The 72089-nt window shown below is 40.9% G+C and overlaps 1 non-coding gene and 2 pseudogenes across 1 annotated transcript; 1 reads left to right on the top strand and 2 right to left on the bottom strand.

Annotated features, from left to right (window-relative positions):
• Window positions 1–31642: 31642 nt before the first annotated feature.
• On the bottom strand, window positions 31643–32721 carry LOC128932512 (heterogeneous nuclear ribonucleoprotein A1-like; annotated as a pseudogene).
• Window positions 32722–58058: 25337 nt separating this feature from the next.
• LOC118154889 (U6 spliceosomal RNA) lies at window positions 58059–58165 on the bottom strand. Its single transcript, XR_004745139.1, has one exon. It is a non-coding gene; the product is annotated as a U6 spliceosomal RNA (small nuclear RNA).
• A 12317-nt stretch (window positions 58166–70482) lies between these two features.
• On the top strand, window positions 70483–71160 carry LOC108592082 (keratin, type I cytoskeletal 18 pseudogene; annotated as a pseudogene).
• The last annotated feature ends 929 nt before the right edge of the window (window positions 71161–72089 follow it).

The following is a 72089-nucleotide window of genomic DNA, read 5'->3' as shown; positions in this document are numbered from 1 at the left end:
TTGTTCTTTAAGATTATGAGAAGAGGGACTATCTTTCTTTCAAATTATCGGTTAAAAAAAAACTGAGTCTATAATACTAATAAATATTTAGTGAGTAAGTTAGAATGGGCTTTATAAAAATTTAAAGTGTATCAAGAGACATCTTTACAATTTCTAATTTATTCTACCATCTTGAAATATATACCCATATAAGTTTAGAAATAGGTATATCTAGAGATCAAAGTCATAAGATATAATGGCCCATGCTAAATGTATTTTAGCACAGTAAAATACTCCCATGCTATTTTAATATGCTAAAACATTGAATAATTTTAGTGCAGAATTTTATAAGACACCCTTTAACCCGACTGGTTGATATGAGGCAAAAGTTATTCTGCCCAGCTTGATAAAAAATTCATTTTAATACACTATTTTTTTGGCAAAAATGAAACACACAGCCATTGTTTCATTTTAGGAAACAGCTTTAAATGTCTTGGGAGAATAAAGTTATGAACTTTCATTTATCTGGGTTATGAAAAGGCAGACATATCTTCAATGCTATTAATAACATATTTAAGCTGCTCAACACATCTACCAAAATGATAACTATTTTTAAAGAACATAACTTTTATTAAATTTTTAATTTAATTTAAACTTGCAATAATGTCTTTCAATGTTCATTTCACTCTACTAATCAAGGCTCTCAATTCATAGAACAACTACTCTATGTCCAGTTTGCCAATTTTTTTCCTTTGAAATATATAAATTTTTTATTAGAAATTTAGCCTATTAGATATCGGCTTCTCTTTCCACATTATGGTATCTAAAGCCACATCATTATCTCCTATTTTGCCTTCTCAATTCTTTCACATCCACAGCATCCTATCAATTTCCTCTTCTGCCATTCAGTTAATCCTTTGTTACCTCTTTCTTACTTGTACTATTGCAGTAATCTCCTAAATAGCATTGACAGTTTTAGCAAATAAAAATACAAGATACTCAAATATGAATTTATTCAGATAAACTACAAATACTTTTCTAGCCTAAGTATATTCCAAATATTTTCTAAATATTGCATGGAACATATTTATACTAAAAAAAAAAATTTGTTTACCTGAAATTCAATTTAACTTGGCTCCCTATATTTTATCTTGCAATCCCAACTCCTAACTCACGTCTTTATCTTCTCCTTCTTTCAATCCACCTTTCATATGTTTCCACATGTATCTAAAAGATAAACTTAAGATCATACCATACCATCACTACCACACTGTGCATGCTTTTAATTTTTCAGGCAAAGGGAAATCATTGAAGATTTTCACATATAAATGCCTTACCCTAGAATTTAAGGCTATCAAAATATCCTCTTATAATGCCATCTTGGCATTTTAACTTAATTATATCTTGTCAACATATACCAACTTCTAGAATATATTTTCATCCTTAAAGGTTCGCATCGGAAACAGAGAGTAATAATGCCTATACAGAAAGCACTCAGCAAATTTGCTTTTATTGTAATTTTATCATTATAATTATCAACAGTGCCAAGACTTCATGCAGAAAAAGAAAGTGGATGAGAGAAAAATTGGGGAAAAGAATTAATCTGATTCTTATTGCACATTTGCTCTATGGAACCCAAAAGCTCCAAGCTAGAAAATGGTATATTATTCTATAATAAATATAAAAGTTATTGCAGAAACCAGCTAATAATACTAAATCCTGGACACAGGAGAAATTAACTAGAGTGGTCCAAAATGGAAAAACTTAAAAACAAGCCACCAGTCATCAATGCACTAGTTATATGAAAGCCCTCTTCACCCATATCCATGCAGGTTCCAAAAATAAGTTGTCTTTCTATTATCCTTGAGCATTAATTTGTTCTGTTTTTGTTGTAGAGCCATTAAATTCTGAGAGTCTGCCCTTTATTCCAAAGCCTGGGTATGTAGCTTGAGTTTAATATTAAATACATATTTTAATTTTCTAAATGTGGTCTTTAAAAATGAATAAAATAATCTCAACCTTCCCAAATAAATTTTGTAAGTTTATCCACCAGGAAAAATTCCAACAGGGTCCCAGTTTTCACATTAAATTCCAATTGGATACAGTATTAAGCAGGGTAGATATTAATTTTATTTTGAATGGCCCTTTTACATACCAGTAACAACAGTGCTTGCATTGGGCTTTTTTCACCCTTAATATCACCTTACATGGAAACTTACCATGAGAAAAGAAATTGCCTTCTGAGAAATGATATAAAGCAACTTACAGTACGGGTGTTCAGTGACTCAAGACAGTGAGAGAGAGACAGCCTACATCCCATGCTCTTTAGATTTAACAGTTCACACGTTTCCAAGTACTCTGCATAGATGTTTTCAACCTACTTCATTCTAAAACCTTTCAAAAACAGTTTTCCTACTTTGAGAACAGTGAGATTGCTTTCCTATTAAGAATACCAGATGTCAGTCATAATGGAAGCCCCGGCATCTAAGTGCTCTGGGACAGTGAAGCGTGGGCATAGTCAGGGCATGTGACCTCATGCAACTGAGAAATGACTATTGTTCTCACCAGGTCATTCAGTCCCCATGATCGTGAATGGATGAGCCAGCACCTTCCCCTCCTAGTGTTGCCGAGTGGGCCTCCAGGAAATGAAATGTCTCCACCAACACCAAACCCCAAACCAATGAGAGAAGCAGCATTTCTGGCCTTATTCATACCCAACTCAGCTCTATGGAAACAAGACTGCTGGCTGGCCAAGAAGCCAGAAATAATGTTTCCTCTTCTGGTTGAGGCAAATGCTGAGAGATTCCTTGAGAGGTTACTGGGTTCATGCTCTTCTACCTAGAACTACATCTTATTTGCAAAATATTTTGGAGGTTCATACTTTGGGTTGTGGAAGAGAAAAATAGCACAGAGAAGAGAATTACTTTAAGATTCATGCAAATTTGTCACTGTATCTCCAGCACTGAACACCCTGTCTGTCAGAAGAGCTGACTGTTAGCTCCCTTCCCAAGCCCACATCCACTGACAACAGATTGGCTGTTTGAAATGAGCCATTGGGAGTATGTACACCATGGAAATCAGCAAACACTACAGGTGGTCCTCCTCTCTTCTCCTGGAGAACCTGTGGTTTCACATTTATCACCCTGACATTGGTCTCAATCAATGTTTATGGTTGAAATGTATGGTGTGCTTACTGCATTCCAGTTGGTTTTATGCCATCTTTAAGTGAGATGTGCCATCATCACAACATTGAAAAGTGGAAATCATAATCAGCAGATGTGAGTATAAAACATTGATGCTGTCTCTCATCCCTTTCAGGACCGGGGTTCATTGTTATTATCTTCATTTTACTGTACAGATGAAGACACTGAGGCTTCACATGGTAAGTAACTTGTCCAAGATCATCCAGCCAATATGGGGAATATCCAAGACTTGTATCAAAGCTTACGGGGAATATCCAGGACTTGTATCAGGGCTGGCTAGAGTGAAACCCCACACCCTACCCCACAATGCCAACTGGACCCTATAAACATTCCAGGAAAATTAAAATAGCTCCTACCAGTTTAGCTGCTGGAAGCAGTACCACGTTGCCCTTAGACCCAGGCAAGCAGAGCTAAAATTCTGATCCCTCAGGGCACCCCTGCATGTGGAATGTCTTCTTTGAGTCCCTCTCCCATGTCTGGGAACACCCAGAATTAGCAGTTCCATCAAAGCAGGAGCCCAGACAGACACTGATGTTGACTCCAGTTCCTGTTTCTTCTTTTAGGGATGTTCTCCAACCCTGTACCACTTGTAGAGTGGATCACATTGCCTAAGGGATTATGGGATTCATGTCCATGTAAGAGTCCAAGGCATCCTGGTCAGATCTCATTCCAAGAGGGTGGTCTGACAAATGAATTGCTCTTTCTGACCAGTGGGATTTTTCTTTCATGGAGTCATGCAGTATTGGGCTGCCAGAATAGTGCCAACATGCTGACTGAGGGTGAACTTCACTCACATCAAACCCAGGATGAGTTCAGGGCTTAGAACAACCAGCAATCCTTGTGGCAGGTGAAGTGGCCCTTCAAAGATATTCATGCTCTAATCCCTGCAACCTCTGAATATGTTACATTTCATGGCAAAGAGACTTTGCAGATGTAATTAAGGTACAGAGTTTTGTTTGTTTGTCTGTTTTTTGAGATGGAGTCTTGCTCTGTCACCCAGGCTGAAATGCATTGGCACAATTAATCTTGGCTCACTGCAACCTCTACCTCCTGGGTTCAAGTGACTCTCCTGCCTCAGCCTCCCAAGTAGCTGGGATTACAGGCACGCACTACCACACCTGGCTAATTTTTGTATTTTTAGTAGAAATGGTGGGGGGGAGGGTCCACCATGTTGGCCAGGCTGGTCTCAAACTCCTGACCTCAAGTGATCCACCCACCTCAGCCTCCCAAAGTGCTGGGATTACAGGCATGAGCCACCGCACCCAGCTAGTACAGACTTTAATTTGGGAGAGCAGCCTGGATTATCCAGGTGGGCTCAATCTAATCACATGAGCTGTTAAAAGAAGAAAATACTCTTCAGCTGGAAGCAGAAGAGTACTGAGGCAACAGGGAAAGTCAGAGAGATTCAAGGCATGAGATCCACTGCTGCTGGCTTTGAAAATGGAGAAAGGGGGCTGTGATCCAAGGCAGACAGCCAGCAAAGACATAGGAACTTCATTCCTCCAACCACATGGAGCTGAATTCTGCCAACAACCTAATGATCTTGAAAGCAGATTCATCCCCAGAATCTCAAGAAAGGAACCAGCCCTGCCCACACCTAGGTTTCACCTTATAAAACCTGGAACAGAGAACCAGCTGAGTCATGTGTGCCTGGACCTGCAACCTACAAGACTGTGAGATAATAAAATGGATGGCCAGCCTGGGCAACATGGTGAGACCCTGTCTCTACAAAAAAAAAATAATAATAATAATAACTAATTAGCTGGGCATGGTGGCAAGCATCTATAGTCCCAGTTACTTGGGAGACTGAGGCAGGAGGATCACTTGAGCCCAGGAGGTTGAGACTGCAGTGAGCTGAGATTGCACCACTGCACTCCAGCATGGATGACAGAACAAGATCCTGTCTCAAAAAATAGTAATAATAAAATAAAAATAAATGAATATGTTACCAATATTAGCCTCCCTATTAAGAGACTAGTAGATGGTATTAGTCTGTTTTCATGCTGCTGCTAAAGACATAACCAAGACTGGGCAACTTACAAAAAAAGAAAGCGGTTTAATGGACTCAGTTCCACATGGCTGGGGAGACCTCACAATCATGGTGGAAGGTGGAAGACACATTTCACGTGGCAGCAGACAAGAGAAAAGAACTTGTGCAGGGAAACTGTCCTTTATAAAACCATCAGATCTCATGAGACTTATTCACTATCATGAGAAAAGCATGGGAAAGAACTGCCCCCATGATTCAATTATCTCCCACCAGGTCCCTCCCACAAACACTTGAATTGTAGCTCCTACAATTCAAGATGAGATTTGAGTAGGGACACAGCCAAACCATATCATAAATGTTGCTTTAAGTTGCTAACGGTGTGATAATTTGTTATGGCAGTAATAGAACACTAATAGAGTCCACCACGACCTTAGGGCTTGAGCCACATGAGCAAGCCCATGAATGGGCTCTAAGCTGACTGTGTTCTGACTTCGGTGCCATTTTCAGTTACAAGACTCAGGGAGGCAGGAATGGAAGCAGGTACCCAACTTTGTTGAACCCCCTCCCCCACTGCTACCACCCCCACCACCAACAGGCCCTTCCAAATGATGTTCTCACTTGCTTTCAATTGATGTGGTGATGTCATACTCTCCAGGGTCAGTGTTAAGTTGTGCCTGACATGGGCCACACATTCCTTATGTGAATGAGACCTCTCTCCTTTTCCACCCATGACACCCTCACCTCTCCTTGCCACAGTGTAAGGAAGGCAGGGATGCAATAATTATTGAAGGAGATCACATTCTGGGAATACAGTGATTACTACCTAAAAAGTTCAAAAGAAGACATGGTTGGAAGATGAGTTATTCCACATTATACTATAAAATTCTGAAGACCAGAAAACAAATTATCATTCACACATTTCTGCATACTCTGAGTAAGACTCGCATTTGTGGTCATCCTCAGTGAAGCACAATAACAAATTTGGAGATGGTCCAATACTCACAGACAGCCTGATGGATGATGCTATATCATGAAGAATGCTGTATCAGCATTAAATAAATAAAATTAGGGAAGCACAGAGGCTGGAAGATCTATATTACTTCAATACAAACAGATTCTGGAGAGCTTTAGAGTTGTAAGAGTAGTATTGCTACCTTTTCATCATGATGGAAGATGCTAACTTAGCCATGAACAGTATATTTGGTGATCAAGATCACAAAGAAATGGTTCCCATACCTGAACAGAAATCTCCATGTGCACTGATTGGACCAAAAATAAATTCAAAAGTACTATTTTTCTTCACATTGTTCTAAACTTTCATTGACACATCATATGGGCCTTACATGGGTCCATGAATTTTTGTGATATAATTTGTGACAATTTTTAATCAGATTGCTTATAGAGAGAGAGGCCCCCAAAATAATCTTGCCCAGGGCCCTGCACACCCAGAAGCAGCCTTTGTTAAACCCTTCAACAGCAGTGCTGGTGGCCAACTGTAGTTCACTGATTCTCCTCAATAAATTTACTTGATGGCCAACCATCAGTCAGAACTCCCCTCACATCCTGGCCAATGAGCAGAAGCCATTGAAGCAGGGGCTTCTCCCAATGCCACCTCCACCTTACCTAGATGGGGCTAGTTGGAGAGAGACAGATGTGGAGCACAAGCTTCCTAGTTCATACGTCCTCAGGGATTCCATTCTCCACCAACTGCTGGTTGGGAGTTCCCCGAGTTCCCTGCCTGCATAAATCAAGAGTGGCAACTTCTGGTTGACTTTTCTGCATGAGTTAATCCCAGGTCACATAAATAGAGTGTAATTGAGTCCAAACCATCAGATTATAAAACGGTAGAGCCAGAAAGCGCCTGAGAAACTCATCTGCTTCAAATACCACATTTTGCATGTTGGGATACTAAGGCCCAGAAACTCAAGTCAGTTCCCCGAAAGTCTCACAGGGCAGATCCAGGTATCTGCACCAAGCGCTCATCTATGGTGGGGGTGATGGGGGTACAGAAGCTGTAGAGCATGCTGGTTAGGAGACTGAGCTCTGGAGTCAGATTGTCAATATTTGAACCTCTATCTCAGCTTTTCTATAAGAAAAATGAGCATAACAATAATAGTACCTAATTGATAATGAAAATTACATGATAAGATATATGTAAAGAGTTTAGCCCAATGCCAGGCACCTAAAGAGTACTAAATGCACAGGGCTCATATCACTATATACGGCTGCTTCACCAGTCAAGTAATGTTGATCTAACTCTACACCTAAGCCTGGACTTGGAAGAGCAAAGCCATCCTGCAGGCATTACTGAGAACCTGCTATATGCCACATACACTGCCGGACCCTGGGGGAGCATGCACAAAGGGTTTTACTGGAATGACAGACATAGATGGTGGGAGATGCCAAACTCCAACCTAGAGGCCATGTTAGCACATGAAACCTGCAGTCCCTCCTGCTCATGCAACCCTGAAACTCACTGCAGTTTAGCTTCTAGCCTTCGCACTTCCTTGCTCTTGCTAAGGTTACAGGATTGTCAAATTCAAAGGACAAATGCCTACCCTTGTCTTTGCTGAGTATTTGTCTTTCTTTAAACAGCCCTTGAAGCCCTCTCATCTTGGTGTATTTGTCTGCTCAGGCTGCCATAACACGACATCGCAGACTAGGTGGCTTAAAAACAGAAATTTATTTTCTCACAGCTCTGGAGGCTGGAAGTTCAAGATCAAGATGTTGGCAAGGATGACTTCCAGTGAGGCCTCTATTCCTGGCGTGCAGATGGTACCTCTTCGCTATGTCCTCACTTGGCCTTTTCTCTCAGAGAGAGAGAGAGAGAGATCTGGTATCTCTCCCTTTTCTTATAAGGACACCAGTCCTATCAGATAAGGGACCTACCCTCATAACTTTACTTAACCTTAATTACTTTCTTAAAGTTTCTTAACTCCACATACAGTCACATTGGAAATTAAGGCTTCAACATATGAATTTGGGGGGTAGGGGAGGCAGGCCATAACCCTTTGCTTTCGTGACATGACTCTCTCATGGTTCTCCTCTATCACTGTAACCACTCCTTCATAGTTTCTCTGCCTCTGAAGGCTGGAGTTCCCCGTTCCATCGTCTCCACCCGGCTACACATTTCCTGAGCGATCACACCCACATGCATGGTTTTTACTTCCACATCCATGTGGATGGCACCTGAATCTGTATCTCCAGCTTAGATTTCTCTCCTGGCTCTACATCTGTATATCCCACTACCCGTTGGCCATCTTGTATGATGTCCCACAGAAATGCCTGAGCATCTTCCCACATCAACCTACTGCTTTTCTAAGTTTTTGTGTCTTCACCATCTAAACTAGAAATGTAGAGTTATCTTTGACTCTTTCCTCTTTGTACACTGTACAACCCATGAACAGGAATGCCAGCTCTTTTGTCTCCTTTATTTCCAGCACTTACTCTACAGCCTAATTTAAAGCAGGCATTTATTAACTATCATGAATAAAATAAAGAATAAATGCATCCCTCATTCCCTACATCTAATCACCAAGTTCTGTTGAATCTATTCCCCAAGTAACTCTCAAATCTGTACTGTTTTCTTCTTCCACGCTGTCCCTCTTTATCTCTCCAGGCTTGTTTTAGTCTCCCCGCCCCCCTGACTCTCTCTCCTCTACACACGCACGTATTCATCCTAGACACAAGCCATGCCACCATGTTCTCACATCTCCACAACTGTACACATGCCCTTCCTGTGGAAATATCTTGGTCACTCTCTTCACTTAACTCAAGTTTTCCTTCCTGTGAGATGCTTCCTGAACCACCCTCCCATCCAGACCTCAGGCCAGACTCCTGTATATATGACTACTACAGGACAGATCACACTATATGCTAACATCTCTATTCTTTTCTGATGTCCAACCACCATTGAAGACAGACACTGTCTGCCAACCATCTCAATAGCCAGGGCACAAAAATCATGAGAAATAGTGGCCGGAATCACAAACTGTAGAGTCAAAGTGATGTGGCTTCAGATACTAATTCTGCCTCTTAAGCCCTCTGGGCTTTTGTCTGTTTATCTCTCAAACATTGGGGGCAGGAGGGAACTAGATGTGCTTCACGGGATAAGTTTGTTAGTGGGATTATTAAATGAGGTAACACGTGCAAAGCACTTAGAGCAGAGCTTAGTACATACTAGGATCTTGGTTACCAAATGAACTAATTAATTCATGCTGTGAGTTAAGTATACAAGATGAGTAATTTCTTCTATCTCACATATCTTCTCCCTACGCTTCCTTGACCAAGACGCAGTGTTGTCATTGGGAAGGTGTAACTCTTATTAGAACCATCCCCAATTCATTCGGTGCAACAATGTTGGACTATGTTGAACTACCTCCTGGAATAACGGGACCCATGTCATCAGGGTTTAGGCTGGGGGGTGCTCTCTGGAGGGTAAAGTGGCTTGTACAACACCGTTCGGGAAGCATTATTCCCTGGCTTCTCACTCTCCCTGCCACATCCTCTCTCTTTTTCTCACCAATATGCCACATGCCCTGTACTCTGGGACTGCACCTCTGCCTAAGAGTGAATTGGAAGCCTTGGGTGACAAAGTGACACAGTACAAATCTAGTGAGATATGACACCTTTTTTCCTCTAAGCAGAAGCAGCTCATTTGGCTCTACTTCAGGTTTTTAAATAAAATCCAAGGAGATGTTGGCTAAATTGGCTTGAGGAAAACCTAATTATCTCCACAGAAGTTTTAAGAACTAAAGCGCTCCAGGTTGGATGTTTCCAGACACATCATCACTATGGTATTGGATTGGAATGGATTTTCCATTGTTTCTCATGGAAAATAATATTTAATAAATTTCATTAATACATTAATGAAAAACAATGTAAAATATTCTTGGAAGATAATCCATTCCAATCCATACCATCGCATACCAGTAACAAAGGCTTGGTATGGGGACAGGGTGGGTGAGTGCAGAGCTAACATTCCCTTACAGGGATCTGGATGAAGCTAAAACTCCTAGTCTAGCAAAACTCAAAACAATTACATATGAAGCAATTCTCATAGTATTGAGGATTTTCAAAAATAGGCAATAAAGGAATAAAGTCTCGCTTTTAAAAACAATAGTCTAGATCCGAGGACTCAAGATGGTGCTGTGAGAACAACCCAGGATTGGAGCTCGCGTTGAATCCGCAAACGGTGAGTCTGAGCTGCATTTCCAGACTGATCTTTGTTGCCCACAGAACGGGGAAACTCCCAAGTATAAAAAAGACACGGGACGCCAGGCAGTAGGTCTGCCTGGCGAAGCCAGCAGCTGGGGCGGCGGTGGCTGGCCCTACCCAGCAATCCCCACAGGGCGCGCTTGTCCGGGTGCCTTGTTGAACCGGCAACCTGAGACTTGAGAGGGCTGGACTTGAGACTGAACGAGACTTGGACAGTAGCCCAGCCCAGGGGATTGTAGGGACAGATCGTTTGGGATACCCAGTGGGATGAACAAAACTGCGATTTCAAACTATCCCGAGCAGACGGCCCCGAGACGCTCTGTGGGGGAGGGGCGTTCACCACTACTGAGGCAACCCACCCCAACTGAGATACATGCCCACTGCTGACGCAGCCAGCCGTTGCCAAGGCAACCCGCCCCAACTGAGATACACGCCCACTGCTGACGCAGCCAGCCATTGCCGAGGCAACCCGTCCCTACTGAGATACACGCCCACTGCTGACGCAGCCTGCTGTTGCTGAGGCAACACGCTACAACGAAGAGACTCCGCCGCAGGGCGTGGCGGAGACCACAGCAGAGCCTGCAGGAACAGGGCAAATCACACAACAGCAGGGCGGAGCCTCGGCAGCCAAACAGTGGCTAGTCTGCCTTCTAGCTGGGCAGGACACCTCATCGAACATCCAAAAATAAAGCCCAAACCCCTCAACACAGAGCATTTGAGGAAAAAAAAAAAAAAAAGGGTTTTTTAATGAGCTCTGTTGCAGCAGAATCAAACATAGCAGCCTAACAGCCCTGAAGGAACAACAGAGCGCACAGCTCAGCAATTAAACCCCTATAAAGTACAAACTGTCTCCTCAAGCAGCTCCCTGACCCCTCTATATCCAAAAGACTGACATTAGGCAGGCATCATCCTGGGACAAAGATAGCAGAAAAAGAAACTGGTAGCATCCCTCGCTGTGCCACAGCTGCTAGAGGTGCACCCCAGACAAGCAGGGTCCGGAGCGGACCTCAACAGTCGTACAGCGAAGGGGCTAGACTGGTAGAAGGAAAATCAAGCAACAGAAATACTTCATCATCAACATTCTGGGTGTCCACTCAGAGACCCAATCGAAAAGTCAGCAACTACTCAGACGACCAGCGGAAAAATCCACAAAGATGGGAAGAAACCAGAGCAAAAAGGAGGAAAACACCCAAAACCAGAACACCTCGCCTCCTAGAAAGGACCAAAACTCCTCACCAGCAAGGGAACAAAGCTGGACGGAGAATGACTGTGACAAAATGACGGAATTAGACTTCAGAAGATGGATAATGAGAAACTTTTGTGAGCTCAAAGATCATGTATTAAATCAATGCAAAGAAACTAAGAACCTTGAAAAAAGATTCGAGGAAATGATAACAAGAATGGATAACTTAGAGAGGAATATGAATGAATTAAAGGAGCTGAAAAACACAATACGAGAACTTCGCGAAGCAAACGCAAGTTTCAATAGCCGAATTGACCAAGCAGAGGAAAGAATATCTGAAGTCGAAGACCAACTCAATGAAATAAAACGAGAAACCAAGATTAGAGAAAAAAGCGCAAAAAGGAATGAACAAAGTCTCCAAGAAATGTGGGACTATGTGAAAAGACCTAACCTACGTTTGATAGGTGTACCAGAAGGGGATGAAGAGAATGAATCCAAGCTGGAAAATACTCTTCAGGACATCATCCAGGAAAATTTCCCCCACCTAGCAAGACAGGCCAACACTCAATTGCAGGAAATACAGAGAACACCACAAAGATATTCCGCAAGAAGAGCAACCCCAAGGCACTTAATCGTCAGATTCAACAGGGTTGAAATAAAGGAGAGAATACTAAGGGCAGCCAGAGAGAAAGGTCGGGTCACCCACAAAGGGAAGCCCATCAGACTCACAGCAGATCTCTCGGCAGAAACACTCACTACAAGCCAGAAGAGAGTGGGGGCCAATATTCAACATTCTTAAAGAAAAGAACTTTCAACCCAGAATTTCATATCCAGCCAAACTGAGCTTCAGACGTGAAGGAAAAATAAAATCCTTTGCAAACAAGCAAGTACTCAGAGATTTTGTCACCACCAGGCCTGCTTTACAAGAGCTCCTAAAAGAGGCACTACACATAGAAAGGATCAACCAGTACCAGCCATTCCAAAATCACACTGAATGCTAAAGAGCTTCAACATAATGAAGAATCTACAACAACTAACAGGCAAAACAGCCACTTAGAATCAAAATGGCAGTATCAAATTCACACATAACAATATTAACCCTAAATGTAAATGGACTAAATGCACCAATCAAAAGACACAGACTGGCAAATTGGATAAAAAGCCAAAACCCATCAGTGTGCTGTATCCAGGAAACCCATCTCACATGCAAGGATACACAAAGGCTCAAAATAAAGGGATGGAGGAAGATTTACCAAGCTAATGGAAAGCAAAAAAAAGCAGGAGTTGCAATTCTCATCTCTGATAAAATAGACTTTAAAGCAACAAAGATCAAAAGAGACAAAGAAGGCCATTACATAATGGTAAAAGGATCAATACAACAAGAAAAGCTAACGATCCTAAACATATATGGACCCAATGCAGGAGCACCCAGATACATAAGGCAAGTTCTTAATGACTTACAAAGAGACTTAGACTCCCACACAATAATAGTGGGAGACTTTAACACTCCACTGTCAATACTAGACAGATCAACCAGACAGAAAATCAACAAGGATACCCAGGGCTTGAACTCAGACCTGGAGCAAGCAAACCTGATAGACATTTACAGAACTCTCCACCCCAAATCCACATCACACCTACTCTAAAATTGACCACATAATTGGAAGTAAAGCACTGCTCAACAAATGCAAAACAACTGAAATCATAACAAACAGCCTCTCAGACCATAGTGCAATCAAGTTAGAACTCAGAATTCAGAAACCGACCCAGAACCGCACAGCTTCATGGAAACTGAACAACTGGCTCTTGAATGTGGACTGGGTAAACAACGAAATGAAGGCAGAAATAAAGAAGTTCTTCGAAACCAATGAGAACGAAGACACAACGTGCCAGAACCTCTGGGACACATTTAAAGCAGTCTCTAGAGGAAAGTATATAGCAATAAGTGCCCATATGAGGAGAATGGAGAGATCCAAAATTGACACCCTATCGTCAAAATTGAAAGAGCTAGAGGAGCAAGATCAAAAAAACTCAAAACCCAGCAGAAGACAAGAAATAACTAAGATCAGAGCTGAGCTGAAGGAGATTGAGACACGAAAAACCCTTCAAAAAATCAATAAATCCAAGAGCTGGTTTTTTGAAAAGATCAACAAAATAGACAGACCACTAGCCAGATTGATTAAAAAGAAAAGAGAGAACAACCAAATAGATGCAATAAAAAATGATAAAGGGGAAATCACCACAGATTCCACAGAAATTCAAACCATCATCAGAGAATATTACAAACAACTCTATGCACATAAACTAGTAAACCTGGAAGAAATAGATAAATTCCTGGACTCCTGCATCCTCCCAAGCCTAAACCAGGAGGAAGCTGAAACTATGAATAGACCAATAACAAGGTCAGAAGTCGAGGCAGCAATTAAGAGCCTACCACACAAAAAAAGCCCAGGTCCAGACAGGTTCACAGCCGAATTCTACCAGACACACAAAGAGGAGCTGGTACCATTCCTTCTAAAACATTTCAAACAATCCAAAAAGAGGGAATACTTCCCAAATCATTTTACGAGACCAACATCATCCTGATACCAAAACCCGGCAGAGACCCAACAAGAAAAGAAAACTTCAGGCCAATATCCGTGATGAACATAGATGCAAAAATCTTCAATAAAATATTGGCAAGCCGAATGCAACAGCAAATCAAAAAACTTATTCACCATGATCAAGTAGGATTCATCCCAGGGATGCAAGGCTGGTTCAACATACGCAAGTCTATCAACGTAATTCACCACATAAACAGAACCAAAAACAAAAACCACATGATTATCTCAATTGACGCAGAGAAGGCATTTGACAAAATTCAACAGCCCTTTATGCTAAAAACCCTCAATAAACTCGGTATCGATGGAACGTATCTCAATAAAAGCTATTTATGACAAACCAACAGCCAATATCATACTGAATGGGCAAAAACTGGAAGCATTCCCTTTAAAATCTGGCACTAGACAAGGATGCCCTCTCTCACCACTCCTATTCAATATAGTACTGGAAGTTCTAGCCAGAGCAATCAGGCAAGAAAAATAAATAAAGGGTATTCAAATAGGAAAGGTGGAAGCCAAATTGTCTCTATTTGCAGACGACATGATAGTATACCTAGAAGACCCCATCGTCTCAGCCCAAAAACTCCTGAAACTGATAAGCAACTTCAGCAAAGTCTCAGGATATAAAATCAATGTGCAAAAATCACAAGCATTCGTCTACACCAATAACAGACTTAAAGAAAGCCAAATCAAGAGCGAACTGCCATTCGCAATTGCTACAAAAAGAATAAAATACCTTGGAATACAACTCACAAGGAACGTAAGGGACCTCTTCAAGGAGAACTACAAACCACTGCTCAACGAAATCAGAGAGGACACAAACAGATGGAGAAACATTCCATGTTCATGGTTAGGAAGAATTAATATCATGAAAATGGCTATACTGCCCAAAGTAATTTACAGAATCAACACTATCCCCATCAAGCTACCATTGACTTTCTTCACAGAACTGGAAAAAAACCACCATGAACTTCATATGGAACCAAAAGAGAGCCCGCATAGCCAAGTCAATTCTAAGCAAAAAGAACACAGCGGGGGGCATCACACTACCGGATTTCAAACTATACTACAAGGCTACAGTAATCAAAACAGCATGGTACTGGTACCAAAACAGAGATATAGACCAATGGAACAAAACAGAGGCACCGGAGGCAACACAACATTCATACAACTATACAATCTTTGATAAACCTGACAAAAACAAGCAATGGGGAAAGGATTCCATGTTTAACAAATGGTGTTGGGAAAACTGGCTAGCCATGTGCAGAAAGCAGAAACTAGACCCCTTCCTGACACCTTACACTAAAATTAACTCCAGATGGATTAAAGACTTAAACATAAGACCTGGCACCATAAAAACCCTAGAAGGAAATCTAGGCAAAACCATCCAGGATATAGGAGTAGGCAAGGACTTCATGAACAAAACACCAAAAGCATTGGCAACAAAAGCCAAAATAGACAAATGGGACCTAATGAAACTCCACAGCTTCTGCACGGCAAAAGAAACAGTCACTAGAGTGGATCGGCAACCAACAGAATGGGAAAAAATTTTCGCAGTCTACCCATCTGACAAAGGGCTGATATCCAGAATTTACAAAGAACTCAAACAGATTTATAGGAAAAAAACAAACAAGCCCATTCAAAAGTGGGCAAAGGATATGAACAGATACTTTACGAAATAAGACATATATGAGGCCAACAATCGTATGAAAAAATGCTCATCGTCACTGGTCATCAGAGAGATGCAAATCAAAACCACATTGAGATACCATCTCACGCCAGTTAGAATGGCGATCATTAAAAAATCTGGAGACAACAGATGCTGGAGAGGATGTGGAGAAAAAAGAACACTTTTACACTGTTGGTGGGAGTGTAAATTAGTTCAACCATTGTGGAAGACAGTGTGGCGATTCCTCAAGGCCTTAGAAATAGAAATTCCATTTGACCCAGCAATCCCATTACTGGGTATATATCCAAAAGACTATAAATCGTTCTACTATAAGGACACATGTACACGAATGTTCATTGCAGCACTGTTTACAATAGCAAAGACCTGGAATCAACCCAAATGCCCATTGATAATAGACTGGATTGGAAAAATGTGGCACATATACACCATGGAATATTATGTAGCAATCAGAAATGATGAGTTTGTGTCGTTTGTAGGGACATGGATGAATCTGGAGAACATCATCCTCAGCAAACTGACACAAGAACAGAAAATGAAACACCGCATATTCTCACTCATAGGTGGGTGACGAAAAATGAGAACACATGGACACAGAAAGGGGAGTACTAAACACTGGGGTCTATTGGGGGGAAAAGGGGAGGGCCAGTGGGAGGGGGAGGTGGGGAGGGATAGCCTGGGGAGAAATGCCAAATGTGGGTGAAGGGGAGAAGAAAAGCAAAGCACACTGCCATGTGTGTACCTACGCAACTGTCTTGCATGCTCTGCTCATGTACCCCAAAACCTAAAATCCAATAAAAAATTAAAAAAAAAAGGAATAAAGTCTCTTTGCTGTCATGGTCACTATTGTTTTTTTGTTTTGGTTTGGCTGAGATTTTAATAACCTGTGTACAACTAGGCTTTTGTCCTCTCTCTGGGAGCGGTGGGCGGGGGTTGGTACAGTTTAGTCTACATCACGGACAGTTGTCCTTCCTTTCAGCTGCCTACCATTTGAGTCTCCTGCCTCTATTTGGAGTGTTACCTTTCTTATGAGTCTTCATGAGTCCTTAGCCCTCTTTTCACCATAAAAGCTGAAACGTGGTATTGCCTTTCTCAGCATCCTTTGCGGGTAGTTATGGGCACAGGATCTAGGATCCACCCATCAGAGGCACCCACTCTGGAGTCTGAATCACATGCTAGTGAACAAAGAAACAGCAACTCAGACCCTCTGTAGAGGTGGTGGCAGTGGCAGCAAGACTGCGTTTCCATGGCAGCAGAGGCAGCAGTGCTGTCCCCAGCCTGCACCTGGAGCAGATATTCTACTGTGTCAACAGCAGAATACATATCTGGTCAGGCTGATGAGAATGACAACTTCACGCTGTGGCATGATTTGGGGTATAGTGTCCTGCTACTGTAGCTCCAAGCCTGGTTTTTCAACTCTCCTAGAACCCAATAAATGAGTTTGAATCAGATGGAGTCTGTGTTGCCTACAACTAAGAATTCTGACAACACCTATAATCCCAGTACTCTGAGAAGCCAAGATGGTAGGACTGCTTGAGACCAGGAGTTCAAGACCAGCCTGGGAAACATAGCAAGACCCAGTCTCTACCAAAAATTTTTAAATTAGGTGGTCATGATGGTAAGTGCTTATAGTCCCAGCTGCTCAGGAGGCTGAGGCAGGAGGATTGCTTGATCCTAAGAGTTTGAGGCTGCAGTGAACCATTATCATGCCACTGCTCTTTCAGACTAGCAACAGAGCAAGACCCTGTCTCAAAAATAATAATAATAATTGTGACAGATTCCAAGAGCCTAAGGGTGTGATGGGGTGAGGGGAGAACATTCATAAAGCTGGAACTGCGAGTTCCCATCTCTGGGAAGTAAAGAGTCAGTGGTGATACATTCTTCTGATCACCACAAGAGAGATGGCCACATGTGAGGGGCTTTTAATATCCCAGCCCCTAGATAAGCCAGCTGGGCCCAGTGGGCAATTAGCTGATGCCAGTGGGTACACACAGCCACATGCTGAGTGTAGCATAAAAGAAAAGAGATTGAAGCAACTAACTGTACCAGACTGAACGTGGAAGTGTTGAGAGAGCAGGCAATAGGTGCCCGTGAATGGGGAACATCTGAAACCACAAAGTGAAAATCTGTAATCCCCTGGGTCTGAATCTCAGTCTGTTTTGAATACAGTTCCCATTTCTGTTAACACAACTCTAGAGGTATTCAAATAAGTGGCTCCAACTATTTACTCTCGAGAAATTAATTCAACAGAATTTTAGCAAGAATGTATTGCCTAAAAGTACCAAAGCGGGATTTTTAAGAATTCAGTTATGAATTAGATGCAGGCCTCAATATGTATACATTTACAGAAATGTCGTATTATGTGCTCAAACAGTACTTCAATTAATTCCAAATGTTACATTGTTTTGATACTTCTCACAATAAATCTTTTTACTAGCAATGTAATTTTGTTCTTAAAAAAATGCTTCCAAAGTATGCAAAAGGGGTTTATTTTCTTTCTCGGATTTTTTTTTTTTTTTTTTGAGATGGAATCCCACTCTGTCGCCAAGGCTGGAATGTAGTGGCACGATCTTGGCTCACTGCAGGCTCCACCTTCCAGGCTCAGGGGATTCTCCTGCCTCAGCCTCTCAAGTAGCTAGGACTACAGGAGTGCATCACATCATGCCCAGCCAATTTTGTATTTTAGAGGAGATGTGGCTTCACCATGGTTTGGCCAGGCAGGTCTTGAACTCCTAACCTCAGGTGATCCACCCACCTCTGCATCCTAAAGTGCTGAGATTACAGGAATGAGCCACCGTGCCCAGCCTAGAGTTTATTTTCTCACATATATAAAGTATACCCATGTATTCTTGTAAATTCCCAATCTAAAAAAATCAAGTATTCTAGATACAGAAAATCTCTATCTGGCCTATAGATTACAAACTCAGAAACAGAAGATAGGAGATGCCTTTTCTTTAAAAATCTGTTTCTTAGAAAATTCAGAACAAATCCTTCACCTTTGAGATTTCTCAGCAAGTGCCTTTGGAGTGACATTATGAACACTGATACAGATATCCCAATGCCAGATAAAAGAGAAGGAAATCCTTTATGTCAATTTGCTTAACACACAGCTTTGAGAGGACAACAGAAGTCAGAGTTCAATGTGGTCTCTTTCCACATTAGACATACTTCCAATGTTGAGAATGAGAATAACTTCGATTTCACCACAGACCCTGGGAGTGTGGACAGTGGGGCCTGGAGCCAGCCTGGCACACATGCGTGACCCTCTCAGCAGGGCCAGGCACAGTGTGTTCACAGGCACTGAAAGCTATCTTTGACCCCACTTTCTCCACCCCACTGTGTAATGTTAATATCTTGTTCCACCAAGAAATCCTGGATGAGCTCTGCTGTGGCCTCACAGGAAACTCAGGGTCCAGTTCAAGTCCTTTGACCTCATGTTTGCTGTTATTCTGGGCCTGCAGGTCCCTCAGACTCCCCGCAGGGACCCCCTATATTTGGCGTCCAGCTCTTCTGCAGCTTGCTTGCTCCTCCTCCATGGGTCCTTAGACCAGTTACTAGCGTGAGACCACTTCCTACCCCAGACAAGCAACTCCCAAGGAAGAGACATAGAAGCTTAACGCTCTACAAAGTCCTGTGATCTGGGGCTTCAGGGTGACAGTGTAGACCTTCCCTTCCGGAAAGCAGTGACCTCGATCCACTTGCTCCACAGCTGCCCACTTTTACACAGGGCCCTGCAACCAAGATATTCTGGCAGAAGTTTCCAAAAACTTCTTTAGTCAGTAGCAATGTATTTTTAAGGTTTCCACGCCCGGTTTTTGCTCAGAAAGTAACCCCACAGGGTCTTCCACACTGGTACTAGAGGACCAATCGAGATTGGACATACTCCAAAGAAGGGGTGGCAGGGGCTAGAGATTGGGTAATAAAAACTATTGAACAGGCCCGGCGCGGTGGTTGACACCTGTAATCTTAGCATTTTGGGAGGCTGAGGAGGGTAGATCGTGAGGTCAGGAAATCAAGACCATCCTGGCTAACATGATGAAACCCTGCTTCTACTAAAAATACAAAAATTGGCGGCCATGGTAGTGCACACCTGTAATACTACCTACTCAGGAGGCTGAGCCAGGTGAATTGCTTGCACCTGGGAGGCAGAGGTTGCAGTGAGCCAAGATTGCACCACGGTACTCCAGCCTGGGTGATGGAGCGAGACTCCATTAAAAAAAAATGTTGAACCACAAGGTTTGGAGAACTTTCTGGGTGGTGAACACATTGAGGTGCTGGGAAGATGGAGCACTGTGGGAGGGCATGGAAGCTCCATACCACATACACCATAACCCTTACCCTATGTGTCTCTTCCATTTAGCTGTTCCCAAGTTGTATCTTTTAAACAACTAAACATAAATAAAATGTTTTCCTGAGTCCTTTAAGCCATTCCAGCAAATTACCAAATGAGGAGGAAGCCATGGGAATCCCCAATTTATAGCCAGTCAGTCCGAAGTAAGCATGAGCTAAGATTTGCAACTGGTATCTGAGATGGGGGCAGATGAGTAAGACTGAGCCCTTTAACTTTGGGAGGTAATAGTAACATCAGGTAGGCAGTCTCAGAATTGAATTGAACTGTTGAATGCAAAGCTCATGTTAGAAAATTAGTTACAGTTAGAGAAAATACCCCAGAAACACCCATGACTCCACTCCATAAATTCCAAAGCAATAGAGTGCTTGCTTTTCCAGGAGCCAATTTACTTTGCTATTCCTTTGCCAATGGAGAAAATTAAATGGAAACACCCCCAAAGGCCACAGACCAACAAGTCATAGACCAGTGCTTGAGTGATGGGGAGGTATATTAGTCTCCTCAGGCTGCCTAACAGAATGTCACAGGCTGACTGGCTTAAACAACAGCAATGTATCTTCTCACAGTTATGGAGACTAGAAATCCAAGGTCAAGTTGCCACTGGGTTGCTGTCTGGTGAGGGATTTCTCCTTGGGTTGCAGATGACCACCTTCTTGCTGTGTCTTCCTGTGGTTTTTCCTCTGTGTGCATGTGGAGAGAAAGAGAGACCTCTTTCTCTTCTTATAAGGACATCAGTCCTATTGGCTTAGGATTCCACACTTATAACCTCATTTAGCCTTAATTACCTCTCTGAAGGCCCTGTCTCCAAATAGAGACACATTGGGGCTTAGGGTTTCAACATATGGATTTGAGGGGTGGGGAGGTCACAACTCACTTCATGACAGGAGGAATGCCTCTGTTCTCCAGCACCAACCTACGCCACTGCTTCCGGTTACAGGATCAGAGAATTACAGAACATTAGAGGTGGGAGCAACAGTAATTAGCTGCTTCATCTAAGAGTGGAAACTTGGGTTCCAGATAGGTGAAGTGACTTGCTCATGGATATAGCTACTGAGGGGTAAGTTTGAGAATGGAACCCAGACTCCCTCCTGCCAGGTCAGCGCTCTTCTCCACTGACTTGTGCAGGCTCCCAAAGGGAGCTCCTAAGAGAAGACATCAAGGGTCCAAATCTTGAGTTATTAGTAAGGGAGGCCTTTAGAATAACCTGCTACCTTATTGTGAAAGGTTTTCCTCAAGGGAGCCATGAAATGTATGATCAGTAAAAATTCAGTATGAAACAAACTACTATCAGAGATTACTACAAACAACTCTAGGCATATAAACCAGTAAATCTAGAAGAAATGGATAAATTTCTGGACACTGACACCCTCCCAAGACTAACAGGAAGAAGTTGAATCCCTGAATAGACCAATAACAAAGTCTGAGGTTGAGGCAACAATTAATAGCTTACCAAGCAAAAAAAAGTCCTGGTCCAGACAGGCTCACAGCCGAATTCTACCAGACCTACAAAGAGGAACTGGTACCACTCCTTCTGAAGCTATTCCAAACAATACAAAAAGAGGGAATCTTCCCTAACTCATTTTATGAGACCAACATCATCCTGATACCAAAACCTGGCAGAGACACACTAAAAAAGAATATTTCCAGCCAATATCCATGATGAACATGGATGCAAAAATCTTCAATAAAATACTGGCAAACCGAATGCAATAGCACATCAAAAAGCTTATCCACCATGATCAAGTAGTCTTCATCCTGGGGATGCAAGCCTGGTTCAACATAAGAATCTATAAACGTAATCCATCACATAAACAGAACCAAAGACAAAAACCACATGATTATCTCAATAGATGCAAAGAAGGCCTTTAACAAAACTCAACAGCCCTTGTGCTAAAAACTCTCAATAAACTAGGTATCAGTGGAATGTATCACAAAATAATAAAAGCTATTTACGACAAACCCACAGCCAATATACTGAATGGGCAAAAACTGGACGCATTCCCTTAGAATGCTAGAAAGGGTGCCCTCTCTCACCACTCCTATTCAATACAGTATTGGAAGTTCTAGCCAGATCAATCAGGCAAGAAAATGAAATACAGGGTATTCAATTAGGAAAAGAGGAAGTCAAATTGTCTCTATTTGTAGCTGACATGATTCTATATTTAGAAGACCCCATTGTCTCAGCCCAAAATCTCAAGATGATAAGCAACTTCAGCAAAGTCTCAGGATACAAAATCAATGTGCAAAAATCACAAGCATTCCTATACACCAATAACAAACAGAGACCCAAATCATGAGCGAACACCCATTCACAATTGCTACAAAGAAAATAAATTACCTAGGAATACAACTAACAAAGGATGTAAAGGACCTCTTCAAGGAGAACTACAAACCACTGCTCAATGAAATAAGAGAGGACACAAACAAATGAAAAAACATTCCATGCTCATGGTTAGAAAAAATCAGTATCATGAAAATGGCCATACTGCCCAAAGTAATTTATGGATTCAATGCTATCCCCATGAAACTACCATTGACCTTCTTCACAGAACTGAAAAAAAAACACCTTAAATTTCATATGGAACCAAAAAAGAGCTGACATAGCCAAGATAATCCTAAGCAAAAAAGAACAAAGCTGGAGGCATCACACTACCTGACTTCAAACTACACTGCAAGGCTACAGTAATCAAAACAGCATGGTACTGTCACCAAAACAGAGATATAGACCAATGGAAAAGAACAGAGGCCTTGGAGGCAATGCCACACATCTACAACCATTTGACCTTTGACAAACCTGACAAAAACAACAACAGGGAAAGGATTCCCTGTTTAATAAATGGTGTTGAGAAAACTGGCTAGCCATGTACAGAAAGCTGAAACCGGCCCCCTTCCTTACACCTTATACAAAAATTAACTCCAAATGGATTAAAGACTTAAACATAAGACCTAACACCATAAAAACCCTAGCAGAAAACCTAGGCAATACCATTCAGGACATAGACAAGGCAAGGACCTCATGACTAAAACACCAAAAGCAATGGCAGCAAAAGCCAAAATAGATAAATGGGACCTAATTAAGCTTAAGAACTTCTGCACAGCAAAATAAACAATCATTAGAGTGAACTGGCAACCAACAGATCAGGAAAAATTTTTTGCAAGCTACCCATCTGACAAAGAGCTGATATCCAGAATCTACAAAGAACTAAAACAAATTTACAAGAAAAAAACAAACAATCCCACCAAGAAGGTGAAGAATATGAACAGACACTTTTCAAAAGAAGATATTTATGCAGCCAAGAAACATATGAAAAAAAGCTCATCATCACTGGTCATTAAAGAAATGCAAATCAAAACCACATTGAGATACCATCTCATGTCAGTTAGGATGACAATCGTTAAAAAATCTGGAGACAACAGATGCTGGAGAGGATGTGGGAAATAGAAACGCTTTTACACTATTGGTGGGTGTGTAAATTAATTCAACCATTGTGGAAGACAGTGTGGTGATTCCTCAAGGACCTAGAAATAGAAATTCCATTTGACCCAGCAATCCCATTATTGGGTATATATCCAAAGGATTATAACTCTTTCTATTATAAAGACACATGCACATATATTTTTCTTGCAGCACTGTTTACAACAGCAAAGACTTGGGACCAACCCAAATGCCCATCAAGGATTGACTGGATAAAGAAAATGTGGCACACGTACACCATAGAATACTATGCAGCCATAAAAAAGGATGAGTTCATGTCCTTTGCAGGGACATAGATGAATCTGGAAACCACTGTTCTCAGCAAACTGACATAAGAACAGAAAACTAAACACCACATGTTCTCACTCATAGGTGGGTGTTGAACAATGAGAACAGATGGACACAGAGAGGGGAACATCACACACTAGGGTCTGTTGGGGGGTGGGGGACTAGGGGAAGGATAGCAGAGGGTGGGGAAATTGGGGAGGGATAACATTAGGAGAAATGCCTAATGTAGGTGACAACGGGATGGAGGCAGCAAACCACCATGGCATGTGTATACCTATGTAATAATCTTGCCAGATCTGACCATGTACCCCAGAACTTAAAGTAAAATTTTTAAAAAATCAATATATATTCCTAAATACAAATGCTTGGGATTTTCTCTTGTCAAACTGATGATTATGGTGTTAGCCAAACTGGATTCAAAGATTTTGGCCAACTCTGTATGTATAGCGTGAGCAACCCCCTGAGCCTACAAGGGTTTACTCAAACTTAAGGGGTGTCAGTGACTCCTCTTCTTATTTGACCTCATTCCCCAGGAAGCCTACTATTACCATGATACAACTATAAATTCCTAGTGTCCTCCCTCCCCTGGGTCATTCTCACATCTCTTCAGTAGTCAAATGACCAGGACTGCCTATATGCCAGTTCCTATTTTTGTCACAGCTTTGCAAAACCAGGTGCTTCCTGCTGGCAACCAAAAGCAATTCTCTCATGAGTGTCAAATCGTGCTGACAAGACACTCACAGGGCCCAGGGCCATGTGAGACAACAGTTTTCCACAAAACTCTGTGAGTGGTTTTTCAAAACCATCTTGACACTAACAGCTGAGGCAGGTGTCCCTGGCAGCTCTGCTATACCACTTTAGCACACCGCAGATGCTAAGACCCAGGATTCCTTCCAGACACCACTTTGTGCATTCTATGTCAGCCCTGACTCTCACACATCTCTCCAGGACTCATCTTCTTTAATTTTCCCCAAAGTCTGCACCCAAATTAGCCTTCTGGATTACCTTTTCGATTTCTCATCCTCAAAATTAAAAAAAAAAGTTGAAGGGTTGTCCTGTGGCCATGATTAATCTTTCCAGTCTGTCCTTGCACTCTGGGAAATAGCTTATCTCAAGTAATGGAAGGAGACAGAGAAAAGTCTCCTTCCCATTTTCCTGAGTTTAGTGGTCTCGTCATGCTCCAGCCAGAGCCCTCTCTGCACAGTCACCATCCTATTCCACCCTTGCGGGTAGGAGGAAAGACAGAGCTTGCATCCCAGAGTGATGCCCTCCTGTCCCCACAGGACCAGGGAGGAATTAGAAGACGGAGGCCCACTCCATTACTGTGCTGGGAAAATGACACCCACAGTATTCTCTCCCCTAACCATACCATGAGTTGATGAGTGGGCACATTTGGTCACCTTTAGCCTACCTTCTAAAATAAACCTCCAAAGAAAACTTAATAATGAAATAGGTACCGTTTTGTTACTGTTGTCCCCTCCGGACCCCTCCATGTCCCTCTTCCTGGATAAGGGGGTTATAGGCACAGTGCCATACTTGCCATAGAAAGAAGGCTGATGTTGGACATGGAATCTGAGCTCTGAAAAGTACAAATATGATGGACACATAGAGCCAATCTGAGGGATCTGGCAAGACCTCCTTGACGAAGTGAGTTTCAAGCTGAGATAAAGGGATGGAGAGCAGTTCCCAGGACACAGAGAGTTTCTAGCAGAGCAGGCAACAGATGCAAATGCCCCTGGTAATGGAGACCATAGTGCTTTCCAGAAACTGAAAGAGACCAATGTGGTTGAACCAGAGAGAAGGAGAGGGAGCTTCACACAGAAACAGGAAGATAAAATAGACATGGAGATCCAAAGGAAGGAAGCTAGTTGTGAGGCAGCCTTGTGAGAAACTTGTGTCCTCTTTCTGCATGAAGCTCTCTTGAACTGCAGACACAGAACATAAGGAGCAGGTGGTCTTTTCCACCAGCCTATCCTTTCTCCCTGAGGCCTTCAAATCTTTTCAAACCCAGAAGCCACCTCATCCCCTCTAAAAAGTCCTCCCTGACTTCCCATGCCTACTGCCCACCTACCACCCGTCTTGCCCTTCACAGCACTTCCAGGTTTCCTCTGTCACAATCCGTGGCTTCCCCTACCCCAGTTGATGCTAAAAATAAAGCATTAGAACAATAGAAAGCAGAAATCACTCCAACTCCTGGTCCCCTTTTCCTGTAGCCTGGGGGAAAATACAAGCCTTACAGTACTTTTCTAAATGACGGCTTCATCTTTTAATGCAGAGGGAAGAATTTCCTGGCTATTAAAAACACACTAAAAAATGGAATTCAGGCATCCAGGTCCTTCCTCATGCATGTCTCAATATAAATTTCCCCCCTTATTCCAAAGAAATAATTATTTAACATCACAAAAAGTGTTTTATCTATCAAAAACAAAAGCATACTGAAAAAATGGCTTTTGTAGACAAAAAGGAGGTATAACTAGTTTAACAGAAACATCAGCTTTGTGTCTGAAGGTGTCACAGCCTACTCCCCTGTAACTGCAATGAAACATATGAACCCATAGATGGCAGAAGGTGACTGCTAAATAAATACCTAGTTCCACCCCTCACAGAATCAGTCAGCTCTAAACAGTGCAAGGCAGAAGCCTCAGGTCCATCCATCTTTGCAACAGCCACTGTACTGGTAGTGTAGCTTCCACTTCCCTATTACAGTTGGATAATCATAGAAGAGGACTCAGATTTCACCATTTCCAAAACACTTTCTGGCATTTTAAATTCCATGCTACATGAAAACTAACCCAATTCCTCACATCCTGGTGCAGTCATCCCAGTCCCATCTTCAGTGAGCAATATCTGGTACACATGCACTACATCCAAATCCCAAGTGGCTCAGCACTGTGACTCATGCCTGTCATCCCAGTACTTTGGGAGTCCAAGGCAGGAGAGTCACTTGAGAACAGGAGTTCAAGTCCAGCCTGGTCAACAGAGCAAGACCCTATCTCTAAAAACAAAAATAAAAGTAAAAAAATTAGCTGGGCATGGTGGCACACACCTGTGGTCCCAGCTACTTGGGAGGCTGAGGCTGGAGGCTCCTGACATGAAAAACAGTGCAGAGCTGCTCTTCCTCTCATGGGATGCTTATCCCTGAACTTCATGTTACCTGAGGGAAATGAGAACCCAGGTCTGGTTTAAACCAGTGTTTTTCAGGTCTCTGCTACCTGCAGCTGAACACAACCCCTAACCAATTCAGCATGTCAACCGCTACTGTTGTCATTGTTGCTATCGGTTTTATTATCAAGAAAGGGGTACCCCAGGCCAGGGTTGCTTTGACAATGTCACAAACACTGAGAGGACCCGAGATGTGAAATGAGTTGTCCACCGGCATAATCATGTGAAGCTGGAGGATCTGCAGAAACAGCCCTGCCTGTCCCAGTGCCACAGATGCCATCATAACATATGGAGACATCACGGCGTGTCCCCTGAGACAGCCGAGTTGATTGATGTGCTTTCTTCTCTGAGAGTGCAAGTGTGAAGAGTTTTTTCTCTGTTCCTCAGAGTAGACAGTGGACTGGGAGGCATCTGACTTGCTCTTCCCTGCTACATTTAAAGGGAAGCTGAAGGTTTCTCTAGCCATATTTCTCCAGTTCTGGTGAAGAGGTCACCAGCACGGATGGGCTGACATAATTGGGGTGAGTCACTCACCACCTCATAGCACTTTAACTTCCTCTGCTTCACTGACCTTCACCTGCACTCTTTCCCATTCACTCTTTCCACACTTCCTGGTGCAGGCACACCCTGGACCTTGCCCTCAGCAGGAACTGCGCCACCAGAATCTTGATGTCTGGTATTCCAGGTCTCACTGCCCCACCCTCCTCTTCTACATCCTACCCCTCCGCTTTCATTCTTTGGCTTCCTAATGGTCAATCCCATGGGAGTGTATGTTGGTTCCAGGAGATTCTGCACTATCTATCAATATTTCAGGTGCATGTGTCATACATCCCAGCAGTTCTATTCCTAGGCACTTACCCTACAGATTCCAGGAATGTTCTCAGTAACACATGAACAAAAATACTTAGTTCAGAAGAAAAAAATTTTAAAACAACTTAAAAGATTTGTTGGCCGGGCATGGTGGCTCAAGCCTGTAATCCCAGCACTTTGGGAGGCTGCTGTGGGAAGATCATGAGGTCAGGAGATGGAGACCCTGCTGGCCAACATGGTGAAACCTCGTTTCTAGGCGTGGTGGCACATGCCTGTAATCCCAGCTACTGGGGAGGCTGAGGCAGAAGAATCACTTGAACCTGGGAGGTGGAGGTTGCAGTCAGCCGAGATCGTGCCATTGCACTCCAGCCTAGGCAACAAGAGCAAAACTCTGTCTCAAAAACTAATAACAATAAAATAAAAAGACACCCTGTCTCTACTAAAATACAAAAATTAGCTGGGCATGGTGGCATATTCCTGGAATCCCAGCTACTCGGGAGGCTGAGGCAGGAGAATTGCTTGAACCGGGAGTCGGAGGTTGCAGTGAGCCGAAATCACTCCAGCCTGGTGACAGAGTGAGACTCCAACTCAAAAAACAATTTGTTAAATAAATTGCGGTGCATCTGAAATTGAGTGCTATGCAGCCATTTTAAAAATTGAGGCAAAACTACATGCAGTAATATGAAAAGTTCCCCTAAGATACATTTGTAAAAGGAGCACAATATGTTATATGCTACTGCTTGTGTGGGACAATTTATGTAAAAACATAAATAACTTACACATATTTTTATTTTATATTTTTATTAACTGTGCCTATAATATGTGTGTATATATGTATATATATATGTAATACCTACCTCGATAACATGTACACACACACACGCACACACACCATTATACTATCTCTAAAAGGATATACAAGAAAGTGCAACAGAAGACAGGTGGGTAGTGAGAAAAGGATACTTACACTTTTCACTGTATACTTTTATACTTGAATTTTATTCAAAAATAATTTTCAAGAGGATGTTCATCCAGAACGTTTCCTCTTCTTCCTAGGGGAGAAAGTAGGGAAAATTTTTCCTCATAGCTTCACTGCCTGTCTGTTCCAGACACTGTCGCTGCCCTGTCTTTACGCCTCAGGCCTTATCTTTCAGTGGGCACTGGTGACCTAGACTTCCAGCAGCCAGCAGCTCTGCCTGTGGCCTTTCTCTAGCCACCAGGGTCATGGGCAACTCTCTACCCATGAGCACCCTGGAGCAGACCAACCATGGCTGATGGTGAACACGGGTGCCTCTTGGGGGAGATGACTCTGGGGTGTATTTCCACCCTGGCTCCCAAAGGCCCTCAGCAGGATTAAGCCCCAGTTATCCATAGTGCTCAACCTTTGTTGGCTTCTTTCCTTCCTCTGCTTTGCCCCTCTCCTCCTCTACCAGGATCACCTCCCAGTAAACTTATTATTTGGACCCAGAGACACTCATAAAGAAAAGAAGATGTAACAAGCTATCGGGAAAGATGCTGGGACAGAGTCTCCCTCATAACCATCGAAAGGAACCAAACCTGCCTGCCAGCACCCTGATCTCAGACGTCCAGCCTCCAGAACTGTGAAACAGCCAGTTTCTGCTGCTTAAGCCACTCAGTCTGCGGCACTTTGTTAGGCAGCCCTGGCAAAAATGCTTGAGTCCAGAATTACTTCAGAATTCAGTATTTTTTCAGATTTGGGGATATTTACATTATGCTTACCCACGCTGAGCATCCCTAATCCAAAAATCAGACATCCAAAATGCTCCAGTGAGCATTCCCTTTGAGCATCATGCTAGCACTCAAAAAAGTTCCAGATTTTGGAACATCATGGATTTGGGACTTTCGAATTATGGATACACAATCTGTAGAGTAGGTATCTGCTGCTTAGATGGGAGGTCAGAGAAGGCCTCTCTGAGGAGGTAGTATTTAAGCTGAGGCCTGACTGAAGGAAACAGCCAGCCATGCATGAGTCTAGGGCAGATCGTGTTAAACAGAAAGGGTAGCAAAGGCCAAGGCCCTAAGCTGGGAATGGACTTGGAAAGTTCAGAGAACAGAAGGAGGGCCAGTGCAGCTGGATTTAGTGAGTAAAGGGGAGAATGGTACGGGAGGAGGTTGCAGAGCTCAGCTAATGACGCAACCATCCGACTGACCTCCTTATTCTCACCTCCTCCTGCTTCCACTCTACATTTTTCTCCAGGCCCCCACATCATTAGATACAGTTATAACAACTGTTATTGGGGAGGATAAAAAATAAAGAGCTTTAGGAATTAGGATTTTAAATGGCATTAATGATGTAGCTAAAATAGAAAATCTTGTTTTTCAGACACTACTCTTAGGTTATGTGAAATATTGTGAGGTTATCTGAAATAGTTGGTGGATGGCATATTTGCTTGATGAAACACTAATTTCCTAGTGGAGAACAGCAAAAATCCCTGGGCCAAAAATCAAACACTTATTTGGCATTTGTTCTTGGATAATAAGTCATATACTATCTCCATGTTTCCATTTTTTCTATTTTTCTTTTTTTTGAGATGGAATCTCGCTCTGTTGCCAGGCTGGAGTGCAGTGGCATGATCTCGGTTCACCTCAACCCCCACCTCCCAGGTTCAAGAGATTCTCCTGCCTCAGCCTCCAGAGTAGCCAGGAGAAGCTGCTTCACCACGCCCAGCTAATTTTTTGTATTTTTAATAGAGACGGGGTTTCACCATGTTGATCAGGATGGTCTGGATCTCCTGACCTCATGATCCACCTTCCTCACCCTCCCAAAGTGCTGGGATTAGAGGCGTGAGCCACCGCGCCCAGCCTCAGTTTTCTAATCCATCAAATGATTATGAAACTAACACCATCCCTATCCAATTCGCTATACAGAAAGATTATTATCCTCAAAAGTATCAGAAGGGAAATAAATGAAATTAAGTAGAACATTGAAAGGATAATCCATCATGATCAAATAGTATTGATCCCAGAAGTCAAAATATTTAGGTATCTATTAACATTCACTACATTAACAGATCAAAGGAAAGAAGTCAAACAATAATCAAGAAAGATGCCCAAAATTCATTTGAAAAATATCAGCATTGTTTATGATTATTTTAAAAACTGTTATCAAGTTAAACAATTTTTCTTTTAATTTCCAGCCTGCCCAGTTAGTAATATAGCCTTTTTTTGAGACGGAGTTTGACTCTGTCACTAGGCTGGAGTGCAGTGGCACGATCTAGGCTCACTGCAACTTTGCCTCCTGGGTTCAAGTGATTCTCCTACCTCAGCCTCTCAAGTGGCTGGGACTACAGGCACACACCACCACACCCAGCTAATTTTTGTATTTTTTAGTAGAGATGGAGTTTCACCATGTTGGTCAGGATGGTCTCGATCTCTTGACCTCGTGATCCACCTGCCTCAGCCTCCAAAAGTGCTGGGATTACAGGCATAAGCCACCACCCTGACCATGTTTCTTTTTCTTTTTAAAAGGACATTTATTTAGTATCACAGTCAGATTATTACATTTAGCAATCAACAGCATGAATGCAAAAAAAAAAAACTACATTAAAACCCTTTGTTGAAATGCTTTACACTTTTCAAAGAACAGAAACTAAAACAACCTGGTATACAATTAGTCACAAATACAGTTCTTGAGTGTTTTGCCCATACACATGAGTATTTGTCTAAAACATGTCTTCTTTGTAGCAGCTAGGCCCTGCCACCACTGTGTTTGGCTGAGTTCACAAATCTGTTATAACCTGTAGCTTCCCTGTCACTTCTCTGGCTCGCCTCTCCTGCTAAGTTTTGTTTCCTAATTAAAATCTTCTGCCACTGCCATAGCTACTGCTGCTACTGGAACCGCCATAGCCACCTTGGTTTTGTGGTTTGGCAAAGTATTGCCCTCAACCACCATAGAGGCCAGAGCTTCTGCCTCCAAAGTTTCCTCCCTTCATGGGTCCAAAATTGGAAGACCAATTGCTGTAATTGCCAAAATCATTGCAGCTTTCACCACCTCCAAAATTGCTTCCATCATCACCAAATCCATTATAGCTATCCCTACTGCCACCATATCTACCACCACTGTGGCTTCCACCAAAGCCACCATGACCACTGAAGTTTCCCCTACGACCAAAGTTGTCATTCCCACTGAAACCACCTCCATGACCACCACCAAAGTTTTCAGAACCACTCTGACCTCTTTGGCGGGAGGAAAGACTAACCACCTCCTGCTTTGACAGTGCTTTCCTAACTTCACAATTGTGGTCATTCACCGTATGGTATTTCTGAATAACAATCTTACCCATGGAGTCTTGATCATCAAAGGTTACAAAGGCAAAGCCCCTTTTCTTGCCACTGTCTCAGTAAGTCATGATTTTAATCACTTCAATTTTTCCACACTTTTCAAAATAATCTCTTAGGTGATGTTCGTCAGTGTCTTCTTTAATTCCACCAACAAATGTCTTTTTCACAGGTAAGTGGGTACTTGGTCTTTGAGAATCTTCTCTTGGCACAGCTCTCTTTGGTTCCACAACTCTTCCATCCACCTCGTGTGGCTTTTCATTCATGGCTGCATCCACCTCCTCCACAGTGGCATAGTTGACTAACTCAAAACCCCTGGAGTGCTTTGTGTTTGGATCTCTCATTACCACGCAGTACATGAGCATTCCCCCATTGCTCAAAATGGCACTTCAGGCTCTCATTGGTTGTTTCAAAACTGAACCCTCCAATGAAGAGCTTCCTCGGCTGTTTGGGGTCTTTAGGAGATTCTGACTTAGACATGATGACAGGAAGAAGAGAGACTAACAATGCTTCTTTAAAAGTGTCCACAGGCAAAAAGGCCCTGTGTGTTTCTTATAGGCATAGCTGTAGGGTGAAGCCTTTCAAAAACCCTTGCTTTTAATGCTTTGTAATTTTTTTAAAGCTACAAAAAAATGCTTTGCGGGGATAACAAGCATGAGGGAATAGAATCTGAAATAGAATTTCATTATTTAATGTTATTTTAAAGGCTTATACTTGTCGCGCTATTTTTGTGCATGTTATTGGTCATGGCCTTAATTTACTAATGCACAGTCTTAAATCAGAAATGCCATCTCCAATAACTGTGTGAAAGAGCACCTGCTCTGGAAGTAGGAATGAGGTCAGCAATAGAGAGCCAGGGGCACAAAATGAATTTTGATATATCTTTAAAAAAAAAAAAGAAATTGGCTGCAGACATTCCTATCTCTTTCTAACAACTCAAGCTGACTGTATCTAATTGGAACACAAAGGCCAGTCATTCAGTGCTCCCACCCCTGGCTTTTCCTGCAGCTTCCACACCATGGAATAAATGCTGGGAGCCCTGAATCATTTCCAAGTCACTGGGAATGCACTGAGGTCAGCAGAGCTTGTATTTATGTCAGCTTCCTTCAGTGCAGAAGTGATTGCGTGTGCTTCAAGCTACAGAATCACAGTGCATTCTTATTGAAAGGGGTCTGAGCAACTCAATCTAGACCAGTGTTTTTTAACCCTAGTCGCACATTAGAATAACTAGGGAGCTTTCTAAAAACCTAGTGATGCCCAGGCTTCCCCATCAAAGCGCCTGATTTAGTTGGTCTGGTAAGAGACCATTTCTTTCGTAGTTTTGAAAACCTCACCCAGGTGATTCTAACATATAATCACAATTTAAAAACACTAGTCTAGTTTTGTCTTTTCATTAAATGAGCAATGTAGGCCCAGAGTGGCCAGCTAGGTAACGGCAGATAACATTGACTTACAGGTAATTCCTGTGATTAAAAAAAAAAAAAAAACCTAAAACTTCTTTCCCCAAAACTTGGAAATAAGGCAAAAAGATGACTTGTGTTCATTCAATGCCTTATTAAAACATTGCTTTTGGCCCACCCAAGGATCATTTTACCATAGAGATAAAAACTATTTCTGTTCAGCTGAAATGATAAACCTAAAGGTTATAATTGTATTGTCCAGTGGGACATTAACCAGTTTTGTATGTAATTTTAGCAATCTTATTCCAGCATATTTTTCTGTTCTCTCTCTCCCTTTCTCTCTCTGTCTGCCTCCCTCCCTCCCTCTAACAGGTCATTTGTCTCCCCTTCCCCGCTTTTATTTTGAGACAGAGTCTCGCTCTGTCACCCAGGCTGGAGTGCAATGGTGCCATCTCGGCTGCACCCTCCACCTCCCAGGTTCAAGCAATTTTCATGCTTCAGCCTCCTGAATAGCTGGGATTACAGGTGTGTGCCACCACACCCGGCTAATTTTTATATTTACAGTAGAGATGTGGTTTCACCATGTTTCCCAGGCTGGTCTAGAACTCTTAACCTCAAGTGATCCACCCACTTTGGCCTCCCAAAGTGCTAGTATTACAGGGGTGAGCCACTGCACCCAGCCATTTGCCATTTCTTTGTGTCACTTTTCTAACTGGCTTTGTCATTCTTCTGGTTACCTCATTAATAAGAAATGAAACTTTGACACTTACTAAGGGGTTATATGAAAACTATGAGTATAAATTTATAATTGTTTTGACACTTATAAGTGATGAAAATTTTATTACAATGTCTTAAACCACTCAGAAAGCTTTAATTGATCAAGATATAATTGATTTTGTTTTCTAAAAATATTACTTATCAAACACATTCAGACTTTATAAGGTTCAAGACTTTCACTTCAGGCAAAGTGGAGTAAAAAAGACCTAATGGATCTTGTCTTGAAACATGCTAAAAAGTAAATGGGCAAAATATCCAAAAGTATAGTTTTCACACATTGAACATTAGACAACACAGAACGGTGATCCTTAAAAGAGGAAAAGCAAATAAGGTGAGCTGTATGATTGTTCCAGCTCACAGCCTGGAAAATTTGCAAGACAGTGCAGAGAGGAGGTCTCACTTAGATGAGAAGATGGAGCTAGGAGTCTGGAATCAGTAGTGAGAAAACTCAGCCTCAGACAAAAGGCTGCTCTCATCCCACCTCACAAAGCTTAAAAGCAAGCTTCAAATTGTTTTCAAGTAATTTACATGTATCTTAGAACATTAAAAATACTTATGAGAATATAAAAATAACCAATACCCAACAAGGTAAAATTTACAATATCTGGCATCCAATCCAAAGTACTGGGTATGCAAAGAAGGAAAATATAACTCATAATGAAAAGAAAAATTGATCAGTAGAAACAGACCCAGAAACGATAAAGATGTTAGAATTAGTAGAGAAAGACATTAAGACATGTAGTTATGCTCAGGCTCAGTGGCTCACGCCTATAATCCTAGCACTTCAGGATGCCAAGGTGGGTGGATCACTTGAGCTCAGGTGTGCCAGACTGGCCTGGGAAACATGGTGAAACCCCAACTCTACAAGAAATACAAAAGTTATCCAGGTGTGGCAGCACGTTCCTGTAGTCCCAGCTACTCAGGAGGCTGAGGTGGGAGGATCTCTTGAGCCTAGGAGGTCAAGGCTGCAGTGAGCTGAGATCATGCCATTGCAGTTATTGTAACTATATTCCATATGTTCAAGAAGGTAGAGAAAAGATTAAGCACATTAAAAGGAGACGTGAGATATATTAAAATGACCCAAATAGAACTTCCAGAAATGAAAACTACAATGCCCGAAATTAAAAATACATTGGGTTAGGATAAACAGTGGATTCAACACTAAAATAGTATTAGTGAACTTGAAGGCATAGCCGTAGCAACCATCCATAATAAAACTCCTAGATAAAAAAGATGAAAAATGAAGAGAGCATTAGACACCTTTAAGCAGTCCAACACACATATAATTGGAATGCTGGAGTCTAGTTATGTATTATTTTCCATCAGGAAAATGTGAAGACATAAAAAAATTTTAATTTTTTTTTTAGATTTAAATTTGTCTAATGCTATAAACTCACAGATTTGAAGCTCAACCAATACCAAGCTTAGGAAACAAGAAGAAGATTTCATGAATGCATAATGTTATCAAATTGTTTAAAATAAAGAGAAAATCTTCAAAGCAGCCAGAGGGAAGAAAGCATAAAGTTGTATTGTCTCCCCCAGATTGTGAAATGTTCAATTCCACACATCCTGGCCTTGGGAAACCACAGGAGGTAAAGCTTGGGACCCGTGGACCTAGAGAACATTGTTTTGCTTTCCAAGTAGAGTTCAGAATGCAAACCAGATCTAATATGAACTATAAATATTTTTTCTCATTTATTAATGTTAGCAGGGCAGGAACTAGGATGAATTGACAGATCAGGTACAAATTTTAAGGAACACCAAAAATAATTAATAAAATAACATTTTCATGTAATATTTTAAAGAATTAAAATGAATGCAAGAAAATCAATTATTATCAAAATATCACATTTTTAATAAAGACAGGATCTGACCCTGTGCTTGCATGACTCACTTCCTTCTCCTCGGTCTCAGTCCTACTCTTTAGAAAGAGACCTGACATATCTTCAGGGCAATCCCTTCTTATCTCCCCAACGCACTACCCATAGTAACTCCAGCCCTCCATCACTCATCACTGATTTCATTTTGGTGCCAAGACAAGAAACCTTAAAGCCATCTTCTTTCTTTCTTTTTTTCTTTTTAGAGATGAGGTCTCACTATGTTGCCCAGTTTGGTTTCAAACTCCTGGGTTCAAGTGATCCTTCTGCCTCAGCTTCTCAGTATGAGAAGGGATGAGTCACCACACCTCGTCTTTCTTATTAGTTTATATTTTCTTCATTTTTCTCCCTTTTAGAGTCACAAGAGAATTATCTTCTTCAAGTACAGATTATATTCCTAAAATGTTTGCCTCTGTGCTAGAAAGGATTATCAAGGAGTTGAAACATTTTAACAGGGGGTTTCTGTTAAAAAGCAAGCAAAAATAAATGCAAAACTACTTACTAGCAAAAAGTGGAGTTTTTAAATTCATTGACACAGATTTTTGGTGTCTTTTAATAGGGCTAATGTGTTGCTATGGTGGCAAGTTTGCATTGGTATTTTCACTAGGAGATTTTGTGGTCTGAACATTCCTCCCACTTTTCACATCTGCCCACGTGTTCCACACAGGGATTTGGTAACCTGACGTCTAGCCTAGCCTCCTCTGCCATCACAGGGAGTGCAGGTTTTTCAGCCCTTTCTCAGAAAATCTGAATTCCTCTGAAATGTGGTAAAGTTAGGCCCTGGCTCCTGCTCAGAATGCAGATTGTCAAACCACAGAATGCCCATCAGCTTCCTTTGTGAGGCTTGATAAATTTTTACCTCTTTGGCATAATACATATACATGAGATCACTATAAGATAATTCATCTAGTAATGAGCTCCCTAAAATGAATTTAGAGATTAACTTAATCACCAGAGAAGATATCCAGCTTAAAAATTCTAAGTGTTTTTCTTAAAGCAATTGTTAGGAAATATTTTGCAAACTAAGAATGACCTCTTACTGATTCTTCTAAGTTTTAGATATTCACATATATTTTCTCTGTTCTCTCTTCCTCTCCCAGCTCCTTTTTCTCATCTTACACCCATAGTCCAAGCTTGCCTCTCTGAAATTTGATTCTCGAATATGATCACCGATGTCTCCTAATAAGTAAAGAGGCAGTGGGCACAATAGTCCCAAGTATTGTGTCTTCTAACGGCCTGCTCAGTGACAGCCACTGAAACTGTTTGTCCTCAAGCTTGGGAAGAACTTCTAACTAAGACCTTGGTTCAGGCCCTTATCATTTTTTGGTGGCCTCTGTTCCTGCATCCCTTTTCCAGCTTTTCTCCATACTCCAAACTGAGTGATCCTTCCAAACTGCAATTCCATCTGCATTGCTTGAAATCCTCTAGTGGGCTTCCGCTGTCAATTAGATGAGGTTCAAGTTCCATAAAATGGCATTTGAGGCCCTTAGTGATCTGGATCCTCCTCCCACACTGACCTTGTCTCTCAGGATTCATGTTTCTCCCTATTCCTAATCTCCCTTTCCCCTGCCTCTCATACACACGGGCGCGTGCACACACACACACACACCAAACACACTCCTTACCCAGCCACACCAAACTCCATACCTCCCAGTCCCCATAATGCACCATGTTTTCTTATGCCACCATGTAAGGCTTTCTCAGCCTAGAATCTCCATTCTATAAAATTATGATAAAGTTTCAAGACTAATCTTTTATCCTTGAAGAGTGTACATAGCACTCTGTCTCATTCCTTTCATTGTCTGGATTTTGTAGCCAAATATATTTATAACTGTTCTGACTATGAATTCGAATTCTCTGCAATGTAATTTCATGATATCAGATGCCAGCAGGAAACTGAACACTTAAGTGAGTGGTCCCCATGTCTGAAAAGATTTGAATGCTTAACACTAGGTAGCTCTGGTCTAAAAAGAAATGAGTCATTTGTGGGTCCTTGGGTTGCTGCTCTCTGAAATATCCAGGTTCTTTCAAACACGCGCATCCTCACATTCACTGGCCTTTCTCAGCTCCCATGTGGCATCACTCACATTCTGATGCTTTGCACAAGATGCTTTTTACATGCAAAGCAGCAGAAATTCAGATTGCCTGAGCCGTGGACAAATGAATCGTGGCTTAAATGCTCCCACAAGGCTGTTCTTTTTTTTTTTTTTGAGACAGAGTTTTGCTCTTGTTGCCCAGGCTGGAGTGCAATAGCATGATCTCAGCTTACTGCAACCTCTGCCTCCAGGATTCAAGCGATTCTCCTGTCTCAGCCTCCTGAGTAGCTGAAATTACAGGGGCCCGCCACCACACCTGGCTAATTTTTGTATTTTTAGTAGAGGCGGGGTTTCATTATATTGGTCAGGCTGGTCTCAAACTTCTGACCTCAGGTGATCTGCCCGCCTTGACCTCCCAAAGTGCTGGGATTACAGGCGTGAGCCACCACACCTGGCCTAGGCTGTTCTAACCCAACTATGTGAGAAGCGCTGTGGTGTAATGGACAGAGCACGAGGCTGCAGGTGATGAGACCTGAATTTAAATTCCCACTCTATACCTCTGCTAATCATGTGGCCTTAAACAAGTCATATCCCCTCTGTGTGTCTCAATTACCTCATCTAAGACCAGTGAGTTGGGCAAAATCAGTATTTTTCAAATGGAACGACAGACTGCCTGCATCGGAATCACCAGGGCCACTTTTTATCAGTATAGACACCTCGGCCCCTCTCCTGACCTGGTGAATCATATTCTTTAACCAAGAAATGAGAAGGGAGTTTAGAGAATAGGAGAGATCCAGAGTCAACATTTCTAACAGCTTCTAAAGTAACTCTTGTGCTTACCAAAATCTGGGACCCACTGAAATAGATGATCTCAAGCCAGGCTCTCTACCAGGTTCTTGCCACACAATGCTAAGTTTCTATCTGTTGTGGGATGTAGTGCAAAGAAAAAAAATTATGAATGAATTTTCTAAAGTATTATAATTTAGAATTGTATTTCAATTTAATTACAGGGGATTCAATGTAATCACTATATATATATATTGCACCACTTCTATTCATTCATTTTCCCTTTCATTTACTTGAGCAGGAGAGCAAGACACAAATGTAGCCCCAAACCTCCAGAAATAGCACACAATCCGCAGCTTGGTTTACCTATTCACAGGCTATTGGAGCAGATCTCTTTGGTGCCGGACATTACCTCCCCTGAATTCACCTCTGATTTCAGCCATGGCAGTGGTGGGTCAGTTCATGGGAGCTCAAATTTGTCTTCAGCCGGCAGTGTTCCGCCTCAAGCACTCACCATGTAGTTTGTTTGATTTTTTAAATAACAGCTTATTAAGATAAAATTCATATTACATAAAGTTCACTCTTAAAGTGTTCAATTCAGTGGTTTTAGTAGATCCTCAATATTATGCATTAATCAATGCTATCTAGTACCAGAGCATTTTCATCATCCCAAAAAATACCCACTAATGGTCAATTTCCCTTTCTTTCTCCTCCACTCCTGGCACTAATCTACTTTCTGTCTCTATGGATTTGTCTCTTCTGGACATTTCATATGACTGGAACCGTATAATACATGGTGTTTTGTGACTGAATTATTTCACTTAGCATAGTTTCCAAGGTTCATCCATGTTGTAACAACTTCATTCCTTTTTGTGACCAAATAATATTCTTTTATATGAATATACCACATTTTGTTTATTCATTCACCCCCAATGGATATTTGTTTTCACTTTTTGACAGTTATGAATGATGTAATTATGAGCATCCCTTGTATGTGACAAGTTGCTTCTCTCTTGCTTTTTTTAGTAGTCTCTTTGTCTTTCAAAAGTTTGTCTACAATATATGTATCGAAGTGTCAATCTTTCCTAGTTTTTCTGCTTAAAGTTTGTTGAGCTTTTTGGGTGTGTAGATTAATGTTTTTCATCAAAGTTTAGAAGCTTTTAAGCCATAATTTCTTCAAATATTTTATCCCTTTGTGTCCCTTTCTCTCTCTCCCCTCCTTGGACTCTGGTTATTTGTAGGTGGTATGCTTGATGGTGTCACTCAGGTCTCTGAGGTTCCACTCAGTTTTCTTTATTCTTTTTCTTGGTGTTCCACAAGCCAGGCACTCTCAGTTGACCTGCTTTTAAGTTCACAGATTCTTTCTTCTTCTAGTGCAAAGCTGCTGTTGATACCCTCTAGAGAATTTTTCAGCTATTAGAAATTTTTCTTATTCTTTTTAGATTGCTGTAACAAAATACTATAAACTGGGTGGCTTATAAAGAACAGAAATTTATTTCCCACAGTTCTGGAAGCTGGAAGTCCAAGATAAGATTGCTAGCATGGTCAAGTTCTGGTGTAGAACTTGACCTCTGCCCTCATGACATAGTCACCTTCCCAAGGCCCTCCCTCCAAATACCATCTCACTGGAGATTAAGTTTCAGCATATGAATTTGGGGGACATAAACATTCAGTCTATAGCAACTTTCCAAGCCCTGAATTTCTATTTAGTTCTCTTTTTTCTTGTAATTTATAACTCTTTATTGATTCTATATTTAATGGGCCAACATTCTTATACCTTCTTTTAATTCTTTAGACATGGTTTCTTTGAGACCCTTGAACATATTCATGATAACTGATTGGAGTCTTTGTATAGTAAGTACAAGATCTGGATTTCCTCAGGGGCAGTTTCTACTGACTGCTTTTTTTTCCCCCATGTGTGGGCCATACTTATGTGAGGCCTTGTAAATCAACAACCTTGAAACCAAGAACTGTGAAAACACAGCCTAGCAGCTACTGCAGGGTGCAAAACAGGCTCGGAGTTCCCCAAAAGCCCATCCCTAGAAAGTTACCATTATTTGACCTGTCAGCTTATAGTTTTTAACTGAAAACTAGCTATTTTAAATGATGTGTCACCTCTGGAAATTATATTCCCCTCTCTTCCCAGGGTTTGCTGCTGTTCTTATTTGTTGTTGTTTTCATTGCTGTTGTTTGTTTAGTGACTTTCCTCAACTAATCCTGTTTAGTCCATATTCTTTGTCCTAGGCAGCCGCTGGAGTCTCAGCCTGGTTAGTTTAGTGGCCAGCTAATAATTGGAAAGAGATTTCCTTAAATTCTTTGATGCAGTGATTCTCCCAGCCTTTGCCTGTGGCATGTGTGTATATGTTGGGGCGCACCTTCAGCCTTTTAGCAGCCATTTCCTACTCTGCCTTTCCTTCACTGCATGTACGGAACTTTAAAGTCAGCCACCTTTAAAGTCAGCCACAGGTGAGAGCCTGGGTCTTCAGGCCTTTCCTGACCATGTACACAGCCCTGTGCACGCATGTGGACTTCTAGCTTTGTAGGAACACGGCAGAGCTTTCCAAAACCCCCTACAGACATCTAATTCACCAGTGTTCCTCTTACGTTTTGTGCTTAGCTCCTCGTTAGCCCATATTTGTAATGGCACCTCAGGTAATGCCATGTTAAACAACTGCTTCTTGTTTATTGTTGATAAATGCCCTATGGGTAGGGATGGTTGTACAAAGAAACTTCTGAGTCAGATCAAACAAAGACAAGCCCTGAGCTGACAGGTCAAATAGTGACAGCTCTCTAGGGATGGGCTTTTGGGGAAGTCCAAATCTGTTCTGCACCCTATACAGCTAATAGGCTGTGTTTTCATAGCTACCAGTTTCAAGGTTGTTGATTTACAAGGCCTGACTGAGCTGTGAGGTGGGATGTGGGATGGAATTAGGGCAACTTGGAATGCCACAGGTCTTGCTCTTCTTACTGAGATTCAGCTGTTTTTCCTAAGCACTCGGATTGCTGTATGTCTTTAAGTAATTTACAGAGTTCTGAAAAAGTTGATTGTGACAGTTCGCACTGCTTATAGAAGAACAGATTTTTGAAGGTCTTTACCCCACCTTTGTAGAAGATCCCCCCACCCTGATTTGTTTGTTTGTTTTGTTTTACCTCATGGCTCTCTCTGAATTCCACCTCGCCATGTGCAAAGCATAAACCCAAAATTTCAGAGCAGTAAAGCTTGGGGCAATCTTCCACAGCAGGTGACTAGAAAACCCTTCAGGTGGATGCTTCTGAGAGGCATTCAGCATGTTTCTCTGCAATCCAGGGAGAATCCAGGCCTCCCTTGCTTAATGTGACAAACTCCATCATGTGCCCTTATCTTAGCTTTTTCTCCTTTCCTGCCTCATCTCATCGCTCCTTAACTCCTGCTTCATAGGATCACCTCTCAGATAAACTGCCTGGGCCAGAAGTAGTGGCTCACGCGTGTAATCCCAGAACTTTGAGAGGTTGAGGAGGGTGGATCATTTGAGGTAAGGAGTTCAAGACCAGCCTGGCTAACATGATGAAACCCCCTCTCTACTAAAAATACAAAAATTAGCCGGGCGCAGGGGCGCACACCTGTAATCCCAGCTACTTGGGAGGCGGAGGTGGGAAAATTGCTTGAGCCTAGGAGGCGGAGGTTGTGGTGAGCTGAGATCACACCACTGCACTCCAGTCTGGGTGACAGAGTGAGACCCTGTCTCAAAAAATAACTGCCTGCATCTAAGTCTGTGTTGTAGGCTCTGCTTCAGAGAGGACCCAAACTGAGGCAGCTACCAGCTCTGGTGAACTACATATAGTTCTGTCACTCACGAATTACTGTGGTGCTTTGCTTCACCACAATTTGCTGTTTTTAATCAAATCTGGAAACATTCAGTGGAAGTATGTAGCACTCATGTGTATCCCAGCAAAAAAAAAAAAAAAAGTGGGGAAATGGGCATTAAGAAGAGGTATTCTAAAACACTATGATTTCTAGGACAGAAAAAGAACAGCCCACACATCGAGTTAGGAGGAAAGAAAAGGATATCTCCATATGTCACAAGTCCTGTGTTCCTAAAACCTGATTTTATAACCAGAAAAGCAGTTTCCCTTGCACTGAGTTCATCCTGCAACCAGCTAGAATGAGGCAAACTCCTTCTTGGTTGAGCCATCAGTTAATTACCACAGAGCCATGAGCATGGTGATTCGGATGCTGACAACAGAAATAATAGTTACTATTACTGAGTGCTGACCATGCTAGGCACTGTGCATGCATTTTCCACAGAGCCCAGAGCCCTCATCATAACCACTGAAGGCTTAGACTACTCCAGATAATGAGTTACCACCTGATGGGAACATGCATCTGGGCTGCCTTGCTTTATTGGGTGCCAGAAGGCCATGGTGTTAGTCTAAATTGAATTTGGATTTACATAAAGTGCATGTGTATCCCAGACTTCCAAATGTTCTTTTAACTATATAAAGTCTCAGTGGCAGCATCCTTCCATCTGGAGATTCTTGTTGCTATTCCAAGTGGCCACAAGATGCAGTAGCCACTGAGACACATGGTTACTGTTACCAGGTACTCACAGTAAAACTTGCACCTAGCAGTTTCCACCAAGAAGCCTAGCAAAGGACTCTGGGAAGATTTAAGGGGTCTATGTCATCACCTCACATACAGGTAAGGGGTGACTTGCCTACCAGCAGGAAGCTTTTCAGCTATTACTAGGCAAGGGGTATGGCCTGTCTCAGCAGCAGAGCTACTGAAAAATATTGGTCAGGCCACCCTGATTCAAAGACCAAAAGACGTCTTTCAACTAAGGACTTAATACAAACAAGAAAAATCAGTTTAAAAATTGTGGAGCCATACCGAATCTACTTTTAGAAATAAAACACACACTGTTTTCTATGCTGTTAATTGTTTTGTTTTGCTTGTTTGTTTTGAGACAGAGTCTCACTCCATTGCCCAGGCTCAAGTGCAGTGGCGGGATCTCGGCTCACTGTAACCTCTGCCATCAGGGTTCTAGCAATTCTCCTGCCTCAGCCTCCCAAGTAGCTGGGATTATAGGCACCTGCCACTGTGCCTGGCTAATTTTTGTATTTGTAGTAGAGACGGGTTTTCCCCATCTTGGCCAGGCTGGTCTTAAATTTCTGACCTCGTGATCCACCTCCTTGGCCTTCCAAAGTGCTGGGATTACAGGTGTGAGCCACCGCACCCAGCATCTATGCTGCTAATTGTAAGTAGCATCCAACACGTGGCACCAATTCCTCCTCACCAGAATAATTGTGAAACCCTTCCCCGAGAGTGGTGAGTACTGAGCTGGACACCTAATAGAAAGAATAATAACAACGACAATGTTCTTTTTTCCTGTTTCTTTTTCTTGTTAGATCTGTTAGTTGCCAGGAACCTCACATTCATTATCCCTTACCTTCAGAAGTACCCTATAAACAAAGTAAGTAGTGTCCCTGAATTGTCCCCATTTAATCTGTGAGGAAATTGCCAGAGAAGTTAGTTTGCCTTACTATATGATATTTAAACGAGTATTTGTTTGAGTGAATAAGTGAGGATGAATTAATGAAATTAAGTAATAAAGTGAAAGGGGAAGTTGGATCTTCTAGAACTGGTCTAGTAATGCTTCTGCTTTTGTCATATTAGCAATGAGTCTAGCTTTTTTTCCCGCCATCTCTTCAATATTTCATGTCATGGCTGGCATTTCCTGATAGTGGCTCCAAAATACTAATTTCAGAGCATATTCATATGTTCCTGTCTGCAATGCCTTATAGTTCTGTTTTTTGAATACAGAGATTTTTGACCCAAATAAAGATATTGTATTTCTGCCCTTAATAGTTCACATATGGATATAATGCCATAAATAGTGAAAGAACTCTAAAATACCTTGACAACCTATTTATAAATGTTTTTTGTCAAGGGAAACTTTTGCACTTAATTTTTTAAGTTTATTGGAGTTTTTTAGGTTTATTGGTTTCTCTTTTATTATAAAATATTATAAACTCATTACAGAAAGTTTGACAAAACAAAGTAATAGAAAGAACTATTTATAAATACACGTAATATCACTTTTGAAAAACAACCATTGTTAGTATTCTGTTGTGCTATATTTCCTTTTGGTTGTCTTTCTATGCATAGGTCTTTTTTTCTGCAAGGATAAGAAATATTTTTATGCCTATCATTCCTTGTTTCTCTTAACTTTTAGTCTTGAAAAGGGGCTTGTCATTCTATAGTCTTTTTAATCATCATTTTTAATGACAGCCAAGAAAGATACTTAATGCATTATTCTCTGGGCAACAATCCCTACGTTCAAGTTCAACAATTACAGAATAGTTAAGTATGTCCACTTGAATGTATCTAGTACAAAGTATTTTTGAAATTTACATTTGTTTCCTTAGAAGGTGGAGATATATACAATTCTTCACCCCAGAATTTATGAGCTCTGCCCTAACTTGCTTTGTGGTATCTCTATTAAATATTGACTTTAACAGGTTTGGTAAAAGCCATCCATTTGTTTCCTCACTAATAGTTTGCTATTTATCTATTTGATGTTTGCAATTGCTTAAGCTTGCTCCCTTGAGTATGACAGAAAAGATGGCAGATATTCCTAAAGGCTCTTCTAATTCTCAGGCCTACCAAAGGCCCAAATTGCCAGTTTGCCCATGCTTATTGCAGCAAGTGAAACAATATAGTTCAAAAACACAGAAAGGCAAGGCTAATTATATCCCTCCTGCCCCCACTTCACTTCCACCCCCTGAGGTGACCCATACTAACAATCCGGTGGACATCCTTCCAGCTTTTTCCTTCTTCCTGGTTCATAATACCACTACAAGCATGCATAAAGATCCATAGAGTCCAGATGAAACTATATGGTATTTGAGATTTGCTTAAAATTGTTTATTTGCTTAATTTGCTTGAAAATTTATATATATGTAAAAATACACAAACATATACATCCTTTTACATAAAAAGGATTTTTTTTTTGAGACAGAGTCTGTCTCTGTTGCCCAGAAATTGTGCTGTAGCACAATCCCTCTGCCTCCCGGGTTTTCAAGTGATTCTCCTGCCTCAGCCTCCTGAGTTGCTGGGACTACAGGCACGTGCCACCATACCAGCTAATTTTTGTATTTTTAGTAGTGATGGGTTTTGACCATATTGGCCAGGCTGGTCTCAAACTCCTGACCTTGTGATCTGCCCACCTTGGCCTCCCAAAGTTCTAGGATTACAAGCCTGAGCCACTGAGCCTGGCCTTACGTAAGCAGGATTATATTTTACATGGCAGACTATTTTAAAACAGCCTCTTTTTTTTTTTTAAACATGCCTCTACCTCTTATATCCATGTACACTACAGTGACCCTGACCTACTCTCCACCCTCATACCTCATGTTAACAACCAGTGTGTGCCCATCTGTACTTTTTATAGACATATAGCCACATATAAGCATATTTATGCATATACATATATACAGATATTAATAAATCATCAGATAAATATTAGGATTTTAGTAGAATCATCAGGAAATAATAGGATTTTTAATATCAGATAAATAGTAGGTTGCTTTACAAGCATGAGATCATAGTATGCATATCTCTCTCTGTATCTGGTTTTTCTTCTTCAACAATACTTTATGACAATCGCTGTAAGTCCATTGTTTTCATTCTTTTTAATGATTATGTGTTATTCTGTAATGTCAATGTACTCTTATTATCTATTTCCTTATTTTTAGGCATTTACGCTATTTCCAGTTTTTTAGCACTACAGCCATGCAAAATAAACATCTTGTACTCATATTCTTACCTACCACTGCTTATATTTCTTTTTTTCTTCTTTTTTTTTTTCTTTTGAGATGTAGTCTCACTCTGTCGCCCAGGCTGGAGTGTAATGGTGCAATATTGGCTCACTGAAACCTCTGCCTCCCAGATTCAATCAATTCTTCTGCCTCAGCCTCCCAAGTAGCTGGGACTACTGGCGCATGCCACCATACCCAGCTAATTTTTTGTATTTTTAGTAAAGACTGGGTTTCGCTGTATTAGGCAGGATGGTCTCGATCTCCTGACCTCACGATTCACCCCTCAGCCTCCCAAAGTGCTGAGATTACAGGCGTGAGGCACGGCGCCCAGCCTGCTGCTTATATTTCTATGAGATAGGGTCTCCACAATTGGGATTGCTGCATTAAAGAACATATGAACTTTTAGTTTCAAAAGATGTAACCAAATTGCTTTCTTCACAGGCTGTAAGAACTTAACAACATAAATATATAAGAATTTGCATTTCCCTGTCTCCAACAACAGCGGGTGTTTTTATACCCCTCACACTAACAGCAGTTCAGAAAAGAGATCCCCCATGTCCACTTTAATTTGCATTTTCTGCTAGCTAGTTTGAGCATCTTCTCAAATCTTCTTATATTCCACTGACTATTTAGATTTACTCCTGTAAGAACTATTTACTCATATTATTTGCCCATCTTTCCTATGAGTTGTAAATAGCCATCTTAATTAAAAATTTTTTCCAACTCTCTCATTTGCCTTTGAGTTTGTTTATAGTATCTTCTGCCTGGCAAAGAGGTTTTGTGGTTCATTTGTTTGTTTTTGAGTCAGTGGCATGAACCTAGCTCACTCTAACCTTGAACTCCTGGGCTCAGGCAATCCTCCCACTTCAGCCTCCCAAGTAGTTGGAACCACAGGCATGTGTCACCACACCCAGCTCATTAAAAAAATTTTTTTTGTAGAGACAGGATGTAGTTATGTTGCCCAGGCTAGTCTTAAACTCCTGGTCTCGTGATTTTCTTGCCTCGGCCTCCCAAAATGCTAGGATTACAGGTGTAAGCCGCCTCGCCCAGTTGTGTTTTTTGTTTTTTTGTTTTGGTTTGTTTTGTTATACTGCAAGTATCTGTCTTTATATATTATACAGTAAAATATTTCTGTCTTTTATAGCTCCTGTGTTGCCTGCCTAGTTAAGAAGTTCTTCCCTCATCTCCCAAGTTACATAGGTAAGTCTCCCAGATTTTTTCCTAATCTTTTACATCCTTTCTTATCACAACTCTCTAGTATTTAGTCTAGCCATGTTTTTCATTAATTTTTGATTAATTTGGATAATTATATTTTGCTAAAAAGTTATCAGTTTTTTTTATGTTTTCAAATGTGTTGCTATTGAATTATATGTGGTATTATCTTACAATTGTTTTAACCTCTTGCTTTCCTGTAGTTGTATTACCCTCTCATTCCTAATATTATATACTTTTGCTCTATCTTTTTTTTTCTTTAATCTGATCCTTTTATCTACTTATCAGTTTTCACCAAGAACCAGTTTTTAGATTTATTTAGCCTCCATACCATTTTAAAATTTTTTATGGTGCTAATTTTAGCTACTTTGTTTTTTCTTTCTTTTCTTTTTTTTTTTTTTTGAGATGGAGTCTCACTCTGTGGGGAGTATAGTGGTATGATCTCAGCTCACTGCAACCTCCACCTCCCAGGTTCAAGCAATTCTAATGCCTCAGCCTCCCAAATAGCTGGGATTACAGGCATGCACCACCACTCCCAGCTAATTTTTGTATTTTTAGTAGAGGCAGGGTTTCACCATGTCGGTCAGGCTGGTCTTGAACTCCTGACCTCAGGTGATCCTTCCGCCTCAGCCTCCCAAAGTGCTAGGATTACAAAGTGCTAGGAGAGCCACAGCACCCAGCCAATTTTAGCTACTGTCTACATTAGTTTTCTCTTAGGTTACACACATTCAAATAGTATAATACAGTATCCACTTTGATTTAACTATACATGGTTAAATGGATATAGTTACCCATTTCCATTTAACTATACATCTTGCAATATTCCTTTCATACCACTAATTTCTCCCCAATTTTCTTGAGGTCTTTGGATTTATTTTGTTGTTTGCTTAAAATCTTTCCACAGTAGGGCCAGGCACAGGGCTCATGCCTGTAATCCAGCACTTTGGGAGGCCAAGGCAGGTGGATCACAAGGTCAGGAGTTTGAGACCAGCCTGACCAAGATGGCGAAACCCCATCTCTACTAAAAATACAAAACTTAGCCAGGCACGTTGGTGGGTGCCTGTAATCCCAGCTACTTGGGAGGCTGAGGTAGGAGAATCGCTTGAACCGAAGAGGAGGAGGTTGCAGTGAGCTGAGATTGCACCATTGCACTCTAGCCTGGGCAACAGAGCCAGACTCCACCTCAAAAAAAAAAAAAAAAAATCTTTCCGCAAGTAACTTACTCAGATTTTGTTAAGGTTCTCTTTGATTATTTTATTTGCTCTTCCTCTCTGTGGCTGCTGGCCCCAGTGGTGCAGTATTTTCTTTGGTCTATTCTTGAAGATACTTTAGCAGTAGCAATCTGCAGACTGGTGGAAGTGCAGCAATCTCTGATCCTCTGACCCATTGCATCAGTGAAAAGGTTTCTAAGCCTCTGCTGAGGAATTGAGAGGCTACTTCTCTTCTCCATGGTCCTCTCATGCTCACTCAACCTCAGAAGTGGAAAGAACCCAGCCTTCCCTTTCAGCCTCTGGGTACCAAAAAGACAGGAACACTCATGCTAACCAATGTCAGCCTTCTTCCTGAGTGCTCCGCAACGTCCATGAGCCAAGCCTTTCCCAGGAACTGCAGCTTTCAAACATTTCCCAAGGCTTTGCCTGGGTTTTATCTGGTTTTAGGGTAGTAGCAGGGTTGGAAGCTCAGCTACTGGTCTCTGGCTTATGCCCTCCAAGCTCCACCTACCTCCCAGCCCCAACTCCTAGTTAGCCAGGAAGAGGTTGGAGTTTGGAGTGTTCAGTAATTAAAGAGAAGGGCAGGTGAGACTTGCTAAGCCATCATCTTTCCAGCATGCCCTGTTCCATGTTTAATAATACCTTGATTATGTAAATAACCATGATTTAGTGTTGTCCTTCACTGATGTAGGATGTGCTCCTCCTTCAAGCAGCTCCCTTACATTACGCAATACCACCTGACCCAAACCACCTCCTTGAAGAGTTTCCTGCTTAGTTGATGCACCAGTAAATCCAACTCTAAGGGACCTGGTTCAGAAAGCACTGTGACCATTTATCTTTTTTTATTTGAACAACTTTTCTCTAGGGGTCAGTTCCCCACTGTCTGTATCTCGAAGTGGAAGCCAGAAGGACCCAATAATTTGCCTCATCCTTAACACATAAAGTAAAGGGACATAGATTGCCATGTCCTTTATGCTTTCAACCTATATGCTTTACTTTACATGTTAAGGACAATCAGAAGCTTTCATCAGAAACTTTGACTCTTGCGGTGATGACACAAAGATCTAGGGATGGCTGAGAAATTGTATGTGTCTCCAGATGATCTGGAAAGTCTTCTATTTGATTAGGTTCATTTGCCTTTAATCAATAAGGTCATAGTCAGTCGATCAGATAGCACAAAGTTGGTTTATTTGTTAGGATTTGGTTTGGCAAATAGTCCCAAAATAATAGTGACTTAAATAAAACAGCTGTTTATTTCTTCCCCATATGAATAAAGTCCAGAGGTCAGAAGCAGTCATGAGCCCCTCTATAAGGTCAGAAACCCAGGTCCTCCTATCTTTGCTCTGCAGCACTGAAGTTCTGTCTTTGTCTCTATTTTCCAAGGTGACTTGCCATTCCATCCACACTTCAGGCCCCAGGAAAGAGGACCCCAGTAGGGCACTCTTTTCCTTTGAGAACATTTTCACAAAGTTACAAATTAACCTCTGCTCACGTACGATTGGCCATTATTCAGTTACATGGCCATACCTCACTGCCTATATGCCGGGTGCCTTCATACCCAGCTATAAATTCTGTCACTATGTTGGAAGGAGTGAATAAATTTGGCACAACGGAAGTCTCTTCACAGTTGACGAATAAATTTCTAAGGAAAACAATTTTCTACTTTAACAACTTTCCTCATTGAACATTCTACAAACATAATCTTTTATAACAAACATTCAAAGTCCCAAGATTATAAGTCAGCAGGTTTTGAAACTATTAAAACTATTAAAATTCCATTATTTCAGAAAAGTCTTTGCTCTTTTTTACTGAAGAGCAGTAGACAGAAACTCAACATAATAATAAGAAAGGGAACAGAAACTAAATTAACCCAAATTTTATGGTCCCTGGTAGGCAAACATTTTCTAACTTGCTTTCTTATCTCTCACAACAAAATGTCAAGAAGCTAACTCAGAGTTTTGTATCCCCAAAGCACAGTTTCTTGGCAACGGTCTTTTATTATCTCAAGATTCCTATTGCTAAAGATTTAAATTTACGATTTTAGCTTAATTTAATCAATGCTGAATTAATGAATTTGGGGCTTATGTTTTTTAGGTCTATAGTCATCCATTCTTCAGTACTGGAGTCAACTCCAGTTGTCTTACAAGAACATCTAGAAGCACCGGCTGCTCACTGGGATTCTCCCACAGCACATGATTAGAGAAGGGGGATGACTGTATTTAGATGTAAATTTTCAGTGGATTTCTCTGGTTCCTCACAGTCTTAAAGGCTTGTCCAGGAATATAATCTAGAGTTCACTAGAAGTAATATTTGTGAAGGACTTCTTCATTGCATTGGGCACACTACAAGTTTATCCTCAAATCAAACCATCCCAGATTTGCACGCTGTGTTCTGTGCCTCGTAGAATTAATTTCACTGATGTGAGTTTTGGCATTCGTGTCATAGATATTAACATGTATTGTAAAGAATGGCCCTGTGAAACTTGTTATTGTACTTGCAGGGAAGATGATGTCAAGGGCATTATTCACTGACTTGCCCTCTGAATCACAAAAAAATTACTATTGTCTCATCGTAAAAAGTAGTAGGTGGAATCCAAGGTGGGTTGCTTCAGCTGCCCTGGCATGTTGGCCGAAGGGCAACTGTCAGGATAACGAATTTTAATACTGCCTAGAGAACAGATGTTTGGAAATCATAGTATTTGCCTGTAAAACCCAGAACACAACTTCTAAACTTTGAAACTACCTCTGTGGAAAGAGCTCCAAGTGTGTTTTCAGGACAGAAGAAAGAAACCTGAAATAAACACAGATACACACACACACCACAATGGTGAAAGAGGAGGATAGAAAATTCAGCCCAGGAGAAAAATATATCAAAGAAGCCCATTTCCGCCAGAAGCCCTCCTGGCTTTGGCAATCATGGGAGACCCAGCCTGCCTTCCTGCTTCTGCCAGACAGCCAACAGGAAAAGCTGCTTTTAACAATAATTGTCAGCCTGGAAAAGTTTTCTCCAACCCTGGTTGTTGGCAGCTTGGGACAGAAATAGGAGCTGGATTGATTTTTGCTTTTAGCAACTGCTAAACCTGTAATCTGAAGGTCAATCAATGAAGATAGGAGAGTCTGCATTCAGACTGACATATAAAGGAGAAAGAAAGTAATAATCATAAATAATAATAGAACCTACTTCCTAGAGATATGAGGGCTAAATGAGGTAATACATGTAAAGACTTTGCCTAGCACATGGTAAACATTGCATAAATGATTATTATCATCAATTACAAGGTTCAAGTCTACCTTTAGTATCGGTCAAAATAAACTGACCTTAATATATTATGTAAATGGTCAAGGCATCCAGCCAGCTACAGGAAGGGAAAATGAGGAAGGAAACAAAGAAAGTCTAGACCCTAAGTTCAAGATTAAAGGATTATTTTTAAGGTCTGGCATTTTGTTTTGTTACAAGTTGGTCTAAAATTGTACTTCATAATTCCACTAAGTTCATTCAAAAAAATTGATATTTTAAATAAATACTTCCTAATCAGAGAGCAGAAAACTCCTAAAGAGTTTAGGGGATTATGTCAAAGTGTGAAAAAAATCCATAGATACTGATATATTTGTATGTTGGGATCAACAAAAAGCAAATTTGTAAAAAATAACCAAATTCTTAGAGGTTTCTTATCATTATCTCCTCAAGCAAAACACTATTATGTGGAAAAGCGATAAGGAAATCAGGGCACATGGTGTTTGTTTTGTTTTGTTTTGTTTTGTTTTCCATCCCTTTGGTCAATGGGCAACATGACGTTCTTTGAAGAGATTAATGCTTTTCTATTTCCAATAATGGCAGGCCAGTTTTTTAGACCAATCCTTTCACCGAAAATAAATGAAGGTATGTATCTGCCATTTTATGGTTTTTCTTCCTGGGCTCTTCTTGGTACATGAATAAATTGTGGTCTCCATGTTCAAGGAGTTCATAGGGACTCTTACAAAGTAAGAGTTTTCATGCATAATTGAAGAGATGACACAGAAAAATCAAAGTGGGGTTAGTGAGAGGAGTTAATCTTGAGCTATACTTGAAGGCTAGGAACTGCCAGAGTGGCACGGGGAAGGTATTCCAGGTAGAAAGCGTAATCAGTTTCCAGAAGGAGGGATTTAAGTCCTGGGCATGGACAGCAAGTGAACTGGCTGGGCTAGAGCAAAACGACCCTGTTGAGGACTGTAAAAATCCAGGTTCTTCTATATGAGCCCCACAATGCCTGGCACAGGACATTGGAGGAGTAGGTCATAAATATATTCTGGTTGATTAGTTAAGTCCGCCTGACTCCAGTGCAACGCTTGTTTACTAGAGTAGGCAATGAAGCTAAAGAGATATGAAGGGGTAGAGAGGTGAATCCTCATGTGGAGGACATATTGTTGGCCTTCAATTCTGAGAAACTGGGAAACTGAAACTAAACTAAAAAACCTGAACAAACTCTGCCTGGTATCTCGGTTTATTTTGACCTTCTCAACTGGACTCATAACCACTTATTGTGCAGTTTTGATTTACTTACACTCAATTCTTCGTCTCATCACTGACAAGGAAGAGGGAAGAGAAATTGTATCCTATGGAAGGAATACTGTTGGCCTTCAATTCTGAGAAACTGGGGAACTGAAAAGAAACTAAAAAATCTGAACAAACTCTTCCTGGTTTCTTAGTTTATTTTGGTCTGTCAAGTAAAGGACAAGAGATGTGCAGAGAAATTCCTCTAAGATTCTGAGTTAGAAAAACGCTAGTGACTTAGCTGAGACAACCTTCTCCTTTTACACTTTTTCAATTGCTTGGCCTGCTTAAACAATGTGTGGCTCTACTCTCCATAAGCACCTTGCTACCTGACAGAGGTGAGTATGGGGCACATCCATGATTTTAACTGGCTCATGGAGAACCTCTTCTTTTCCTTTATTAAATCTGGAGGTTATTTCTTGAGCAATTAATTCATGGTGATAAAAAAAATCCAGCAATATATTTACCACCAATCTTTAGATAAACATGAAAATGTTTAGATTTTGTCATCTGTTTTCATTGCTCTGTATGAAATAGGATTTTCAAAGGAATCTTCAACCTGGTAGTCATAAATAAATGACTAAATTAGCTTTGATTTTAGAAGCCGATATTGATGATTGCTCTTCTTTAAAATTCACAATTTCTAAGAATATACAATTTAAACACTTGAATTATAGTGGTCTGTATGGATTTAAAATCACAAAGCATAACTAATTTCATGGCCTATAGAAAGGCTTTTTCTGGTTCTTCCCTTTTGACATAAATGCAGAATCTCTGCCTTGTAACATTAAATGGAAACATCCCAGAAAAATGATAACCAAATTGCTGGTTTGGCTTTAAGATCCAGTGATTTTCTTTCAGATGAACCCCAGGGTACAATGAATTGTCATGGGGTTTTCCATACTGAGAAAAGTTTCAAAGTTGCAGATTGAAAACCTCCATTGAAACAAATGCATTATGTCACTTGAAATAAGAGCATCTGTACATACTTCACAAAATAATTTTCTTTGTTCAGCAGAGGAAGGCCAGATGATGCAATATCTAGCTTCCAGCTGCGCCTTCCTCACTGGCAATTCAGCCTCTTTTAGTGCTATTTGAAAGACTCCTGACCACTTACTGTGCAATTCTGATGTGCTTACACTCAATTCCTCATCTCATCACTGACAAGGAAGAGGGAACAGAAATTGTATGAGAATGCATGTGTCCACAAAGCAACAGAACGATGGTTATCTTTCCCTTAGGCATTATTTTTTAAACACAAACAGCACCAAAGGAAGAGGGAAATCAGTCAGAAGCCTTGGGGATTCAAATGAAGGAAATCCTCCCACAGGATAAAGCTACACATCCTATAGAAAGTACACAAACAGCATTCTAAGCTGGACGTTGTTATGATTGCTCAGAAGTTTTACCTTTCCCAAGCTCTTTAAACTATGAATTGTTTCATTCTGCCAAAATAGATGAGCTAATAATTTGGCTGCCTGCTATTAGGAGGTTAAAAGACAAGCAGAGAAGTCCCATAAATAAAACATAACCAAAATATTTCAGTTGATTTAAACACAGTCTTAGCACTTTAGAATTGATAATATTATCAGGGCCAAATGTTGAATAAGAAATACTCAAAATAAGAGTTTTGAGTTGAAACAGCTGTTAAATCAGCCATTTAATGAAGGAGAAAAAAATGTTCCAATTGTTTCATAATGTAAAAACACCTGAATGGCTGATAAGATTTTTAACTTTTCAAATTGTTATTGATTGCCATTGTCTAGCCTTTGATTGTTCTGAATCCAGAAAACTGAACTACTTATTTTCTGAAACTTTGCCCCAAGATAGATGTCTATGCTCTGGTACAACAATTTTTTTTAATAAACGAGTAAGATTCATGGCTTCAAAGTGTCTTATGTGGACCTTCAAAGGCTTCATGGTACACCACCATGAAGATGTGTCCTTGGTTTAGGCTCTTGGAAGCAATTATGGTTTTTCCCTCTTATCCCTGCCCTCTTACCTGTATCCTATCATGAACAGAGATGTACACCAACATCAAGCCTAAAAAGTTAACCATTCTTTAACCGAAAAAGCCAGGTGAGTTTTTGCTTGCTGGTTTTGTTTCTGTTCTCAAACCAGCCACAACCTCTGGTGACCAGCAATGGGAAAAATGGAAGGAGCTCTCTGATCCTGTCCCCAGCTTCCCTGCCCATCACTCGTGCACACCCACATCCTCCTCAGGCCCGTAGGGTGACTTTATGATGACCACTGGCATGTTTAGATTTCTCAGATGTAGGAAGAACTTCAAAGCACAAATTCTTTTCATGGGGACACAAGTTTTAAACGATGTTTCATAACTGCATGCAACAGAAAAAATGGGGTCATCTAGGGATACACTTAACATTCCTGGGATTCTGGACATACTACCATGCTCACATAATTCTGTAACTAGAATGTTATAGTAAGCTTTTGCTCTAAGCAATTCATGGTAGACAATTTAAATAGACATCAAATGTAATGTGTTGTGAAGAGAGGTGCTGCCTGTGGCTCCAAGGTTCTTTAAATGAGTCAGTATATGCAAGCATCTAGTGCAGTTCCTGGCCCACATGAGAACTTGAGCCCTTCTTCCAAATGAGCCTCAGCTCCACAGAGGTTGTGAAATGCCTCCAGCTAATTTCCCACCCACTGCAAACAGATCTTGGCCTAACACCTGCCCAAAGTCCACTTACGTCGTTCCATCTGTGTTTCTCAAAATCCGACCTACAGACCACCTCCATCTCAAACACTTGGTGCGGTAAGAGTTAAAAATGCAGATTTCTGGACGCTTCTCCCGGCCTACTGAATCCAAAGCTCTGGGAAAGGGGACCAAGCATCCACTTTTTAATCAAAGTAATTCATTAAAGCTTGAGAATACCTGATATAGAGTTTCACAGTTCTATCCCTTTATTAACTTAAACCTTGGAAAAAGAATTCTGCACAGTGTCAAAGAGCCTGTTACAAAAATGACTTCACTGTTACTTAAAGTTATGTTCTCTGTCTTTATGGATGGCTGATTCAAGAGGCATCTGAGGGCTCATTTCAGTATCTTTGATACTGAAGTTAAGATTCTGTTCACTCCATAAATCTCTGCATTTTATATAAGAACCCATACCATTCATTTGTGATTTCATTTATTTGCAGGAAAAAAATCTATCTGCTGTTGGATTTATTTGCTTCCTGTTGTCAGAAAATGAAAAATATATAACTGTGTTTCTCTTACAGCTTTAGCTACTGGAAATCTTGTAGCAATTTTCTTGCCCAAGTGTGGCAATCTGTTCAATTCTGTGCTCCAAATACATTTACTCTTTCTTCTCCTTTTGGGTGAATTCTGTTTTCTTTCACATTTAAATGACATAGCCAGTGACTTCTGAACCACTTTAGACAGGGTATAAATTTTTACTAACTAGAGAGCATTTTTTTGCAGTGTTGTATTCTTGGCATGTAGTAATTCCTGAATGGCCACTTGAGTCAAGATTAAGAACTTGCTTGTTGTAGGATGCAGGACTAGTAGTACTGTGTTCTGTCCGATGAGTCTCTTATCAGTTTGGATACTTGGGTCTGGTTATATTTGTTTTGCTCATCTACTTTTACAAATGCAAGCCAGAGACAGGGAGTTATGATGCGCTTCCAATGCTTTCAGAATCCCAGAATCCTCTTGCCCTTTGTAGACTATGAATTTCTGAAGCAACGCAGCGTCTCCATGGCTACCTGACAAAATTACTAAGGCTGCCAGCGCCTGCTTCTACACGACTGTCAACTAAACAAATTTCTAGAGCCAATACAAGCAGAGGATTTGTGTCTCTGACTCCTGTAGGGGGAGATGTTGAGCATCCAGCTGAAGCCCAGCAATATTCCTGGCAGTGGTCACATCAAGATTTGCTTTGGTGGTGGCCAAACCTTCATGCATAGAAGGTGGCCCCATGAGTCATTTTCACCCCCAAACTTCCCACTGTTTATTAATCACTTAGGGCAACCACACACTCACGGCGAAGTTTTAGTTGGAACAGCAACGAATTTTGCTTAACTTTGCTTCCCTGTATGAGTCCTCTGCTTTCCTCGGCACCCAACATCAAAGCACTAGTTACTTAACAGAGCCTTGCAATGCCCACAGAAGTTTCTTTTTAAATTGTTTTATTTTATTTATTTTTATTTTTACAAAATTCAGGTGGTAAAAATATGGAACCCTTCACCAATTTGCATGTCATCCTTGCACAGGGACCATGCTAGTCTTCTCTGTATCATTCCAGTTTTAATGTATGTGCTGCTGAAGTGAGCACCCAGAAGTTTCTTTACACAGACCTGTCATGAGACAGCTTCCATTTCAGTTCAACTCAAACACAATGAAGAAATCCTCTTTGAAATATCCCTACTGAACTGTTATTATCCACACTACCTAAAAGCAAAATTCCTTAAGGGTAGTATGGCTTAAGGTTTAAGTACACACACTTTGGATTCAGAAAGACCAGGATTCAAATCCTGGCCCTGCCTCTTACTATATGTGTATCATTAGGTAAATTACACAATCTCTAGGACCTGCTTGTTCATCTGCAACGTACAGACATTAGTAGTACTATTTCAAGAGTAGTTATTACAACTAAATGGTTTAAGAAGTATCTGGGTGCAGTGGCTCATGCTTGTAATCCCAGCACTTTTGGAGGCCTAAGAGGGTGGATCATGAGGTCAGGAGATTGAGACCATCCTGGCTAACAAGGTGAAACCCCGTCCCCACTAAAAATACAAAAAATTAGTTGGGCATGGTGGCATGTACCTATAGTCCCAGCTACTACTCAGGAGGCTGAGACAGGAGAATCACTTGAACCTAGGAGGCAGAGGTTGCAGTGAGCCGAAATTGGGCCACTGCACTACAACCTGGGTGACAGCACAAGACTTCATCTCAAAAAAAAAAAAAAAAAAAGAATTTAGCACATAGTAAGAACTTAATAAAATAGTATTTATTAGTACTCACAAAGTAATCTGCTCTGAGATGAACAGCTCTATTGACAGCAAGTTCTTTCTTATACTAAACAGATAAAAATTTGTCTCATTTGTCCCACTCTTTCTTCCTAGTTCTGCCTTCAGAAGCTATCCAGAATAAGTATATTCCTTCTTCCACACAACAGCACTTTAAATATTTGAAGACTCTATTGTGTGCTTCCTTTCATATATTTGAGAAGAGGTATCATTTTTTTCCAGTTTGACTTTATCTACTTCCTTCAACTGTGTCCCAAATAACTTTGGATCTGTCACCATTTGTGGCAGAGCTAACTAGACACTCCCCAATCCATTTCCTCTTCGTGGGCATACAAGAATACCCTAGCCATTAGATTGGGGCATGTGACTGGGTTTTGGCCAATAAAACGAGATTAAGTGTATGTGTGCTACTTCTATGCCCAGCCATATGTCTTATGAGATCTTCCTTGATCTCTTTCACTCATTGGCTTGCTTAGCACAGAGGATCCTATGGAAAATTCTCAGGATGCACTAAGAGGCATGGAATCTGTGAAATGGAAGAAGCTCGAATCCCTATGTCAGCACATAGAAGGCTACCTCTTATGCACATGTCAGACTATAACATGAGTGTTGTATTAAGCCATTAACACTTCTGGATTGGGCCAGGTGCAGTGGCTCACACCTGTAATCCCAGCACTTTGGGAGGCTAAGGATGGGAGGACTGCCAGAGCTCAGGAGTTTGAAACCAGCCTGAGCAACATAGCAAGATCCCCATCTCCACAAAAAATTTAAAAATTAGCTGGATGTGGTGGCTCACTTGTAGTCCCAGCTACTTGGGAGGCTAAGGTGAGAGGGTAAGCTTGGGCCCAGGAGGTCAAGGCTGCAGTGAGCCATGATCATGCCACTGCACTTCAGCCTGGGTGAAAGAGCAAGACCTTGTCTCAAACAAACAAACAAAAAGACTTGAGGGTTTATTTATCACTGAAATATATCCTAGTCTGCCATGGCTAATATATCTTTGTAGTTACATTCTCTGGACATGCGCTAGCCTGTCAATGTCATTTTTTAAAGATGCTATCCAGAAATGAACACAATTATTCAAATGTGACCTGACCCTGATGGAATAAAACTGGAAAACTCCTTCCTTCTTTTGCTGTTGTTGTTTTTTTCCTGAGTACCATATTTATTTTTTTCCAGTGCTTTCCAAAGTTGCCTTATGCCTAGCAACCACATTACACATACACAGGTGGCACAAGCTACATTTGTAGTTAACTAAAAACACTGCAGTATTTTTCAAGCCAACTGTCATCAAGCTAAGTGTGACACAGTCAGTGTTCACCAAATATCCCATTTGCTTTCCTGCACTTCCCAGCCTCCCTCAGTTTGGCTGGGGCCGCATTCGTAGTTTCAGGGGCATGTGTCACTCCTGAGTCAAGGCAGTTAAGAGCCACTATGTCTCTTTCATTCCTTTCTTCCCCTGCTGCAGATACCTTGGAGGACATATTCCACATGAAGGTAGGCTTCCCATCAGACTTTGCATAAATGAGAAATAAATGTTTACTCTTTAAAATACTGAAAATTCTGAGTCTGTTTATTGTAGCTAAATTCCCCAGACTGCTACTTGTGCAATTCATTTGCTTGTGTGTTAATTCAAAACTTTGTATTTATTTTTATTAACTTAAAAAAAAATTTTTTTTGAGACTGAGTCTCACCCTGTTGCCCAGGCTGGAGTGCAGTGGCATGAACTCGGCTCACTACAACCTCCGCCTCCCAGTTCAAGCGATTCTTCTGCCTCAGCCTCCCAAGTAGCTGGGATTACAGGTGCATGCACCACCACATCTGTCTGATTTTCATATTTTTAGTAGAGATGGGGTTTCACCATATTGGCCAGGCTGGTCTCAAACTCCTGACCTCGTGATCCTCCTGCCTTAACCTCCCAAAGTGCTGGGATTACAGACATGAGCCACCGTACCCAGCCACTTTTAAAATTTTTATTCATGAATTGTGTATCTACAGAAAAGTGCCATATCATAAGTGAATTAATTCAACAAATTTTCACACACTGAAGACACATGTCTAACTAACAAAAAGGAGAATGTAACCAGCACCTCAGAAGCCCCTTTGCATCCTCTGTCAGCCACTATCTGCCTTCTAGAAGCACAGATTAATTTTTATGTTTTTGTGTTTTACATAAACAGAATCATGCTGTGTGTACTCTCTTGCTCAGTACTAGATTTGTAAGTTTCATCCACAATGTCTTGTGTGGCTATTGTTGGTTCATTTTTGTTGTTAGAAAACACTCTATTATGTAATTATACTGCCTCTTCATTCTCTTAATGGTATATGTGATAAAACAAAATTAACCAATTTTTTTCTTAAATTTCTACTAAATTTCCTTTTAAAAACTTTATTGTTTTACTGTTAAAATTTAAACTGACAACCCAGCGGGAGCAAAATTTGGGGGCATAGTATGAGACAGAAATCAAAATAGACTTTTTTCGTTTGGATAGCCATTGACCCAACACCTTTTACTGAAATTATCATCCTTTCTGTATTGCATTGAGGGACGTTTTTGTCATAAGTCAGGCAAAATGCATGTGTGGATTCTGTTTCTAATCTTTCTATTCTGTTCCTTTTGGTCATTTTGCCTCTCCTTTGCCAATACCACATATTTTAATCAGCCTGATATATCTATGATGTATATCCTCCAATTTTGCTCTGCTTCTAAAATGCTTTTACTATTCTGGGTTGTTTGTACTTCCATATGTATTTTCGAACTATCTGGGCAATCTCTGCAAAATAATCTGTGGTGTTCTGACCAAAGTTTTGTTGAATCCATACATTTATTTGTGTAGAACTCACTTCTTTCCCCCACTGCCATCCCGAGACAGAGTCTTGCTGTGTCACCCAGGATGGAGTAGAGTCAGGTGACCTCAGCTCACTGCAACTTCCCCCTCCTGGGTTCAAGTAGTTCTCCCTGCCTCAGCCTCCTGAGTAGCTGGGATTACGGTTCCCGCTATCACACCTAATTTTTTTTTATTTTTTAGTAGGGACAGAGTTTCACCATGTTGGCCAGGCTGGTCTTGAACTCCTGACCTCTGGTGATCTGCCCACTTTAGCCTCCCAAAGTGCTGGGATTACCACGCCAGGCCAGAACTCACTTCTTTATAATACTGAGTCTTCCAACCCATTAGTCTGATCTCTTCCTCCAATAATTTAGGCATTCTTTAATTTTCTGTGAATAATGTTTTGTAATGTTTAGGGTAAGCATCTTGCATGTCTTTTGTTAAATGTATATCTAGGTAGTTAATGGTTTTCATGCTGTTGCAAATGACATTTCATTTTCTATTTGTTTGTTGCTGGTATATAAAAATACAATGATTTTTGTATCTATGTCTTATATCCAGAGACCCTGCCAAAGTCACATATCAATATAATTTGTCTGTAGATTCTTTTGGATTTTCTACATATGCAGCCATGTTATCTGTGAATGATGACATTTTGTTTCTTCCCTTCCAATCCTTATGCCTCTCTCTAGTGTGTTTTATCTTTCATTTTTAAGTCTAAAGTTCCAACTGGTTGAGGTAATTTCAAATCATGATTTTATAACCCAGAATATTATCTGCTTTCCCACAATTTGTAAAATTGGTGGATAACAAAGGTGCATTCTGTATGCTCATTCAAATCAGTGTCCAGTGAAAGTTCTTTTAAAAGGCTGAAAACAAAGCCATAGAGAAGACCTCAGGAGATTTGCTTCCAGCATGAAACTGACCAATTAGTTATCATTGGATGCAAGTATTCAAACTGTCACTTGATCCATCCAAATATGTCTCAGCCAGTATCCACTTCTTCTCTAAAATATCATGAGATATTTCATCGAATTTTACTTGAAATCCATGTATGTTATGGACCAATGATTCTCTATCTCTTTAGACTGAAGATCTTATGAAAGATGTAAAATGTTTGTTTACTCCTTTCTTACTGAATAATTCTGCTGACCTCTTGGTGATGACTACTTCTCTAAGTAATCATAAAATACCTGCTTAAGAATTTGTTCTGGCATTTAATTTGCTGGAAGCCACTTTTCTCTCCCTTTGGGGGACTTCGCGTACCACAGCTGCTCATCTCTAGTTCCCTATCATGTTTCCTAGCCTCCACGGCTTTTACAGAATCATTGATATTTTGAGAGTGCTAATACAAGTGACTCCAGTTCTGAGTTCTAATCCATCTGTGGTTGAGAATGTAAATACCCTTAATGCAGCAAGTGAAGGTCTAATCATGTCCTCACTTAGTGTATCAGTCAAGACATAGAATCCCCCTTCTTTCCCCAGAGGGATAACATGAAGAGACTTTAATAGAAGACCAGTTATAGGGATATGGACAGAGTTAAGGAAACAGGGATGGCGCAGCACCCAGAGACAATGGAAAGGTGGTTAAGACTGAATGATTTAGGGGGGCAGAAAGAACTAGATGACCCACTTTAGGTAATTAAGGAAGGGGACCACTTACAAAGCTGTGGGCAATATTTATGATATATAAAAAGTGATGGCTCAATATCTTGGGGGAGTAAGGACGGGGAAGTGAATATCCCTGGGTCTGAATGAGTAAGTGCTGGAAACTGTTCTTAGAATCCACAGAGATTGTAGTATGAGACAGCCCTGACAGCCTTTGGTAGAGGCCGACAGTCCAGAGCCAACCCAGCATTGTTGGGGAGCGGGTATGAGAGGTATGTGAAGACAGGGGAATGAATGCCAATCTCACTGTCCTCGCTCTGACATCCTGCTGATGCCTCTTATTGGCCAAGCCCGCTTGGATGCCAGAAGAAAAGGGAGGCTTTTAGTAAAGTCCATACAGGAGAGCCACCTGGGCACAGAGCAAGGTGGAAGAGTGGGGTGAATGGATTCAGAAGAGCAAAGAATAGCCAGCACAGCCCCTTAAGCCCAAAGGGCAGGAAAAGGAAGTGTTGTTGCTAGAACTGTGTGCATACTAGAACTGGAACAGGAGGAGGGTCCACTGATGTAAAGGAATGAGACACCAAAACCGGGGAGGGTGCTGCAAAGAAACACCCCAGCCTCTCTCTCATCCAGCTCTGAACTGCCCACCAGTGCTTCCCACTGGCCAAACCCAACAAGAAGGCAATTAGCAAGAGAGCCCATGTAACAGAGAAGGGTAGAGATGAAGACTAACCAACACACTTAGCCTGAGGAATTCTCTTAGCCATGTTTCCTTTGCATGCCTCAGTTGAAAGGTAAGTTTATTTCACATGCCCCAGTTCTGAAAAACAGGGAAATAAAATCAGAATGGAGTGACTCTCTCTTTTTAGTGTCATCTGATACACCAACCTGGCCAAATAGGCTCTCCCTCCTTTCTCTCCTGTTAGGAAGCTCTTCAAAAGTTCTTTGTGTTATCCTTAGAATTCCTCACAAGTTATTTCATTCCAGAATTCAGAATCTCACACAATTTAAAAATGTGTATAAGCTCTTGCCTAGTAGTAAACTCTGGGCTAGAAAATCATGGGATATGGCTTTGAACCAGCACAGCCAGTATACAGTGCACAGGTGACCGCTACTCAAGGCCCCTACAAACTATTCTTCCTCCTACCATTCTACAGGCAATCTCTTTCCAAGTTGGGAAAGTCCTGTGCTCCCTAGACACTCTGCCCCTACCCAAGAAAGCTGTCTTCCTTTTTGCTTAAAGACTCCAAAAGGCTCAAATTCTTGGAAACAAAAACTAGAAAGTCTTTTACATATCTTACCACACTACAAATCTCTTCTGAGACAAGGAAACTTGGGGTCACTTTCTTTCTCAAACAGAGATAGTGGAAAAGGGAAAACACCATGAGAAAAAATATAAGAACTGATGACCCAGTGACATTTGGCTGCTTTCTCATCTTCCATCGCTTGTATGTGTCCTTTTGAACTCTGAGCTCACCAGCAAGCATCTCTACCATTTCACTGTCTCTGTTAGTTGTTTCCACTTCTTCCTCATTGTAACAATTTTCAACACATTCTCAAGATTTCATTTTAAGAAATGTTCATCCACTTTGTATTACTTACCCTTTTGGAGTCTCTGGGCATGAGAAACCCGAAAAAATATTTTGAAATGAGTTTTCATATGTAGGACAAACCCAATATTGTCCTCATTGGCTAGTCCGTGGCCTCTAAAATGGGTATAATCACTGTTTCTCCCAATGTTGGCTTCACTTTCACAGCAATTATATATTCATTCCTGATCAATTATTTCAGAGACATGATTCTTCTCATTTTATTCTTTGTTGCCTGGAAGATTGAATAATCAATAAATCTGTTTTTTAAAAAGAGAAAACACTTATCAGTTGTTTCTTTTAGGAGACTGAGACTTCCAACAAAAGTCCAGTGGTGCTACTCAGTGCCTAAGAATAAATAAACTTAAATATATACCTCACAGTAAATAATAGCACATTAAACATGCCAACATAAGAGTTTGCAAGCCAAAGTTCCCCATGAAGGGGGCCTGTGTCCCTAAGAGGAGCAGCCCACAGGAAGTTTGGCCTCAGCGTGAACACAGTGCTATCCAGTAGGGTAGCAGCTGGGTCATCAGGCACTTGTGTTCCCTGCATCAGGATGTCTGCTTAATGTGTGTTTCCACGGTCATCACAACCATGTTAATAGATTAAAATTAGAAAAGCCATAAGATTCACTTTAAAAATAAAAAGGTGAAGAAAAAATACTTATTTTAGTTCAATGTTCATTTTTTTTAATACTTAACAAATAGGACCCAAAGTGAGCATACTTCACTGGAAAAGCACATCTACAAAAAAATCCAAAAGAATATGCAGAAAAACTATCATAATTAAAAAGAGGATTAGACAAAAGATTGTTGGATATAAAACCAATGTATAAAAGTCAATTGTGTTACTGTACAACAGAAACAAAATATTAATATGTCTTCAGTAAAGTTTTTTAACTTTCTTCTTGAAATTTTCATATATATTTTTCCAAATATATTCCTAGATAACGTATTTGAATTCTTTTTAAAGTAGTATAGTTTTAAATATGTACAAAGATATGCTACATATTTAGATCTGAAAACTTAATGTATAAATAAACATGTATATATAAATTCTCCCCAAGTTGACCTAATGGAATTCCAATCGAATACCAATAAGATTTTTCATAGAACTTGATAAGTTAACTCTAAAATTTATATAAAACAAACAGCCAAAGTACTCCTGACAAGGACCATCAGAAAGCAAGATTTATTAGGAAGTCATAGTTATTAGAGGAAGTCAGATTTAGGTCAACAAAATAGAGTTAACTGAAACAAAATAGAGAGTCCATAAGTAGACCCACATCCATATGTGGGTGGCATTACACATCAGCAAAACGGTGGAACAAATGAAGATCTACATGGAAAAAAATAAAAGTGAATCCCAACTTCACATTACCTTCAAAAATCAGTTTCAAATAGATTGTGGACTTATATGTGAAAGACAAACTTAAAAACCTTTAGAAAAAAACATGTTTATGATCGCAGGTAAGAGAAAGATTTTTTTAAATGGGGCCCAAACACGCAAACTCAAAAGAGTTTGAGCAGAAATTATCAACTTTATCTTAGCTAAGAAGACATCACAAAGATCATGTAAAGGTAAGTCACAAAATGGAAATAACAAAGAACCAGAATTCAGAAAATATAAAGAACTCCTTAAAGTAAAGAAGAAATAGAGAGGAAAAAAAAAAAACACAGAAAAAAAAGTGAATAATAGATCTTAGGAATTTTACATGAGAAAACATAAATAATTTAAAAAATAAAATATACTCCACCTCATTTGTAATCTGAAGAAGATGAAGTAAAACATATCAAGATACTCTTTTATACCCATCAGACTAGTAACAATTAAATGAATTGCATTAGCAACGATGTGGGGAAAAGGGACTCTTTCTTAACAACTGTATTGAGGTATAATTGATATACAAAGAACTAGACATATTTAATGCAGGCAAGATTGATGAGTTTGAACAAATGCAAACACCTGTGATATCATCACAATTAAGATAATAGACGTATCCAACACTGCCCAGAGTTTTCTTGTGTCCATTTGCTTTTGTTTGATTTCTTTTGCTTTTTGCAGCACAAACATATGGGATCTATCCTCTTAACCAATTTTTAAGTGCACAAGACTGCATTATTAAGTATAGGCACAATATTGCGCAGATTTCTATAACTTATTTCTCTAGCATAACTAAAAATTTATACTCTTTGACAACAGCTCCCCGCTTCTCCCATGCCCCAGGCCCTAAAACTGCTATTGTATTCCCTGCTTCTATGAGTTTGACTATTACAAATACCTTAGACAGCTAGAATCATGCAGGATTTGTCCTGTGACTGGTTTATTTCACTTAGCATACTGTCCTCCAGGTTAATCCCTGTCACAAATGGCAGGATTTCCTTCTTTTTTAAGGCTGAATGGTATTCCATTGTAGGTATATACGATATTTCTTTTATCCATTCATCTGTTCATGGATATTTGTGTTGTTTTCATATCTTGGTTATCGTGGGAAAAAGACTTCAATGAACATGGGAGTGCTGATCACCTAAAGATCCTGATTTCAATTATTTTGGATATAAACCCAGAAGTAGTATTGCTGTATCATATGATTCCATTTATAATGTTTTGAGGATTCTCCATATTGTTTTCTATCGTTTCTGCACTATTTTATATTCCCACTAACACTTTTTTTATAATAGCCATTCCTACAGGTGTGAAATGATACCTCATTGTAGTTTTGATTTGCATTTCCCTGATAATTAATGACACTGAGCATCTTTTCATATATTTGTTGGCAATTTGCACATCTTCTTTAGAGAAACGCCTGCTCAAATCTTTTGCCTATTTTTTGTTGTTGTTATTGAGTCATAAGAGTTTCTTATATATCTTGGTAATTAACCCCCTGGCACGTATGTATAGTTTAAAAACATTTTCTCTCATTCTTTTTGTTACCTTTTTATTCTGTTGTTTCCTTTCCTGTGAAGAAGATTTTTAGCTTGATGTAGTCCCACTTGTCTATTTTTGCTTTTGTTGCCTATGCTTTTTGAGTCATGTCCAAGAAATCATAACCAAGACAAATGTCAACAAGCTGTTCTTGTATGTTTTCTTCTAGGACTTTTAGGTAAATCCTAAAAGCTTCAGGTAATCCTAAACATTGCTAATGGGAAAGAGGATTGACACAATAACTAGAAACCAATTTGCTATTGTCTAGAAAAGTTGAAATTTAACACAACCTAAAATGCAACAATTCCTCTCCTAGATATATAGCCTTTAAAGAATTTTTTTCACTCATGCCCAAGGAGATATATAATAACCTGATTCTTTAAAATAGAAAAAAAAAAAAAACAGAAAACAACTAAAATTGGAGAGTGGAAGGATATATTGAAACAGTGGAAAAGCTGTACCAGCAAAAATGAATAGCATCAGTATGGGTAAGTATCTCAAATCTAATATTGAGCAAAAAAGGCAGTTGCGGGAGAAAACATAGAATACAATTCTACTAAAGATCAAAACATGCAAAACTAAAAAATGTATTGCTTAAAAATGCATACATATATGTTAACATTAAAGACAAGCAAGAAAATGATAAAAATACAAATCAATGTTTATCTCTGGGAAGGAGAAAGGGAGATGGAATAGAGGAGGGTTGCAAGGAACTTGCCATATAGGCGAACTTCCATGCAATAGAAAACAGTTGGGCTGGGCACAGTGGTTCAAGCCTGTAATCCCAGCACTTTGGGAGGCCGAGGTGGGCAAAATGCCTGAGGTTGGGAGTTCAAGACCAGCCTGACCAACATGGCAAAACCCAATCTCTACTAAAAATACAAAAATTAGCTGGGCATGGTGGCACATGCCTGTAATCCCAGCTACTTGGGATGCTGAGGCAGAAGAATCGCTTAAACCCAGGAGGTGGAGGTTGTGGTGAGCCAAGATCATGCCATTGTACTCCAGCTTGACCAACAAAAGGGAAATTCTGTCTAAAAAAAAAAAAAAAAAAACAGTTATTTTCTATTTCTTATTCTAAGATAGGTGTTTATAGGTTTTCATTACATTATCATACTTTGAACCACATATGTGTGTACATATATTATACATTTATTATTTGAATTCTTTTTATGGATAGTGTATTTTGCCAAAAAAAAAAAAAACACACACACACTTTTCAGAAGAAAAAAAGACTAGCTCATGAAGGCTTTTGACCCTTCACCTTTCTTCCTGAGTGTTACATAGATATGATTCCTGAAATGAAGCAGATACTTTGTAAGTTTGAGGACAGCAGCCAAATCCTAAAACTATGGCATCTGAAGATAGAAAAAGCCTGGGTTTTCATCATGTGATTCAGCTCTTGTACCAGCCCCGGACGACCTATCAAATTTCTTGTGATGCTGTTAGCAAAACTCCAAAGGTTTGGTCTAGGTCCTGCTGCTTGCTGCACAGAAAGCTGATCACCAAGATGCCAATTATTGCCAGGGAAGAAGAGTTTAATCAGGTGCTGCAGCTGAGAAGGTGGGAGATCAGTCTCAAATTTATCTCCTTTGCCAACTAAAATTATGGGTTTATATAGGAGGGAAGAAATGTAACTTTGTATGGGAAAACAGGAACCACTGAGAGCTAAGGAAGCAATTCTGACCAATGAGGGGTCTAGCATCTCATTGTCTGGGTGGGTGATCTGGTGATTTTCACTTATTTGATACTTTTGGAGAGGCCTGAGTGTTGTTTCCTAAGTTAGGAACTCAGATAAAACAAATGTAAGTTTCAAGCTTTGAGATGAGAAGGGCTAATTGCTATGTTTATCCACAAAAACCTGCCTATGGAACTACTGGGTCAATTTCAATGTGAGCCATTTGTTACTAAGTAGAGCTGTGTTTTATACTCATCTGAATGAAATATTTAAGAATAGAGTATTAATGAAATTCTTAGGATTCTAGTCCCAACCATAGTCTTCTCTTATGATCTTCTGATCACATTCTTGTCAATGGCATGTTTTTGGTTTTGGGATTTTTTGTTTGTTTGTTTGTTTGTTTGTTTTGAGACGGAGTTTTGCTCTTGTTACCCAGGCTGGAGTGCAATGGCGCGATCTCGGCTCACCGCAACCTCCGCCTCCTGGGATCAGGCAATTCTCCTGCCTCAGCCTCCTGAGTAGCTGGGATTACAGGCACGCACCACCATGCCCAGCTAATTTTTTGTAATTTTTAGTAGAGACGGGGTTTCACCATGTTGACCAGGATGGTCTCGATCTGTTGACCTCGTGATCCACCCTCCTCGGCCTCCCAAAGTGCTGGGATTACAGGCTTGAGCCACCGCGCCCGGCCGGTTTTGGGGTTTTTTTTAAAGACAGAGTCTCACACCGTTGCCCAGGTTAGACTGCAAGGGTGCAATCTCAGCTCACTAGCTCACTGCAACCTCCACCTCTCAGGCTCACATGATACTCCTGCCTCAGCCTCCCAAGTAGCTGGGACTACAGGCATGTACCAAACAATTTTTCTATTTTTTGTAGAGATCGGGTTTCACCATGTTGCCCACGCTGGTCTCAAACTCCTGGACTCAAGTGATCCACCCGCCATGGCCTCCTAAAGTGCTGGAATTACAGCCCTGAGCCACCACACCTGGTGATACACCTGATTCAAGAATCAGGCCTAATAGCAACAGACCAACGACAAAGCATTCAAATTTCTACGTTGCTAGTAGTTTCATTTTAAGTTACACTTTCTAAACCATCCAGAATGAGAAGGAGGCCATGCAAAGCCTAAACGACTGCATGGCCTCCTACCTGGACAGAGTGAGGGTCCTGGAGACTGAGAACCGGAAGCTGGAGAGCAAAATCCGGGAGCACCTGGAGAAGAAGGGACCCCAGGTCAGAGACTGGGGCCATTACTTCAAGACCATCGAAGACCTGAGGGCTCAGATCTTGGCAAATTCTGGGGAAAAATGCCCATATCATTCTGCAGATCGACAATGCCCATCTTGCTGCTGATGACTTTAGAGTCAAGTATGAGACAGAGTTGGCCATGTGCCAGTCTGTGGAGAGTGACATCCATGGGCTCCACAAGGTCACTGATGACACCAGTGTCACTCAGCTGCAGCTGGAGACAGAGATCAAAGTTCCCAAGGAGGAACTGCTCTTCATGAAGAAGAACCACAAAGAGGAAGTAAAAGGCCTATAAGCCCAGATTGCCATCTCTGGGTTGACCATGGAAGTAGATGCCCCCAAATCTCAGGACCTCGCCAAGATCATGGTAGACATCCGAGCCTAATACAAGAACTGGCTCAGAAGAACCAAGAGGAACTAGACAAGTACAGATCTCAACAGATAGAGGAGAGCACCACAGTGGTCACCACACAGTCTGCTGAGATTGGAGCTGCTGAAATGATGTTCACAGAGCTGAGATGTACAGTCCAGTCCTTGAAGATCGACCTGGACTCCATGAGAAATCTGAAGGCCAGCTTGGATAACAGCCTGAGGGAGGCGGAGGCCCGCTATGCCCTGACGATGAAACAGCTCAACAGGATCCTGCTGCACCTGGAGTCAGAGCTGTCACAGACCTGGACAGAGGGACAGCGCCAGGCCCAGGAGTATGAGGCTCTGCTGAACACCAAGGTCAAGCTGGAGGCTGAGGTTGCCACGTATCGCTGCCTGTTGGAAGATGGCGAGTACTTCAGTTTTGGTGATGCCCTGGACAGCAACTCCATGCAAACCATCCAAAAGACCACTACCCATTGGATAGTGGATGGCCAAGTGGTGTCTGAGACCAATGACACCAAAGCTCTAAGACATTAAGTTAGCAGAAGCATGAAACCCTTTGGGGAGCATAAGGCCAATAAAACGTTCAGAGGTCAAAAAAAAAAAAAGCACATAGTCAGTGTTTCCCCTCAGCACATTTTACACCTTAGAATAGCAAGTAACACTCACGTCCTTATTTAGGGAATGAAAATGTTCCAGTACACTCTCAAAGCAATAGATTTATGTCCTACGTGCATGCATTCATATCCTGCCAAGGCACACACCTTCCTCCCCTTCTCTAGAATGTTTTCAGGTTTCTATGAGTCAGATCAGAAGTTCTTAGGCCAAACCCAATACCTTGCCCCTTTTTTCCCCTTTTGTATATTTAATACTTATAATTCTTCCCAAACACCCAGAGGTGTTTAGGATATCTCTGACTGTGGTAGTTGTCCTTCTAAATATCACCTATACCTCCCCAAGCACGACCCCCACACTCCCACAG

The sequence above is a fragment of the Callithrix jacchus genome, chromosome 6, assembly GCF_049354715.1.
Source record: "Callithrix jacchus isolate 240 chromosome 6, calJac240_pri, whole genome shotgun sequence".
NCBI lineage: Eukaryota > Metazoa > Chordata > Mammalia > Primates > Cebidae > Callithrix > Callithrix jacchus.
Note: the sequence above shows the minus strand (reverse complement) of the source record. Positions and strands in the feature narration are given on the sequence as shown.